General features: G+C 38.2%; 3 protein-coding genes across 4 annotated transcripts; 2 read left to right on the top strand and 1 right to left on the bottom strand.

Annotated features, from left to right (window-relative positions):
* Positions 1 to 3,399: 3,399 nt before the first annotated feature.
* LOC117288622 (sodium/calcium exchanger 1-like) lies at positions 3,400 to 24,821 on the top strand. Its single transcript, XM_033769548.1, has 5 exons — positions 3,400 to 3,480; positions 13,410 to 13,558; positions 16,086 to 16,185; positions 19,005 to 19,274; positions 19,960 to 24,821. The coding sequence occupies exons 2-5, from the start codon at positions 13,460 to 13,462 to the stop codon at positions 20,382 to 20,384; spliced, it is 894 nt and encodes a 297-aa protein (XP_033625439.1). The 5' UTR covers positions 3,400 to 3,480; positions 13,410 to 13,459; the 3' UTR covers positions 20,385 to 24,821.
* Positions 24,822 to 30,034: 5,213 nt separating this feature from the next.
* On the bottom strand, positions 30,035 to 46,264 carry LOC117293086 (diphthine--ammonia ligase-like). 2 transcript variants are annotated; one of them, XM_033775313.1, is made up of 18 exons: positions 46,236 to 46,264; positions 45,662 to 45,819; positions 44,084 to 44,175; positions 43,321 to 43,523; positions 42,621 to 42,694; positions 41,859 to 41,977; positions 41,241 to 41,302; positions 39,921 to 40,012; positions 39,013 to 39,103; positions 38,305 to 38,464; positions 36,899 to 37,027; positions 36,149 to 36,278; positions 35,465 to 35,654; positions 34,289 to 34,525; positions 33,493 to 33,613; positions 33,069 to 33,158; positions 32,137 to 32,298; positions 30,035 to 30,360 (listed from the first exon to the last, which is right to left on the bottom strand). In XM_033775313.1, exons 2-18 carry the CDS (start codon positions 45,682 to 45,684, stop codon positions 30,245 to 30,247), a joined length of 2,091 nt encoding a protein of 696 aa, XP_033631204.1. In that variant the 5' UTR covers positions 45,685 to 45,819; positions 46,236 to 46,264; the 3' UTR covers positions 30,035 to 30,244. The 2 variants fall into 2 exon arrangements, with proteins under 2 accessions (XP_033631204.1, XP_033631196.1); XM_033775305.1 differs by having other exon boundaries at positions 36,899 to 37,030.
* Positions 46,265 to 47,200: 936 nt separating this feature from the next.
* On the top strand, positions 47,201 to 64,759 carry LOC117294361 (golgin subfamily A member 5-like). Its single transcript, XM_033776735.1, has 13 exons — positions 47,201 to 47,285; positions 49,271 to 49,945; positions 50,934 to 51,191; positions 51,816 to 52,035; positions 52,435 to 52,558; positions 54,777 to 54,873; positions 55,361 to 55,467; positions 56,024 to 56,188; positions 56,791 to 57,018; positions 59,347 to 59,496; positions 60,740 to 60,821; positions 62,388 to 62,554; positions 63,531 to 64,759. Exons 2-13 carry the CDS (start codon positions 49,363 to 49,365, stop codon positions 63,618 to 63,620), a joined length of 2,271 nt encoding a protein of 756 aa, XP_033632626.1. The 5' UTR covers positions 47,201 to 47,285; positions 49,271 to 49,362; the 3' UTR covers positions 63,621 to 64,759.
* The last annotated feature ends 7,330 nt before the right edge of the window (positions 64,760 to 72,089 follow it).

Raw genomic sequence — 72,089 nt, forward strand, 5'->3', positions numbered from 1 at the left:
TTTCGGTACAGAAACAAACAAAAAAGTGCACAGATTTACAAATATTTTACAGGGTTTACAGAAGGTAATGGTGAAAGACTTCTCTTCAAATATTGTTCCATGAAATGCTTTACTTTTTGAGAAAACATTAAAACAATATCAATTCTCGATAGTGAGAATTACGGACTTATTATAAACACATGTCATGACACGGCGAAACGCGCGAAAACATGAGTGGGTTTTTCCCGTTATTTTCTCCCGACTCCGATGACCGATTGAGCCTAAATTTTCACAGGTTTGTTATTTTATATATAAGTTGTGATACACGAAGTGTGGGACTTGGACAATACTGTTTATACCGAAAGTGTATAATGGCTTTGACATTTGAACAGTTGGTGAATTAACACAGGCATTGGTCTTCCTTCTTGATGATGCGCACAGTGATCTTCCTTGTAAAGGGCAGTTCTGTAATTAAGAACATTTTAATTTGAGTCTTAACAAATGCCATCACTGGAAAGGAAAGCATTCTTTGAAGTTCTTCAATCTAGCATTTTGAAATGTGCTTAGCTACTTTTTGAGATTTTAAAAGCAGTTTTGAAATTGCGACCAATTCATGGGACAGAAGTACACATTGCCTTCCAGTGTAATTCAATGGTGCTGCTTAAAATGCAGTATGCATACTTTTTTATCTGTAAGTGTGTTTCAAGGGTTATGGATTTTATACTAGTATAGCTTTACATTCCTTAGGATTTTTTTTCAATTAGTGCTACCAAAGCTAAATGGCACTAGGGCAGGCATCAAGCCTCTCAAACAGATAAACCTACCAGTAATAGCAGCATGTCTATACATCAAGCTCTGTGTGCTGATGAATGATCATGGAAGATCCATGATTGATTTTCGATGGGATGTTATTGCGCCAGCTTTAAAAGCGTTTAACCTTTTGCATTATTGAGTGCAATTTAGTTTTTTCTATTTCACATTCAATTAAAAGGTCATTGTGGGGGAGTGCTACACAAATGTTGTTTTTGTATGGTGTTATAAATTCAGACTTTGGAGACAAACTTGTCAAGGTACAATGCAGCTATTGATCAAATGTGACAATGTTTTGTTTCTCCTTTTTTTATTATTATTATTTTTTATTTTTTTATCTATATACATACTATAGAGATGAATATTGTCCATATCTATTTTGTCTTGATGCAGCTGGCTACAACCGCAATGTTTAGCAAACCACTAAAATAATAAGAAATACAAAGATGGATTTTAGGCTAACTGATAATAACCTGAAATGTTCATCTTTATAATGCCAAGCATCCTGATGAATGTTGTTTCATCTAAATTGAGCATGAGACAAAGGACATATATATGCTGCATAATATATCAAGGCATTTCAACAAACCCAGACCTTTTATTCTTACACCACAGGTACACATGCCAAGCCCATTTTCTCCAGAAAAGTGGCATTTCCATTTGAAGATAAGAAAGTCTAGAGGAGTTTTTTAAAACCTCTATAGACCATATTGAAAATGACGTCACCGTTCAATTATCTGTCCTACAACATGACGTCTGCGAGCGTGTGCGGGTGCGTGCTGGTGCCGCAGAAATCAAACCCGGAACGCTGCGTGCTGCGTGTTTCTTTGATGTACGCGTTTAGACGCGCATATGGTTTGCCCTACAAGATGGCGACTTTCATAGCAGCAAAGGGGTTATTCAATATACGGTCTATAAGAGAAACTGGGGCAATGCTCTTCTTTACCCTTTTGAAAATTCCATGCCTGTGTTTAATGATAACCTTCCCTCTGCCTGTGGCACCATAGAGAGAGATAGAGTTCATATTAATGTGATATCTAGTGGATGTGTGATAACTAGGGTGTAACGATGTGGACTGTTCTAATTATTACAGTTAGAGTAGTATCACACTACCCATGATTAAGAAATGATTCAGAGAGAAGTATACATGTTCCAAGCTAGTGGGTCATATCTTTATCTTTATTGAAGTGAAGTCAAGCATTGGATTCAAGTTAGAATGTAGCACAAGTGTAAGTTTTCACAATTCAGATTTCATAGTTTAGCCTAAGAGACCCCTCATCCCATATTGAAGTGAAGTCAAGCATTGGATTCAAGTTAGAATGTAGCACAAGTCTAAGTTTTCACAATTCAGATTTCATAGTTTAGCCTAAGAGACCCCTCATCCCATATTTGCGGCAATCAGTCCGATTCAGAGCATTTGAGTCAAATCTATCATCAAGTTCAGTACTTTGTTTGGCCTCTTTCTTCGCTCCATGCTTTCTGTAAACTAAACTTTTTGCTGTTTTTTTTACATTTCAATATAGCCAGGGTAGACTATTGGTCTAGTTTAATTCAGTTACAGTCCAACGTTGTCCAGTTTAGTCCAAACCAGCCCAGTTGAGTTTAGTCCAGACAAGTCCAGTCTATTACAGCTTACCCCAGTCCAGTCTTCTAATGTGCCCCTTCGTGGCATCACATGACGATCAAGCAAAAGCTGATTCTCCGTCTCATTATGGCAAGTTCCCACAATTCCTTTGACCAAGTAGCGACTTGACCACACACACATGATGCCCGCCAGTCCGCCTGGCAGAATCACAAACTAACCTCACTATAAGGCTAGCCCGTCTGAAGTATTGCAGTGTGGGACTAAACCCAGGTGGCCGAGATATAATAAGTGGGTTTAATGTCAAGGCAGTGTCGTTGGCGCCTGAGCGTGATCTTTCTTATTGATAAAGTATAGGCCTTGCTCTATACAAACACCAGCTCTGATCGCTACGAATGTCCTCCCCGGATACAACATAACTCAATTCGCATCAAGAAAGTGGAACAAGACGGCTGGATAATTTGATGGGGACTGTTTGGATGAAGAGTGGGAACCTAATTCACTTGTTGACCTGGGTGGGATTGAAACCTCACAAGGATACCACTATGCACCAGTGTTTATCACACTCTGTATTTCTTCATTCAATTCCGATATCCCCCCCCAACCGCCAATGAGATTAGCATAGGATTGGAAATTCCAACAGTCATCTTATATATTGAGCTTGTGAAGCAGCGCTTACGGAAGCAGGAAATTCTGTGCTTACGGCAAGCGTATTTCTCGGGTTAGCGGCGAATTTTGGCTTCTGCGCGTGCGTACTCCACGTTACTAGGCATTCTACGCTTACAAGGCTAGCGCAGAAATTCGGCACTTGGCTGTAAGCAGGGAATCGTGATCGTAAGCGCAGAATTCGGCAATAAGCAGAGCCATGAAATTGGGCCGTGGCCATTAACTATGTTTTGCTTTTTAAGCAGTTTTCAACAGCAGATTCTATTATCTTTGTTTTGTTATGTAATTTCTCTGATGAACCTTGTTCATTTATACCTTTTTCCTTTTTTTTTTCTTCTTCAGGAAATTCATTGAGGTTTCCATCATCGATGATGAGGAATACGAGAAGGAAGAAAACTTCTATGTGGAGCTGGGCCAGCCCAAGTTAATCAAGAGAGGAAACGGTAAGAATCCATGCCAAATCAAAAATATATTTAAACATTTTGAAAATAGCTCAACATCAGAACCCAAAGCTCAAACCACATGTAGTTATAGGCCTAATTTACAGATAATAAAGTAAAACAAAAAATAATGTGGAGAAAGGCTGTTTGCATTTTGCAAGTCTTTAGCATCCCCAGAGTTTTCCAAAGTTCTAAATAGTTTTGTAAAAACAGTACAGACAGAAGCATTTTTACCATCATCCTCAGAAAAATAAAGTCTTTTATCAGTTTGACTTTACAGATTGTTCAACCTTTAAAGGCAGTGGACACTATTGGTAATTACTCAAAATAATTATTAGCATAACACCTTACTTGGTGACGAATAATGGAGAGCTGTTGATAGTACATAAACATTGTGAGAAACGGCTCCCTCTGAAGTAACAACATAGTTTTCAAGAACGAAGTAATTTTCCACAAATTTGATTTCGAGACCTCAGATTAAGATTTTGAGGTCTCAAAATCAAGCATCTGAAAGAACACAATTGGTGTGACAAGGGTGTTTTTTCTTTCATTATTATCTGGCAACTTCGACGACCAATTTAGCTCAAATGTTCACAGGTTTGTTATTTTATGCATGTGTTGAGTTACACCAAGTGAAAAGATTGGTCTTTGACAATTACCAATAGTGTCCAGTGTCTATAAATCAATGAGATGAATATTTGATCTAGCTTTTTCTCCCTGGTAGACTCATCAGCAAGGCTAAAGTGCTGAACACATTTGATAACTATTATTACCCTATTCTTAAAAACCCTGCAATTGTTAATCTCTTCTTACAAGAAACACAGTCTCATAAAAGTGTTGGTTGCTTTTAGAGTCGCTGTTTCTTCCAATAAACAAATTATTCTTGTCATAATCTTGTGTAGCTGTAACATTCAATTTGTATCTGCACCCATATCTTTAAGATTATTATGTCTGTCGTTTACAACTATAGTTGCTTGATAAAAAAAACCCACGTTTTTCTGTTTTACCTGTACCCTGGAATACACTTAGAGTCATGCTGGGGTCAATTTTGTAGCCCAAATGGCCTAAGCCTGTGTGTCCCTTTAAGATATTATGGGCGTCAGGATTGCATTATGTGCGTATATCTTTAATAATATATTTTCTCTCTCCAAAATTTAGAGTAGCTAGGCTCAAATATTCAAGTTATTTTCCAGGTTTTATAGCTTAATTGATAATATACATGTATGTTCATTGCAAATGGCAAGGGGTGATTTGGGTAAAACTTTTTAATATTGTGGGTATTTTAAATTAAAGCCTGTATTTTTGAGGGTTTTTGTGTCTTCAGATTCTACCTCAGTGATGGATATGAGGCCGTGTCCGAAATGACGACTTCGGCTAGAGCTACGGCTAGATCGCGCGCGTCTGCTATTCTTCAACACTGGTAGACGCGCTGATCTAGACGTAGCTGTAGCCGAAGTCGTCGTTTCGGACACGGCCTTAAGGTGATGGTACTTGTTTGCATTTTCCTTTTGAATTTCAGTCTGATGCCTTCGTTGACCAACCCCTAAATATATTCCTTTACAGGGACGGTAGTCAGGGAGCACTCCAAAAGGCCATGGAAACCATGGAAGTCGCAGAAAAGTCTGGGTCTGTTTTTGGATCTCAAGTTGTTTATTTATATTTTTATTATTTTGCACTGCTAGCATTTTGCTGCTGGGAACATTTCAATTGTTGTGACCTGCTTTTTAGTTAGAGGAACACATAAATATTCATGGTGAATTTTGGTGTGTTTATTTAACGTTTGAGGGCGTGAATGAATTTACCCTCCTTCCAAAATCATATCTGACCGTAGTCAAATCTTATTTAAAGTGTCAACTTGCATTCCTACAAGGAGTAAGCAGTAAGATGTACCATGGGGAGATTGGGGAGGGGGTTCAGTCCTTGAAGTAGCACACAGAGGCCCTGCTAAGAAATTCACATCTCATATTACACGCTTCTATTGAAGGGACCTTGATTACCGGTGAACCGTGGAAAGGAGAGGGGATGGGGAATGTTCTGGAAGAAACGTAGCACACTGCACAGCCTCATTCGTTGCAACCTCAACTCCTATCGTAGTCCTCATACATTTATTCCACATTTCTAAGATTGGGGGGTTTGAGAGTGAGTTACTCCCTTTAAAATGTTCATGAATCAAGAGCAGCACTTTGAATGTCTAGTGAGACTTGAACTTCACTTCCTCTTTGAGTTGCTTCATAAAATATATACAAATATTGGATGCGTATGAGTGCATTGTCGCAGAATGTAATCACAAGGTGAAATCTGGGCCGTTCCATCATGAGGCGAAGCTAAATGGAAAGGTTAGATTTAACTGAGTCATTATATTCTGCAACAATGCACAAACGAAATGCATTCAAATGTTTGTTTTGTATAACTCACACATCCTCGCCCTTCAAAATTTTTCTCAGGACACGTAAACTTGTCCAGCCCACATTCTAAACAATCCCTTCTAAACCTCTTAAATTTTGGAGTGTTGCAGCAGACACATGGCAAAAAAAAGGAGGAGATATGAAGTGAAATTGGCATTGTCAAAACAGAGTAGATTCATGAAGATATAGGCATTGCCTAAATACACCTGAGCAAATTGCTATACCTTTTGTTGCTCAAATTAAGACAAGGTCTCAATTTTATAGAGATGCAGGATATATTGCTTTTTTAAAGAACAATTCTGCTAAGCAAAAAGGAGAAGGATACCAGTCGCAATTGTTACATGTGATATGGTATTTTGGATGATAACCGCATTTGTGCTTAAAGGAGCTCAATGAAATTGGGCAAAGGTATTCACAAGCTGTGCTTTTGAGACATCCTTTCTTTCTCAGAAAAATACAATAGAAACAATCGTGATACTAATAGCACTCTCAATTCACTATGTGATTCTTGCAATAGCAGACAGTGTCAATAAAGACCCGACAGAACGTAACCCGCAAGTGAACTGCAGAATCTGAAGGCAAAAGTAAAACTTTAAACCAGGAGTCTGTTTCAGTGAATTTAAATACATGACAACCTGAGACAAAGCTGCGGTCAGATATTAGACACCATGCATGTTTAGGGAGTGCGGCTAAAACGCCCCCAGTAATGCCCTTTTGGAAAAAGCAGGTCACAACTCTTTTACTTCATTTATTTTGTTTTTCTCCATCGCTAACAACTTACTACCAAAGCCAGGTTTATGGATACACTACTATAACTCATCATCATCACCATCACCATCATCGGCTTGACTCTTCTTGCCGGGAGTCAAAACAAGAGAGTAATTAATCCGACTGTCCTTGCTATTTTGCCGCTTGTTTTAATCTGCTCTAGCTATGTGGCAATCTCTTGCCACGGTTTCTACTTTAATACCGATGTGCTCGTCACATTTTCTTCACATGGATTCTGCCGGCTCTTTTATAATCACTCTTAACATAATTTAAAGCCTCATGCTTTTCTAAAGCCTTCTCAATAAAGGGGGAACTTAAAACATTGATTTTTTTCCTTTTTGCTTTCCTCCATGATCATCTGCATTTAAAGAAAGTATTGACCCCTTGCAAGTGATGTTATCACCAGCAAACCAGAATATTTTAAGAGTGGGGATGGGGACAATGCAAAAAATTGCTTTGTAAATGTATCATTCGCATGCATTTTTGTGCTTGGGTAAATTGGTAATGTGCACTCCATGCCTTCAAACACCATTTACTCCTAACGGTGCACTGTGTAACTACTGGACACTTCAGCATCCTGCAATATGCTAGCAACGAATATCAATGCAATAATGACATCAGATAAAAGCAATGTTTGATCCCTATTGGTGAGCTCATCTTTGATGATAATACTTAAGATAAGGCTAGAGTTTGTGATGTAATTTTAATCTGAAAGCTGTACAAAGAAAACTTCATTATACACTTCCCCCCCAACGGTTCACAGCTCGCAAAATTGTTATCTTTGACTTGCTAGAGGTGCAAAATGTTCAAGCCAAAGCTGGCGAAAGGCGCGGCACACCTTCAAATCACAGGCCTTCCGGTACTATGTGAATGGAAAAAATGATCTCGGCAAATGATTACCTAGCCTCATATCTCATATTACCATTGGCTTCAATTATGCTAAGCGATATAAGCAGATCAAAGATACGTGTACTTGGATGTATCTGATGCATCTTCAGGGTAAAATAGGACCTTTGACCCTGTACATGTACAAATTATAAATAAGTAATTTAAGAGTGCAATGATTCACATACCCCCCCCCCCCCCCGGCCCATTTCGTTCATAGGCTGCATCCTTTTCGGTGCATATTATACACATGGATTAATAAAAGTTTTAAGCGCAAGCACACAAAAGCAAGTACTTCTGGTGTCATGGTGATTGTAAACTTGTTTTCTACCCTCGTTATGCTTAACTTTTTGACTTACAGTAAAGCAGCTATGAAATTTTACCATTTTGCAAACAAAACTAGCAGCTAATTTCAAACTGGATCGACAGATTACATTTCTCTGTTTTGAAGAACTTGTTCATTTGAACGTGATTATTAGACATTTCTTTTTCTCCTTGTATCTTGAAAGAGGTAAACTAATGGGTTTAGCTTGGAGGGTTTAAGATTGATCTGATTAAAATAGGAAATGCATATAATGTATCTCATATCACCCTTTGGGGTGAAAAACCCCTGGTGTTTTCACAAGTTGACGTCTGCCCCATACGGGATTGCCTGGTGCATGAAGCATTTACTGGCTCTTCTCTTGTGACAAATTAGTTATTAATGTACAAGATGGCCTTGCTCTGTGCATACTTTGACTTCTCTTATTAATTTTTGATCTCATTGTGTACCCTGAACATGTATTTATGACCCTCATGTCGGATCTGTCCTTTTAAAATAATCAAGCATTCAATCAACCAATCAATCAATCAATCAATCAATCAATCAATTAATCAATTTTAACCATGTTGGCAAATAAAAAGTCAATACAAACTGGTAAAAACATAAAGTAAAGCATTTTTTTTTGTATACGACACACATAGATCCTTGTCATTTGATTGGTGGAAAATGTGTCAGGAGTCAACCTTTTTTTGCTGACACAATAATCCTCAACTTTATATTGGAGTCCAATATTGATATTTTTTTTTACACTTCCCAGCATCATTCCCAAAGTAAACGCTTCACCACCCGTTCCTCAAAACAACATAGTGGACACGGTTCGTGTCTGCATGGAGTCACTCATGCTGTAACGAGAATTTTAAGAGATTGGGGTCGGACAAGTGTCTGTGTCTTTTTTTTCTTTTTTCTTTTTGTGTGAACAAATTTCAATTGATAAGGATCTATAGAACACCAATATTAGATGCATTTCATTCATACACGCGCATAATATAATAACTCGGTGAAATCTGCCTTTTCCATATGACTCCGCTTTGCCTCAGGAAATGGAATCTAGTCCAGATATCACCGTGTGATTAGTTTCTGGAACAATTCACTCTTGCATCCAATATTTGTATATTAAACAAGTACAGTCTGGTGTTACATTGTTTAACATTGACCAACCACATCGTGAATTCGCTAAGTTGCTTTAGCAGCCGTTGTTTTTAAGCTGGATTTGTTTTTATGATACACAAGTTTCAAAATCAGTGAAGAATTTTCCGAAAAACTTTCAACTTAAATTAGCTGAGTCAACTTTTGGGGGACCCAAGGTACTTTTAGAAGCAGCTTTTTGGAAACAGGAACCAGTCAGATCAAGTCTAAAATGCCAAATTTTTGTGAAAATCAACAGAATTAGCCTGGTTAATAAACGTCATGCTAAAGTGGTAATATTAAATGCTTAAACCATTTCTACCCTGACGCCAAGAGACATGATCTTTTAAACTGGTCAGTTTGGGGACTCTTTCATTTCATTTGCATATTTGATTAATCACATTTCAGGGCTGGATTAATCCAATTAACTTATAAAAAGATGAAATGGAATATCTTGAAGGGGAAGTTATGCTGCATGGTGGGGTTGCATGCTAACTTTTATTTAAAAGCCTTGTTGCTAGCCTGTCGTCTTATGACCATGTTTCATGACTGATCACGTATGCATCAACACGTTACTTAAAGCCTTTCTTATTTAAGATATGTGAAGTATATATATGTGCTCACCGTGAGCTTGTACGTGGGGAAAAACTGTTTTGAGTTTATACTGTTTGAAATTATGACAAACATGAAGTGGTACTGTATGCAATGGTCGTGTAGTAGTGTTGTAGAGAGACCCTTTTTGGTGATGCAGATTTCTTCGCATATTTTGCTCTCATCGATGTAACCAAACTGACAGGATAAAAAAGTCTGATGGCAGTCATTTTATATCTCGATAATGTCAGCTTGTAGAGAACTGTAAGTGCATAACAACTCTGAGTAAATCATCAGCCGTTTCTCTTCAATATCCATAAAAAAATAATTGGGATGAGCATGTTCTGATGTTTGTCTGCAGTTCAATCTAGTCTCTTTCTCAAGGAGGTGGATCTGTTCATGGGACTCTCATCTCCATTTTGATTCTAAACAAGAAAAATCTTGTGCATCTACTCTTGATTATGACATTTTTTACATCCTGCAAATGAGGCATTTTGTTTTTGTTTTACTTTATTAAACTCTAAAGCCACGTTTGCATTGGACTTTTTGGTCTGGTAACTTACCGGCCCAGTAAGTTAACTTACCGGCCCAGTAAGTTAACTTACCGTACCGGTAAATTAACAGCTGTTGGCACTTGGATTAATTTGTGTCTGGTAATTTACCAGGGGCCTTTCTCAAACCTCGGCTTGGGCTCCGGCTCAGGCTTGGGCTCTGCGCACTGCGTACGCAGTGGAAACGCAGCATATGCTGAATTTTTGGAGCAGCGCATACTGCAGCGCAGTAATAATGCCGTCCTATGATAATTGCCGTGCAATAGCCACCAAGGAAAGTGTTGAGAAGTCTCTTTAAAGTGTCATTGCAAACAACATCTTCACTCAAAGTTCTGATACCCATAATCATGATTTCAGGACACCAGCTCCCCATGATGAAATCTCTGATTGTTTTTGGCTCCTCCTGTCCACACCCCCTCCCTCCGACGCCTCTCCTATAATGCCCCCCTCGCAAATATTCCATCTGCATCGTCCAAGTTCATAGACGCACAACAATCATGTCTCTTCTATCAAAACAGGAATCATCTCTTTCCTGCCATTTTGTATGTACTCGGGCTTTCATAGTCATATTTAACTTTCCTTCATGCGGCACACACAAATCCCAAAGCATGCCCCGAGTGTTTTCACAACCATGGGCTAGGCATTCCCTTACGAGTGTTGATTGCTGTTTCAACCGCCGCGTCCGTCCGTGCCCAGCTATAGTCACTTTCAGATTGAGCTTTTTATTGCGGCTGTTGACTTTTGACATTTCGGGGGGTTGGGGGGGGGGGGGGGGGAGGTGGAAGTTTGGGTTTGGATGGGGGGGGGGGGTAGCTTTTAGATGGCCATTAGTGATGCAATGTTATGTTTGAAATTATCCAAGAAACACTTTTTGGTCTTTCGTCTGAACCCTTATGAAACAGGTCTTTGCGTAAAAAGTGCTTTATAAATAATGTTTTTCTCATTTAGTGCAGGTTAACTGCCTTAATATGTATAAACAGTTCCAGGAACGGTTTGTATTGATTGCACAAACCATAACCAATCTGTATTGCAGGTCCTGTATGATAGCTTAAGCTTGCATAGCAATAGTAGCCAGAATAGATCACTGCGGTTATATTTAAAGGAAGCTTAAACCCGTTCCATGAACTCTTTATAAATGCTCCACTCTATGATGACACATTTATTATTAAATGCTTTGCGAAGTGGCACGTCGTGGCCGAATGGTCAAGCGCACTGGAATTGAGCTCTTTGGTGTCTCTGATCAGCAGAGTGTGGGGTTTGAGTTCATCAGTCGTTCATTTAAAGATAAGCGTTCTGTGTGAATTTCTTTAAATTTTCATGAGTCTATATAGAGCAGCATTTTGACGTGTAGTGATGACTTAAGTTTGCACTTCCTCTGAATTGCTTCATAAAAGATGACCAGTAATAAATGCAGGAAGTAATTGTACAATAGACCCTATTCACCTTGAGCTGTGCGCTCATACAAGCACGAGCTGTGCACTCATACAAGCACGAGCTGTGCGCTCATACAAGCGCGACTCCTAGTCATTTTGTATGTCATTTTGCCATTTTGTTTGTCAAAACATGCACAAAAGAACAGTGCACGTGTTTACGCACCTCCGAACTGTCTGCGGGCTACCATTTCTGCCTTTTAGACACGTTTTGACACACAAAATGGCGGAGAGAAGACGTGTGTGTATATGCGCTGCACATTGTGCATAGGGTCTTTTTGCATTTATTTAAACAAAGGCGATTACCTTTTTAATGCAAAAGGACTAGGTACAGGGGAACCTTTGGTTGTAAATTATGCAAGTGACAGAGTGAGCAGATATACACTTTTATCTTTCAAAGTAAGACCTAGTATTCCTTGTTCATCTTTCACAGACGTTTCCACTTAAAACTATGAATTAATTCCATGGTTACCTTTGTGATTTGTGCAATGTTAAAGAGGAAAGCTTAGCAGTATTCAACAAAGCTGATTAACAAACTAACAAAAGCCACTAATTTTTTCACTGAAATAATTTTACATCTTTGCCACAGAACTCACATGCTTAATACATGGTGGACTGCCATTAAATTTCATTATTAACCACAAATTAAACTAATGTCGCTTAAGAGCATACAGACACAAAGTGCTTTGCAGGCTGTGAAGGTCGTGCAATCAGGGGCAATGGCATTATTGTTTTTTTCTCTGCGAGTTGCTGACGTATTTCGTGAGGTTTTGCAGTCAAGGAATTTACACCAGGTCTGAAATGCTAAAAAGGACAGTAAAGAGTAGAGTTCATGACTGGTCAAATGTTTTGTAATACAGTTATGTCACCCCCCCCCCCCCACCCTCTCTCATAACACTGATGTAGTTAAAAGGTACTGTATAATGTATATCCTGTACTTAGCTACTTCTCAGTGATTTGAAAACCAACATTTGAATTGTAAGATACCATTGGCTAATTCCAAGGTGTGGGCCCAATTTCAGAGACCTGCTTACGCACAAAAAAAGCTCAGCTCAAAACAGTTTTGCTTACCAGAATGGGATGCTAAAGCACCATGTCGAAGAATGGCACTGATCGTTTTTTTGCTCATTTGCCCTGTTAAAAGACATAACATGCTAGACCTGCCCTGCTGCCTGCAGCGGTGTTACCTTAAACTAGCCCGAAAAAGGATCACTGCCAAAGAGCAGACAAGCTCACGTTTTTCGCTAAGCTCAGATTTTTTGCTGCTGTTTGCTCAGCAGAAATGTCTCACCAGCCAAAATATCAAAATGTGCCTGTCAGTAATGTGAAGGGTTCCACTGCTCAAATTTGCTGCAAAAGTAAGCAGTAATTGTTTCATGTACATGAAGAAAACAAAATTCACATTCTAACCGATCCCATTGTTCAAATACACAGAAGATGCATACAATCTGTTAACATCTCTATAAAATTAACTCTAAGAGATGTACTTGTACTGGGAAAAAAAAAATCAGTTATAGATTGCTAAAACGGCATACTAATTAACGACCCACAGTTCTATTAGTTTTAGTTCAATATGGGTGATTTTATGTAAAAATTTGTGAGGAGGTTTTCTTTGTTTGTTGCTGTTTGAATTTTTTCTTGGGGGGTGGTTTTTTTCATATAAAATTTTAAAAATATAGCAAACAAAAAGTAATTGAAAAACAATTTTATTTGCCAATTCTTCCCCATTCCAAGGAAAAAACTATCAGGAGAATATTCATTCAGTTTTTTTTCTTCAAGATATCACAAAACACTCGCGGCATCAAAGAATTTGAACGGTCGATTTACTGGCAATGTCTTCTTTTTTCTTTGGCAGGGAGCGATAATGAGTCTTACACCAGTGAGCATGACGAATCCTACAAGCTCATGTCTGAGGAAGATAGGCGTATCGCTGATCTTGGCAAGCCACAGTTGGGAGAAATGAACCGTCTCGATGTCAAGATCATGGAGAGCACAGAGTTTAAGGTTTGTTCAGGCTCGCTTGAGTCTGTTTTGAGAAACTTATGGATAAGGCGCCCCCATAAGTAGATCAGTGCATTATGTCTGATGGTACTTCAGACTTGGAAATATACAGAGGCCATAGTCTCTTTTGCTCTGGTCTTGCAATGGCATTCCCTTCATGAGTTTAAGATTGTTCGTTGAAAGCGCCCTCTGCAAATTGAAAATAGCCTTTTCTCTCAAAGATGACATTTCCTGACCCGAGTGATACTTTCTTCAATAACTGAATAGCTAATGCAAGTAACTCCAGGTTTACTGTACGTCGTAAGTACGAATTGAAATATTTATTTTTACATGTAATTTGGATACACCAAGTGAGAGTAATGGGCCCAATTTCATGGCTCTGCTTTCCGTAAGCACAGAATCAGCGCTTACGGAAGCAGGGAATTCTGTGCTTAAGGCAAGCGTATTTCATGGGTTAGCGGCGAATTGTGGCTTATGCGCGTGCGTACTCTGCGTTACTAGGCATTCTACGCTTACAAGGCTAGCACAGAAATTTGGCGCTTGCACGTAAGCAGGGAATCGTGATCGTAAGCACAGAATTCGGCAATAAGCAGAGCCATGAAATTGGGCCAAGGTCTTTGACAGTCCAGTGCCTTTAAGGAGCAGAGAACAGCGCCCTTGTGGTGTCGTCACCGCAACATCTGGTAAAGCTATGAGTAGAGTAGAGAGAAAAAAGATGGCAATAAATAGGCATTTGATACAGTGCAGTGATGACTTTGGGTAAAAGTATCTGGCATTTTTTTCGTGTGACCGCATTGATGTCAAGTTGAACAACGGTTTCAAGGAAATTGAGCTGTGGAATTGTGCTCTGATATTTGTTTTTACTTGTTTGTATTGTTCCCGTGCACGCGCGTCACACGTGGCAACTGATGCCACGCTCACCATGTTGGTGGGCAAGTTAGGTTTACGTGTATTAACGCCGCATCGCCTAAAATGTGCACTTCACTGCATAACGCACAGCATAGAGTTATATGTAAAAAATATATATATGAAATTGCCCACCAGTATGGCGCATTCAAGATTTTTCTGATGATGACATTAGGTGAAATGGGTCAATAAATTTGTATGCAAACGCAATACACAAGGCCCGAGGCCACTTCAAGGTGTGGGCTACAATCAACTATTTTTCCAGGGACCGATTGCCACCTACTTCTAGGGCTGAAACATTGTTACCCATTTACAGTCCCTACAGATTTAGGCTTGGGAGCATCATCCATCAGTAGCCTGGCTGGTAGAGCAGAAATCACTACCTCTCCAACTTTTACACAGAAATAATGGTTAAGTGTCTTGCTTAAGGACACAAGTGTCACGACCTGGTGGACATGAACCCACACTCTGCTGATCATACACACAAGCTTGAATCCTGTGCTTTTTAACCCCTAGCTAGGCTATGACACGCCAGAAATATATTATCCTTATAGCATGCAGTGAAGTGATGGATTCGCCCCTCTGTGGCCTGGGAGAGTGAACGTAGACACAAGTGCTCACAGAATGCTGATTCAGGATACAACTGGCGTGGTTGTGGCTAGCACCTAGCTGATGTTTGCCCCGGTCAAGCATGGCTGGTTTATTGTTTTATCATCACATTTCACTACAATGGAAACGTGTGCTTTTGGTACCAGGCTTCAAAATAGGGGACGGAGCCTAAAGGCCCGGTCGCACAGGCCTCGATACGAGAACGATAAAAATGCACGACCATGATTGGTTGAACAAGCGTGGGAGTATTCTGCATGGAGCAATTCAACCAATCGAGGGCGCGCTTTTTTATCGTTCTTGTTTTTGTTCCTTTTATTGGGCTCTGTGTGACTGGGCCTTAAGCCAGAGCTATAAATCCAAAGCCAGCCCAAAACCATTGCTTGTACATGTATGAACTCTTTAAATTAAAGGTGTTTTGTTGTCCTCACTTATCTTGATTTCTTTCTGGTCAGATCGTTTGTCTATCTTTGTCTTGTCTTAATCAAATAATTAACTCTTCATTGATTAACTTATTATTTCTTTATTTGTCTCTTCTTAAGGTACTCTACTACAAGCCTTGACGTATTAGGACCGTGCCTTCACAATAATTATCTTTTGTGTTTATGTTATGTACTGCTCAGTATGGATTCAAATGTCATATTAAATTGAATTGTAGGGTCCTACAGAATGTAACTAAATGGGTTTATATTTCATACATAGTTTTGCATACCTTGTTGAAAAGAAATAATGATGGCATTGAGATTCCCTCAGATGTTATATGGACCATGTTTTAACTGTGTATTTGTTTTAAATTAGTATTGTTATTACATATATTACTATTGTAGGCAGTTTAAATCATTAAGATCTAGTTCATCCCAGAGCTCATAGCTTCCTATATTACATGATTTGTATACATACCCTAAACTATACTACGTCTTTGCATTTTTACACAAAAGTAAAGCTAAAGCTACAACACTCACTATTGTTTTCTGAGCCTTTTCTCTAACGCTTTCTCTCTTTCTTCATTACTCTTCAGAACACTGTTGACAAGTTGATCAAGAAAACCAATGTTTCGTTGGTGGTGGGCACATCATCTTGGAGAGAGCAGTTTATCGAGGCACTTACAGTCAGTGCAGGTTTGTCAACTTTGATATTTCGCTTTAATACAAAGATCATCTTGTGTCTGATGAAGTAGTTGTTGCTACGAAAGCTCACACAGTAGGGTGGCATGTTTGGCTTGTGCGTAAAGCGCTCGCCTCTCACCAAGGTGACCCCGGTTCGATTCCCGGCCAGGGCCATATGTGAGTGGAGTTGTGCGTTGGTTCTCTGCTGTGCCACAAGGGTTTTCCAGACTATCCGGTTTTCCTCCCTCGGGAAAAATCAAACACTTTCGATCTTGGCTGTGCTCTGTGATCATAATGGGTTGGCTGGCAGACAAAGGCACCCTTGCATGCCTGCTTCTCGAACACGTTGTAGCCGCGTCATTCACAATTCAGCTCTTACATGCGAGTAAGGATGATAAAGCCCCCCCAAATCATTATAATTATCATACTGTAGTTTATGGAATCAGTTTAAGCCATAAATATCCATTGAACTTTGTTTATAAGTACCGCGACTTTTCTTTAGAATGACAAAATAGGGATGCATGGTAAACTGACCCCCCTGTCAACTTATCGGGACCATAAAGTAAAACTAACTGGCCGATAGAGGTCATCATGGAAGATTTCTGCGCAGCCATGGTAAATTAACAGGGCTGATAAATAGTCAAACAGGAACGCTTCGTGCTGTAAAGGTACCGCGACCATGCTATAAAACACTATGCAAATGTTCGCGAATAAAAGTCCAGGTTGGATCTTACGGCAATCAGAATGAGCAATGGTGGATTTGCGCGGAGCTTCAAAGACTAGTTCCTTTACTTATACAGGGTTTCAGATGGATATGTGATCAGGAAGATTAGTACTGGTATGAGCCTTGAAAGAAGTGTTTTAGTCCGACTTTTTTTCTCATGGAAGAAAAAAAAATACAAAAATACAACATGACCAAAGGCCCTCCTGTCTGAAAAAAACTAGGACAGTCAACTGGAATATTGTTTTTTTATTTGACCTAATTAGTGAACTTTCAGATTGAGAGGAATCTATATTGTTTTTAGCAATCCAAGTCTTAAACTCACAAAAAAATGGGGGGGGGGGATGCAAGTCCCTATTTTCTCTCAACTGTTGTATTATCTTTATCGCTACTAGGGAGCTATTTGACACAGTGACACACATTTTTCCAAATTCACGTTGGCACCAAGTAAATAAACTCACTTGCATTTACTGGCATGGACAAATCAAGTTTCTGGAATATCATTAATATTAACTCAGTAACGCTATCGTAGTTTGTTTTAAATCAAACTGTGCTAGTGGGGCAAGCTAATGCGGTTTGTTTCTCGTGTAATCTAGGTCATATCGTCACAGATTAGCTTTTTATTTTATTAAATCATATTTACATTGTAAGATTTGGGTCACAATATGTGATTACACATTTTCCCAGCTGCTCTTATTTTTATATCAAATAAGTTATTGCTGGTTTTGGAAGTTTAGAAAGACAGATTTTCCTTGATGCACATGTACATTGTGGTTTTCAAGTTCAGCCAATGAGTAACAGACAAGACTTATGGGCGGGGCATTGAGGTTCTCATTTTATTATCGGAGTTAGACTGTGTTTGTTAGGTCTGCTGACATCAAGGCTATAGCTTGACACACACTCCAGGCCTGGTTGCAATCATCCATTCATTTATTCTCTGTTGGTCTATTCATTAAAAATATCATAGCAGCCAAGGGCTGAATTGCAGACATTTTGTACATCCAGTCAAAAAGATTTAATGATAAGAATAAATTGATATAAATAGTTCAAAAATCTGCCTAAAAAGTAACTCAAGGCTCTTTACAGAATTTAAAATGTCAAATAAGAAGCCATATTAAAAAAGGGAAGGTATACATTTGCTAATTCACTCTTAAAGTTAATGGCAATAAACTTGATTGTATAAAGCATTTAGAGAATCTTTTGACTTTGAAGTGATGTAAAAAGATTGTTATGGCCCAAGATGGTTAAGGCTTCTCAGATTGTTTATTCCTATCAGGGAGTATTCTTCCTGCAGGGATTTTCGACGATATCTCAAAAACGCGTCCTCCTTTTGAAATGAAATGTTCATGTTGTATGTTCGTTTGATTGTATACATCTACATTTATATAGGATTGAAATAATCAAACGGTTCCAAAAACCAAAAGTCTGCCTTTAACCTATCTTTCATAATTGTTGTATATGTCTTTGAAGACCCTGGACACTATTGGTAATTGTCAAAGACCATTCTTCTCACTTGGTGTATCTCAACATATGCATAAAATAACAAACCTGTGAAAATTTGAGCTCAATTGGTCGTTGAAGTTGTGAGTTAATAATGAAAGAAAAAACACCCTTGTCACACGAAGTTGTGTGCATTTAGATGATTGATTTCGAGACCTCAAGTTCTAAACCCGAGGTCTCAAAATCAAATTCGTGGAAAATTACTGTTTTCTCGAAAACTACATTACTTCACAGGGAGCCGTTTCTCACAATGTTTTTTACCATCAACCTCTCCGCATTACTCGTCACCAAGCAAGGTTTTTTGCTAATAATTATTTTGAGTAATTACCAATAGTGTCCACTGCCTTTGCCTTGAAGTCATCAATAAAAGACGAGGAAACAGGTGTAACGTTTGCGTCAATACTTGGGGTCTATTCATCACATGCTAAAAAACAAGCCCAAACCGAGCTCACAGCGAGATCTCTCAAACAACGATATCTATAAAGTAGATCACTAAGGCTGCCTACAGTACTACAATATAAGCTATTGCAATACAATATACATGTAAGCTTTTGTTTTCTATTTATGAATTTGAACCTTTTTTTTTTCCTTTCAAAATGAAACTTTAAAGGTGATGACGGTGAGGAAGGTGGTGAAGAGAAGCTACCGTCTTGTGGTGATTACGTCATGCATTTCCTCACCATCTTCTGGAAGATCCTGTTTGCCATCGTGCCGCCGACTGACCTCCTTGGTGGCTGGGCCTGCTTCGTCTTTTCAATCTTCATCATCGCTGTCTTGACAGCATTCATCAATGATCTGGCCTCGCATTTCGGCTGTACCATCGGCCTGGAAGACAGCGTAACAGCCATCTCATTTGTGGCATTGGGAACGAGCGTACCAGGTCAGCTACATTTTTGTAAATCTAAATTGTTTGATCTGCGTTTAGCTACTGCACTGTTTTATAACTGTATTACATCCTGTCAATGGAAAACTATTGAAAGGGGCAACGGAGGCCATTGTCTTCACCTGGGCCTGCGTGTAATTTCAGGATGTATGACAATGACAAAATTTTAGTGCTAAAGTATGAAATTATAGTCTGAAACCTTTTCTTTGGGAATCAATTTTGGTTATGGCTGCCATTTCGTTATGGTTATTTATCCCAGCTGCAAATTAATTTTACCGGTTTAAGATAAAGGCTTAGTCAGTGCCAAAAATCTATGATCAAAAGGTTCGATGAAATCATCACGGTTGCTCACAGGTTCGCTAAAGTTTGAACGGTGCAAACGTTCTGATTGGATCGCTTAAGTATTCCAGTCGGCATAAATGGACCCTCCTGTTGAGACCACCTGATCTTTCCATTGGAATGCTCAAAATGCTAACGCTAATGCAAATGTTATGAGAGTACTTGGCTTCAAAACCAGAATATATAAAATGAAATTAAATGTTTTCTTCTCTTGTAAGGCGCTTTGAGGAATCTGTGATTGATAGTGATTGACACTTTGTTAAAAATAGCTGAAATTGCTAAACATTCCTTACAGACTTGCATTCACATTGTGATTTTCTTCTTGTTTTCCGTGTGTAAACAGACACCTTTGCAAGTAAAGTAGCGGCGGTAGGGGACAAGTATGCTGATGCATCTATCGGTAATGTGACAGGCAGCAATGCAGTCAACGTGTTCCTCGGCATCGGGGTTGCATGGTCACTCGCTGCCATCTATCACTGTAACGACCCAAACGGGTTCAGGGTTGATCAAGGTGCTCTGGGGTTCTCTGTTATGCTGTACACTATCCTAGCCATCGTCGCTATCACTGTGCTGATGATCCGACGGAAGATACCGAGAATAGGGGGCGAGCTAGGGGGCCCCTTCTCATACCAAGTCGGCACCAGCATATTTTTTGTTTCGCTGTGGCTGATCTATCTCATATTGTGCAGTTTAGTTGCTTATGATATCATACCATGGGGTGCCAAGTCGGGTGCATCAATGGGACAAACCTTAGCTCCTTCAAGTTAGACTGAATTTTCCTGGGTAATTGAGGCTGAAAATGCTCAGATTTCCCCGTCCCCGTCAGTTCAACAGTTGTTGCGCTACAGCCTGCCGTATTATGATTTTTGGTCGAAATGGGCATGGTCATCGATTTTCAAATGACCGTATCTCCCTGACTACTGGTTGGCTAAACTTGTTAGTAGTGGTGTCTCTGGCCAAGTCGGTTAGGAAGATGTGGTCATAAATGATGACCATTCCATTTTTGGGGGGTTGATTTGACCTGGAATGACCCCCCATGGCGGTCGTAGTTGACAGGACGGGCGGTTGAACGATGAAGTCTATCTGGGCAGCCTGATTGAATGTTACCACACGATGGCATTGTCAACATCGTTGGCAATGTAGGTTTGGGCCCAAGGAAGAATTTGGAAAAAAACATAGCTTGTGTAACACTGGGCGATTGTGCAGGTTTTACTGGAGGACAAAGTTTGGTTTTAGTAAAACTCCATGTGTTATGAACCCAAGTCGCTCCGATGTGAGAGGTATTGGGAGGTGAACTTTAATAAAGACATGGCTCTAATGTCTGGTCTTACTTGTGGCTGTTGCAAGCTTACGAAGATCATTAAAGAACCAGTTATTGTATGCCAATAGCTTGTTGAAAGTGTCTCCATAAGGAGTTACAATTAGCCAGACCTCTAGACTCAAACTTGCCTGATGCTGGCCGCAGTCAAAGTGTTCATATAGGCCAGGCTTGTTTGACTATTACTTGGCAACCCAGTGTGAATTCTAGTTCTTTGAAGTTCTAAGTGTTTAAGAGTTTAAGATTCTCTTTCAGTATTTTAAGACCACTGCTGTTTATGGATGGAGTGTTTCAGAAAGTATTCTATATCAGTGTGTATATATATATACCAGTAATGCTTACGTGCGTTATACACAATACTAAACTATCTTGCAAAAAGTTATCCAACAAAATCAGAAATGTAGGAAAATGAATACTAATGTTCACCTTTTAATTCAGATTGTGGATTTGATTTCTGATAACAAAATATATTATCTAAAAAAAAACTTGAAGGGTTTAGAAGACAGTGATAGTCAAGTCTTTTGTATAAAGGGATTTTATGAGCATACATTATAAAGGGAATTATTCAATGGGAATTCAGTCATACGGTTTGTTGGGAAGATTGAGCAAGTAAACAAAACAATGTTCTTTACTTATTGGACTTGTAAGTGCGTTCTTTTATTTATTATTTATTTATTTATTTATTTATTTCAATCAAACACAAACAAATACTTGAGATCCATTAGTGTTCCTACAGAGCTGGGTGCTCTTGAAATGTTCATGGAAATTGTATTTGGCATGACTTCTTGAGGTCAAAGGGCAAAGTGCTCATGAATGAGAATGTTTTTGATTGTTGACACACTCAATGTACATGGATGACTGCCAGGCACAGTGGGCCTACAATGGGCAAGTTGCCTAGAAGTATCACTGGTGTGAATAAAAAGGGCCTAGTGTAATAGGAGGATTTAAAGTTTAAAACCGAGTAAAAGTAACAGTAAGTGGTGTGCAATATTAGTTGTTATCATATTTATTTTCTACAGTTATATTTTACGTTCATAGGTTTATTTCACTGTTTCAGTATTTTTGAATATTGTTAAGGCCTGGGCGCATAAAAACCAGTACTGTTGGTTTGGTTTGTGTTGAACTGATGACGATTTTGTTTGTAAGACATTAATTACTCTACGTACTGATGAGAACTATTACATGGGTTGTATTCAAACTGAGATGCACACACAAAAAGTGTGAAAAAAGGTATGGAGGTTTGTTATCACTGTGGTAAGGATCTGAAAATAGTGTTGCCCAACATTGCTATCCGAGTTTAGACAACGGGGACAAAACACTCCTTTGTAGAAAACTACTCAAGCAACTTTTCATTTTAAGATACTTTAAAACCTAAACACGTTTTTGGACAATGGTACGTGAAATCTATTCAAGTGTTGCTTCGTAACTATTGGGACAAGTTGTAGGGTATGATACTTTTTACCCCAAAACAAACGATTGTACATCTACCCTTCATATTTTAGGGAGAGGCCTTAAGAAGTTTGAAAACACTTAAAACAATTATAATGTGTATGAGTTCACGAGGAGTAATTGAGATTTAACCATCAGTGCTATATACTACCTCGCCAACTTGTGTATGGTGAAACTCAGACAGGTTGTGTCGGTTTCTTTCCAGGTCAATTTTGTTTCTCAAGAAAAATTTACAGGTCTAATTTTTCTGTGTGTAAGGGAATCTGTCGTCGTCGTTTGTCCATGTATGTATCACAGCACTGTACTAATAACCATCAGAGCTAGGTTTGACTTTTACTCTTTTGTTCATCTTAAAATCATCTGCTTGCAAATCTCTCATGGTAGGAATTCTTTACAACTGAACTGAAATATCATGTTTGTGTTTTTTCTATCGATGAACTTGTATGTGATATGTGCAATTCAGGTGCAATTGGTTGCCTTGTTTGTTTGGTGATTTTGTTTTCCTTTTCTGTAGACATGTTTTAGTGTACTGCATGTGAGACTGGTGGCTTGTTCATAGAATAGGTTACACTACGTGCTGCATCGCTGTTGCAATCAGACCTGGAAGATAGATATTTATGCCACAGTTTAGTTGTAATCAAAATGATAAGTTGTTATTTGAATGTATTTATGAAGGATTTCAGTACGGAGTAGGATAGCAGTGATTTTGATGGTCCAGATATGAGCTGTCAACCAACCTGTCATCTATAGTGTGTTTAACCCTATTCCTTGCAAATACATATCCCTTGCGATAATTAAGGATTTGTAAGGATAGAGGGTTATGGTCCCAAAATAGCTATATTAGTTATCACACAAGGGTGAGTGGTGGAATATAGAAAAATATTGCACTTTTGCGTCACAAGGAGGCGGACCCCTGAGTTGGATATGGGCGAACGTGGCAGCTTATGACTGCAAGATGTGTAACCTGTGATGACCTTGCATGGCTTGTTCTGCGCACAAACTAATGTGTATGCGCACATTACCCGCGTGTAATATTAGCATGATCGCTCTGGGATTTATGGTTTCTTGCATTTATAGTAATGTCTATCCATTGAAATCATTGGGCCTCTAAGCTCAATGCCTGTCTTTATCATTGCAGATAAAGAGGGTACCAGTTTAAGCGTTTTGTTGTATTTTGTTGTTTTGTTCTGTTTGTAAGGCGGTGAGCAACGGTCCTTGCGCTAATGGTCATATCATGGAGCATTGGTCCTTGCGCTATGGCCACATCATGGAGCTCCATGGTCATATGTTCCTCTTGTCTGCTGCTTATTTGTGGTATACTTGCCAAACACTCCAATGCAAGTGATTTACAATGGAATTATGTCACACTTAAAAACAGCATATAGCCAACCCACCATGTGTAACAAAGTATTAAACTCATAATCATCCGGTGTGGTTGTTCAGTAAAGCTGTGTGAGTTCCATGGCTGATGAGGGGCTGGCAGAGCTCCGCTGGTTTTTAAGTCGAGCTACTGTCGTTAAAAGATTTTGATAAAAGGACTGATAGTTATCAAGGGTACACGTTATTTAAAGTATTTTTTGCAATTCTACTTTAATACGTTACTAACATTACTTTTTTCTGTGTTCTTTATCTATAGATGATCCTTTAAATGAATTTTGCCCGTAATGGTTATGTAAATAAAAGTGGCTGGCCGGTTCGATGTTACTTTGTTCATAAAGTATCCCAGACTGGTATTCAGTGTTAATAATCGGCCTATGCAGCCATGTTTTTTTGGTACACCTAGAAAGATTGGAGGGGAAATACCTCTCCCTGTACAGTTGATTTAGAATTTCTCTTTAATTCCATTATTTAATTCATAATGTACATGGAAAAAAAAAATGAAAAGAAAAAAAAACAAAACAAAAAAAAGTGTGTTGCAAAATATTTATTGGCCACTTTTTGACATATACTGAGTGTTGTAAATTGTATATTAACTAAGGAACTTAGCACATTTTTTCAAAGCAAATAGACCTGTAACCATGGTAACGGTCATGAAGTATGTGATAATTGGTGGTGGGTATTTTGAAGTTGTTTATCTCCATATTTGAAGTGTAACCGTGGCTTGGTTAATTCAGTGCGGATTGCTATAACGATAACAAAAACTTTAAAAAATGAATGTGTATATCATGGACTAGTTCAACCTTTTTTTAAATGCCTCATAAAGAATTAGGTAATTGCTCTTACATCAATGATGCAAAACGTTTGTTGTCCTATCTGCCCTCCTCTAAACTTAAACATTATTTTCCCTGTTTAATTTGTTTGTTTGTTATATTTTTTCACTAAGTAATAAGTTATCTCCATTTAAACAACATCTAAACGGTAAGAAACTAAAATGAACTCCGAAAAATAGAATTAAACTGTTCAGGCTCAAAAGTTTAGATAATCCTTGATGTCCCCACGAAAAAGGTGATTTTTAACTCAATTTTTTAACATGCCAAGATTATTTTCAAAAGAAACATTTTGTGTATTTACTCCTAACTTTTTGGAGTAGTTTGCACAAGTTGACTTTGGAGATAAATTAAAAAGTATTATTCTTTTCTCAGGACTAATTAATTGCCAATAATATATTTTGTGGATTCACCCCTAACCTAGGCAACATCGTGGTAATGATTCATGTGACGCCCTCGCAGTTTGTGATGTGAATAACTGTCTACTATTTATGTCCAAATATTGAAGAAAAAAAAACAGAAAAAAAAACCATAACTGCACTTTTTATAGACAATATTTGCATACTCGTGAAAGCCAACCATGTGAAATATTTTTGAGTTCTCAAAAAAAAATTCAAGATATTTGTTTGCATTTTCTGTTTCATAGACCATTCTTTCAGCATCTTTTGTCTAGCTCCCCGTATGTAACAGCAATACTGAATACTAATTCCATTATTACTGTAAGGAGGGTATCAGACTATTTAGCCGAACCAGGATCACTTTCATAACTTCGTATTCAGCAGCTGCAACATTAAGGTCTGTAAGAAACAAACAGAAACTTTTTTTGCCCCGGTAAATAACAACAACAAAGCAAACATGTTTCTATTTGTGTATTTATTACTTGCCATGTATTCCATGTGTTAGCAGTTTTAAAACTGCAGCATGTATTATTCATTCCACGTGTTGCAATTTTTTGTATTCAGATTCAAAAATTAAACACACCCAAACTTTTGTAATGTCCCAGTAGGAAAACAGTCCACACATTTAATGGCATGCAAACAAGTGTAGAATACTAACAGATGGTACAGCATTGTTAGCTTTAAAAAAACAAAATTCCTTTCAACCTGTCTATTTTAAGGTAATATTTACATTCATGTGTGTTGAAAGGTTTGTTCCCAACGAAAAAAAAAAAAAAAAACTTTTATTTGTACTTTCACAGCTCAGGGTCTTTTGGACGGACAAATTGAAATGAACAGCCTCATTTCTTGACATGTTGTTTTGAAGCACCTGCTGGAGTCTGAAATTAACATAATAATTTATCATGCACAAATTATCAAAATACCTTCTTGTCTGTTTATGGTTTGAAGTTCCCCTTAAAACACGATCCTATTTATTCCAGACAGAGATACACCAACAGTGGATTCCACAAAGAGTTAAGACTAGTCTTATCTCGAGTTAGGAGGAGTTAACTTGTCCTAACTTAGGACTAGCCTTAAGTTTTTTTTATATCTGCTAGGACTAGTCCTAAGTTGTGGCTTGTCCCAACTCTTTGTGAAATCAGCCCCAGGGGCCAATTCTGTTGAGCTGTTTGATGCACAGTTGCACTGAGCACAGTCAAAGATTTGCTCACTAGACAACATTTACCAGCCAAATTGAGAGATGATGAGATGGGACAAAAGAGAAATTCCTGAAAAATGTCTTGTGGGTCTCAGATGTTACGATTCAGGAGGTTTGCAGACTCTTTACGTCTCCAGAAATAGAAAAACTGCAGGCTTGGACAAAATGTAGGCTAATCTTTTCTCCCTAGGGTGATGATTTAATACACCTTTCAAGAAAATGTAAAAGCTCAAGGTGATAATAAGAAAATCAGGAAATCAGGAAGAAAAACCTGAGAAACAACACACCTGATGGCATGGTTCCCAGTTCTAATTTTTTTAAGCAAGATGTTTAAAAAGCAGAACAATGAAAATGACCCTGGGTGACTTTGACACATTGAGTTAAACTTTGATGTTATTTTTGTTTGGTATTGGTGGATGACAAGACTTGCCCTCAATGATGTACCTATATTAGATAACGATAAACAATAGAATTACTTCAATCATTAGCATACAGCAAGCTAAAAACAGCTTAGAAATTAACCCTTTCTATCCACCCGTTTACTTGTGATTATTGTAAGAATGTTAAATTTAAAGATGTTTGGAATATATATATTTTTTTCTTGTATGACTAATTTTAACAAAGACCGCGCCCAGGAGTTTTATTTCTGGCAATACATTTTTCATGTTCAATGGCTGATTTATTTAGCTAGTGAATAATAGAAGCACTGCAGAAACACTTAATTACAGCAGCATGCTTTTCACAACAGAGAGCATTTCAGATATTGGGAAGGTGTAATTATTTTGCAATGTTAAAGGAACAGGTTGCCTTGGATCGGTCAAGTTGGTTTTGAAAAGCGTTTGTAACCATTTGTTATAAAATGCATATGGTTAGAAAGATGTTTTAAAAGTAGAGTACAATGATCCACACAAATTTGCCTCAAAATTGCGTGGTTTTACCTTTTCCTTTGCGAACTAACACGGTCGGCCATTATAAATGGTTGACCGTGTTAGTCGACGAGGTAAAAGGAAAACCACGAAATTCTAAGTGATACTTGTGTTGATCATTATATTCTACTTTTAAAATATCTTTCTAATCATATGCATTTTATAACAAACGGTAACAAACGCTTTTCAGACCAACTCGTCTGATCCAAGGCAACGTGTTCCTTTAATTCAATCTGCAGAAAGAAGCAGCAAGTTTATAGTATAGGTCTGGTTGCTGTGTAGAAAACTAAAACTTTTGCGGTTGCTTTGGTAGCCGACTATTACTTTTAGTAGACATATACATTTGACATTGTACACATTTTATAACAAATACTTCCTTGGACAGTTGACTTGAATGTGTGCATCTTAAAAAGACATGCTCACTTTGTTTTTTTTTAAGTCTTTTTAATGAATCTCCACCACAGGGATGGACTGTAGTTAACCTCTACTTCACAACTGGTTGACATATAACATGTCCCTAAATCATGTCCCTATCAAAAATGTGCATAAGCCATGAGAAAACATTTCAGAGTTATGTGAGGATTGTGTTACATGCTGTTTTATAATTGGTACCAGTAGTCTGATCTCTCCTCCTAGCGGGTGACCCTGTTCATCCAAGGCCCAATCGCATAGAACCAATCGCATAGAGCTGCTTATTAACAAAAACTAGGTTAGCACAAGACAGTTATATGTATGCTTACCAGAATAATGGGTACCAGCTGAAACACCATGTCACATGTGACATCTGTGACTGGATCCTGCTTTTTTTTTTTTTTTTTTTAGCAGCAAACTGCTAAGGAATATAAATGCCAAATATTCATAATCATTGATTCTGTGCCTTGTGACTAAAACGGAGATACACACAAAACACCAACTCACAGCATGGAATGGTTTAGAGATTATATCAATCACATTCATGTAGGGTCAACATTTTCAGTTTGGGTAAATGCAAGTCGAGGTTTTGATACAGTTTATCCATCTTTAGGTCGGAGATTCAAAAAAAGAAAAAAGAAACATGAGCTAGTCTTTTTAATAGTTATACCTCAATTTATTAATGATATTCTATTTAAACGTGACGGCAGCTTGGTCTGCCAACTAATTGTTTATCAATTAAGCCATAAATGGCGGTACTTTTGTGTAAATGCAATAAGGGTTCTAAAGTGACAATGGTATGTATAGTGTGATAATGTAGTGTTGTCTTTTACAATATCATTTTGCTTTCCTGTTAGATGTCGACTTTGAAACTTTGGCATCAAACATCTAGACCTCGCTCAATTGATCTAGCTAGTCAGAGAGTCTCAATTCCATATTGAAATGTAATTACAACAAAATTTAACCTCTGATTAACACCTTATTAGATAGCAGTGTAATCATAATATGCACAGTGTATATGGTTCTGTGGGATTCGTTGGCTGTTTCTAAATCTCAATATCTGTTATATTTACAGCCAAAAGCTTACTACAATCTAACTCACTCTCTGGTATATTCAGCCTCATCAAGATGTATTTGTGGCTTGTTATGAGCATATGGCTTTGATTGAGACCTGTGGCTTGTTAAGGGTCTGTGGTCTTGTAACTGGCCAGTGGCTTCGTTACTGGCCTGGGATTTTTTTTAACGCTATGGTTGTATTACTATTCTGTTGCTTTATTGAGGCCTGTGATTTTGTTACTTGCCAGTGGCTTTGTTACTGGCCTGTGATTTTGTAACTAGCCAGTGGCTTTGTTACTGGCCTGTGATTTTGTTACTGGCCTGTTGCTTTGTTACTGCCCTTTGATTTTGTTACTGGCCTGTGACTTATTACTGTCGCAGACTCTTTCTAAACATTATCACTTGAAATCAGAATAACTGCATGTGACGCTACCCCAGTTTGGACTCTAAAGCAACACAAGTCTTCACTCTGCCCATTTATATTGATTGTAATATTCAGGCAAACTTGATCTCAGTCTTTGCAATATACAAATTAATTGCTTGTGGGTTTCCAGAAAGAACAAAAATAGTATTAGTAGTATTACAAAGAACACTGAATATACAGCAAATATTTGAACAGAAAAGTATGACATGAGTTAGTTTGAAATCGGACTGAATTTTATTTGCAGTATTTTCTTTAACATCTTAACACAAGAGTTCTACAGTATATTATTCAGATGCTTAGTCGTGCAATGTTATATTTACTTAATATTATTTGTTTGCAATTATTTTAAGTATCCCTAACTTATTTTAGAGTTGAATCTTAGCTTTATTCACAGGATTTTGTTGCTAATTGTAACCTGTTTTCAAAAAGTGAAGTAGTAATGTTCAATTTTTGCTGCTATTTATGGCTTTTTCACTAATAGTCAAATAAAGTATTTGGGACAGTTAAATTGTGTTATTGTTGTTTTTGTTCCTTTACTTTGGAATAAATCCAAGCTTGAAGAGAATAAGTGTATACTAGGACAAATCAGCTGCTGAAGAGACAAATAGTTGCTCAACAGTATGTTGCTCAACAATATGTACCTAAGACTTGGTCCTTTGTGGGTAACCTTATTCTTGAAAGCAAAACTGTTTTGAGCTCAGTTACCTCTTTTTGTGCTTAAAGACACTGGACACTATTGGTAATTGTCAAAGACCAGTCTTCTCACTTGGTGTATCTCAACATATGCATAAAATAACAATCCTGTGAGAATTTGAGCTCAATTGGTCGTCGAAGTTGCGAGAAAAAAAAGAAAGAAAAAACACCTTTGTCACGTGAAGTTTTGTGTGTTTAGATGGTTGATTTCAAGACCTCAAACTCTAAATCTGAGGTCTCGAAATCAAATTCGCAGAAAATTACTTCTTTCTCAAAAACTATGTTACTTCAGAGGGAGCTGTTTCTCACAATGTTTTATACCATCAACCCCTCCACATTACTCGTCACCAAGTAAGGTTTTATGCTAATAATTATTTTGAGGAATTACCAATAGTGTCCACTGCCTTTAAGGCTCTATGAATTAAAGCCCTGGGATTTCACTTTCCCACAAGTTTGACCAGAGCCATGAAGACTGAGTGATGGTGTAGTTGAGCGATGGCACTGTTAAACTTCATATTCCATGGTTAAGCATAATCCAGTCAGATGCATCACTGCTGAAGGAATATTAAGGCTGTGAGAGCATATGATCCTGGCAAACTAAGAACAGGTACTAGACATACCGCTGGGCAGACCGGCGATGACTTACCCAGTCCAGTAACAAGCACTGTTGGCAGAAAACAGACAAATCAAGATAACATTAACAGAATAGCGCTTATTTGGTTAGAGACAGTTGGCTTAAATTTCAAAGCTGAAGATCTCCGTTTTCATCATCACTCTAAAAAAGGTTATTGACTTTATGTTTTTGTATTTTGACCCCCTACTCAACCAACTTCAATCCCAGTGGTGTACAATACAGCAGCCCCATTTTTTTCTTTCCTAGAATGCTTTGCTTGATCATGACCCCTTGTGAGTTTGAAAGTGCAAGTTTAAAACATCCAAAAACATTTGATATTAGTCCTGTTGTTGATCCATTCTAAACTGCTCACAAAAAGTAAGGAACTTTTTTAAATCCAGTATATTTGTTATCATTTATCTTTGTATGTGGTATATATCATTACAAAGCTGAACTGTTCCTCTTCAAAATGATACCACAATTGCAATGATTACATGTTGCTGGACTTGACCATGTTAATGAGAATGAGACAAAGTCACAAACCAAATGTGCCAAAATTAGCAATTTTGTGTTACTGTCTGAACAATCAAATTGACACTGTAATTCAAACAAGCAAGACAACTTACTGATCTTAATCCACTTTATTGAGACAAGAAGTTTGGTATAGAGCAAGCAACTTTACTGATCTTAATACACTTTATTGGTACAAGAAGTTCAGTAACGAGTGGATGATCCGAAGGCGCTGATGACAGCCTGGCACCTTCTTCTCATGCTGCACAAAAGTCTTGTAATGCACTGATGATGAGGGATGGCATTCCATTCTTCATTCTAGGGAACCTGGTTAGGTCAGCCACAGTTGATGTGTTGGTGGTTCTGGGGCGGACAGCGAGGCCAAGCTGGTCCCACAGATGTTCCATGGGATTCAGGTCTGGACTGTTAGCGGGCCAATCCATCCGGTGCACCCCAACATTGTTCAGGTATTCAGTCACCAGTCGGGCTCGATGGGGGCGAGCGTTGTCATCTTGAAAGATGGCATTTTGGTCCAAGAGTATGCAAGTATGGGACTGCGATCGGCTGTAGAATATCGTCTTGCAAATACCCATCAAACAAGGTGTTTTTCAAGAGATGAGGATTAATTGTGTCTGATGAGCTCACTGGTGCAAATCTTTGTGTAAACCATTAATGGTTCTGAAAAGCTTGATCGGTTTGATTATTGAGCATTACCTATTGACCATTCACAGACAACGGTAATTTTGGCACATTTGATTTGTGACTTTGCCTCATTGTTATTCATGTAGCCAAGTTCAGCAACATGTAATCATTACAAATGTGGTATCATTTTAAAGAGGAACAGTTCAGCTTTGCATTATATACAAAGAGAGTAATAAATAATAACAAATATACTGGATTGAAAAAAGTTTCCTTACTTTTTGTGAGCAGTTTATGTTGGAGACTACGCAGAGGGGGCTGACAAAAAGACACATCAGGTTATTGAGCAACTGGTCCCCTCTCTTTGTTGATCTTGTGATACACCTAAACAGTATGCAGTTTAGGGTAATCATGTAACAACATGATTCATTTAAAGTGTATTGCGTCCAAAAACATTTTTTCACGCACATACTATTCCCGAAAAGCACCTATATACCAAGCACCCTGCAAGTACTGAAAAGAGTTGCTAAGCCAATCAGCGCTGGTTTCAGTGCTTCCTTTCCAGGGGTTAGTGACGAGAGGTATCGATACAGCGTACTGCCCATGATAGTGACTGCTCACTACCCAAACAGCAATTTAATGTTTGACAACAGAATGAAAGTCTGGTTTGTTTCTCACCACTTAGAAGCTGTTCATGCTGCAACAATTCTTGTCGGTAGAACAGTCTAACACTGAGGGCGCTGTTCCAAGAATAAGTCCATTCTGTAAGAAAAACTTCCACTGCACAAAGAAAATCATCAACTAAGACGTTGCAATCTGTGTCGGTGCGTAGGGTAGTTTCTGTGGAGAGAAATAATATGACGTTACATGTAATAGAAAAGCCACACTTTGTAACACGTCATGGTTCAGCAGTCTGGTGCATCAGAATCGACTTCTGGTGGTAGAGTTATCAGAGTTGTGGATTGGAATCCCAGTTGTGACATTCGGGGTGTCTAGGAGCAAGACAGTAACATGATAATTACTTTTCTTCACCCAGGAATAATTGAGTGCCTTTAAGAGACGATAAAGTTCTCGTGATTAATTTAACTTGACTCCCTCCATGCCTGCAGCAGAGTCTGCATACTCCCCAGGGAGCCGACACGGGTTTACGGAATGAAATAACTGGGCCAATTGACAGCGGTATTGATGCTCATGCACCATGAGTGTCATAAGTGACAGGTATGTCCATTACATCGATGTTGTGTGCTCAGAAAACTAAGACATCTGCTCAAGAAGCTGTCTTTTACAAATTGAATGCAATTATATTGTTCTCCCGCTAAATAATGTTTTAATTCTCTCTTGAAGAAAAGAGTGATTGTGTTTTACGCGTTACAAACCTCTGGACCTGAGAGCAAAAGACGTCCACAAACACTATGTGGACTTATCCACATCCACACAGTTGAAGAATATGTTTTTTCTTAAGTGCACAGAGCAAGGAATGTCCACAGAGAGGTGCATGTGTTGAGAGTGTTTATAAGGCTCTTGTTGGCATGGTTGGGGCAGTTTTCTGTGTTATTGCATCTTAATCCGTGTGTGATTTATAAACTTGTCCTTGAAACTTGGAAACTCACTGCAAGTGATGAGTCCTGATGAGTTTTGAGTGTTGAGCATCATCTGCAGTTCACTTGACGATGCTTTGCCGTTCACTGTCATCGTAGTATCTGATAAAACAAAGACCAAGCCATTATATTACAGTCTGTGTTAAGTTTGTCTCAGCCAACTGAGTTACCAGTAACAATCTGAAATACTGTCAAAGAAAGTGTGTCCATAGCATGTCTATCTCAATTTAAGTTTGTTACAACTCCGTCTAATTGCAGAAAGGCATGGTCACTCAGAAATTAGACCATAAAAAGTCATCTCCGTTTACATACAGTGTAAGCCTGTTTTTTTCTTCAGAAAGTAGTGAGAACGAGTTCGGTGTGATGGGGCTTTTTGTAATAGCATTTCAGTTACATTAATGAATAACAACAAACTTATCATACAGTGAATCCTTACAATGCCATGGTTCGGAGCTGATACTAGCAACTACATGCCACTCCACTAGGACTTCCTTTGGCAGGCGAGGTACTACAACATAACAAATCATGCTGGGTGGGGAGTCTGTACACAATTCCTCCTGAGAATATAAAATGTGAAAATAAATAGAATCTTTGGTAACAATGAAACAAATAACATTAGTTAAAGGCAGTGGACACTGTTGGTAATTGTCAAAAACTAGCCTTCACAGTTGGTGTATCTCAACATTTGCATAAAATAACAATTATGTGAAAATTTGAGCTCAATCGGTCATCGAACTTGCGAGATAATAATAAAAGGAAAAAACACCCTTGTCACACGAAGTTGTGTGCGTTTATGGTTGATTTCAAGACCTCAAGTTCTAAATCTGAGGTCTTGAAATCAAATTCATGGACAATTGCTTCTTTCTCGAAAACTCCATCACTTCAGAGGGAGCCGTGTCTCACAATGTTTTATACTATCAATCTCTCCCCATTACTCGTTATCAAGTGAGGTTTTGTGCTAATAATTATTTTGAGTAATTACCAATAGTGTCCACTGCCTTTAACATAACACAGCTGAAGTACTTACAGTGCTTGAATCCATCTTCAAACTAGTCAAAATTTTCTTCTTAATAATCTGTTTATCTTAAATTGTTTGGTATTTTTCTTAACTTGCTTAAATTGTTAACCTCTGTATAGGCGCCTCGGGACCCTTGTGGGTTTAAGGGTGCTATATAAGAGCCATTTTATTATTATTGTTGTTTGACCCCAGTTTGACATTTATTTCCACAAACCTCACAATTGGCGAGTCGCTCCCAGTGTTGCCTTGCAACAGTCAAGTGGTGTGCATCCGTTACAAAACACACACCTCCAACAACGTTTCTTGTTGTCACTTTGGGATCCATAGCTGCAAGGACCCTCTTTAAGCTGCGTAAAGAGAGTGCGCACTGTGGTGTGATACCGCCCTCTATTGGTTGCATGGTGCTTGGACACAGGCCTATTGTTCCTGCTGAGAATATGAGGTCACCAATCTGTTTGGAAAAATGGATCGTAAAATTGTGTCAGTTCACATCTCAGCCCAATTTTATACAGCTGCTTAGGCAAAACACGTAGCTAAGCAACAGAAAACATTTAGCTTTAATACCAAAATATGGTTAGTGGTTACCAGCCAAAAGCCAGTAGCAGTTCTGAAAGTACCAGTAGCAGTTGAAAAATCCCATTCATAAATACCCCAGACAGTTACTCTACTCCTATCGGTGGAGAGCGTGTCACGTGGGGCTGTTTAAACGGTTGATAATGACCAGCTGGAGCTGTTTATAACCGGCTGGCTCCCGCGTGTCGGCGGCAAGACTATCACGCGGAACCCACGCGCATCAAACAGATTCTTCACCAAGTTTTTGAAAAAAAATATTTCAAACCTCGAATTTTCAAGTGTCAAAGTGTCTATAATTGTATTTTTTTTAATGATTTTTACCAAAAGGGCATTTATGAATGGGATTAAAGAGTAGTAACTCTTCTTAAACGTCCATTTAAAACCTTGCAGGGTCGTTCCCGTGCGATAAAGGCCCTCGCCTTTGGCTTGGGCCTTCGGCGCGGGCCTTTATCACATGGCAACGACCCTGCTGGTTTTAAACGGCCGTTTAAGAACTCGCCGCTTCCCTTTTATTCCCTTATTTACAGTTCTGATAAGAATCAACAGCAGTTCTGATAAGAACCAGTAACAACAAGAAGTTCTTATAAGACCCAGTAAGTTCTGATAAGAATAAATAGCAATTCTAACAAGAACCAGGCAGTTCTTATAAGAACCAGTAGCAGTTCTCAAGAACCAGCATCATTTCTGATAAGAATCATTTTAATTCTTATCAGACATGATGCTGATCGTATACACCCAAGAACCACCTAATAAAAAAAATTCAATTCTGCCCCATAGTGCCACATCAGTAATGAGGCTGGTGCATTTTCAAACCTACCTGAACAGCCTGGCTGTAAGGCCCGAGGTTAGCTGGTGCCCAGTGGGATATACTCTGTACATACATTGTGTTGCGGACTGGTGGGGTTACCATCATGTCACCATCATCATGAGGTGTAGCAGTGTTTTTATGAGCTAAGCAATCAATTTGTAACGCAGTGTGAGGTGGTAAACTGACTTGAACACAGACCCTGGATTTGAATACGAAAACAAAATAAGCTGACAGTTTTAACAAGTTCAGACCTAATTTAAAAGATCTACTCCTGATTTCCTTGCCATTCACCAATGGAACCATTGCTCAAATCACATATCTGACTGCAGTTGGATTGTATTTGAAGTCTATCTAGAAACTTGGGTCTGCCTTTCTGGGGTTTCCGTCCAACTTTTTTTGCAACATTACCTTATCCCTTCATGAGCTTTAGTCACTTTTCAGAACTCCCCAGTTTCATCACCACAAACCATTATTTGTGAAAGTATTCATCCACCTGAAAAATCACTACAAAATGGTTAATGGCCTCATGTTTCAACTCTAGCAGGTTCTTTCTCAAAGGCTTTTAAAAAGGTCTGCTCAAGTCAAAACGTGAGAGCTTTAAAATATTCAGGCATTTCTTATATCGTATGTCATTTTGGTTGGTAAGCAATAAGACATTTCCTATTTTATTTTATATTGTTATGTTATTATTACCTCGCCGGTGGGTTATTCTTGAAGTGTTTACACCAGACAGAGTTGATCTTAGAGAAATTGGACATATCTTGAACATAAAGGTGAACTATTACTGCATCTGACAGACTGTATCCATGGTTAGCAAGAACATCTGAAAGTGAGCGGGAAAAACTTGTGATCACTTGGAGTTGTGATTTCTGTGATTTTGTTAATTTGAGTTATTTTGTTGTTGTTGCTTACATCTGCTCTATAATGCAGGGGTCATGAGTAAGAAGCACTTGGTGCTTTTGTTTCCTGCCGGACTTTGAAAGCACGATGTATATACAGTTTGTCATAAATTATCAAACAACAGTGTACACATCGTGTAAGACATGGGTCCTACAGGTACTTCACATGAATTGTAAAAGTAAAGTGAACTTCCCTGTGGCACAACTGGAAAACTGCATTCACTTTGGACTTTCCTACATGAAAAAACTACAGGCTCCCCAATATGGTAATCAAACCTAAAATCGTCCACATTTGAGGAAAAACACATTTTAACAGCTCAATCATCCAGCAAGCCCCGTGATGGTAATTTGTGTGTGTCTTGTTTAGAAGTTTTGCTAAAAGTTTTTTATTGAGGTTTTGCTTGCTATTTGGTGGTTTTTCCTCCAATCAAATCACTTTGGGTAATGATTTTAATACGCAACTAACAGTACCTTTAAGGTCTGCCATTGCATGCTCTTTTATGGGGGGATTGAGTAAATGATAATAATGTGCAACTAATAATACCTTTAAGGTCTGCCATTGCTTGCTCTGTACTCTCAGCTATTGTCCTGTCATCATGATGTGTTGCTGCTATACCAGATATCCACATGTAACCATTATGGCACGTTTTACAAATAGGTGGTGATCTTTCTCCTGCTGAAAGACAAAACAAAAAATTTACAAACTAAACCATAAATAATGTGATGTTAACAATCCTAATTTCTGTAACATTTTGCCAGTATTAAATCAACCATTCTGAGCATTCTACTGCTAAGGTTTTTTTTTTTACTTAGAAGCAAATGTGAACAGATCTATCTCATCTGTGTTCCATGTAGATGCATCTGCCAAATGGTGTCAAACTGCACATAGCACACCCTATCTATCAATCAAAAACCACCCGCACGATCAGAAAGTAGGAGGGTTGACCGTGTATTGTGTAGATGCATCTACCACCATGACCACATGGTGTCATACTGCATACCGACATATTGCATCTATCAATCAAAAACCACTGTGGACGGTATTAAATGATCAGACAGTAGGAGGGTTGACAATGTTATGTGTAGCTGATTTCACCACATGGTGTCATACTGCATACCAACATATTGCATCTATCAATCAAAAACCACTGTGGACGGTATTAAATGATCAGACAGTAGGAGGGTTGACATTGTTATGTGTAGCTGATTTCACCACATGGTGTCATACTGCATACCGACATATTGCATCTATCAATCAAAAACCACTGTGGACGGTATTAAATGATCAGACAGTAGGAGGGTTGACAATGTTATGTGTAGCTGATTTCACCACATGGTGTCATACTGCATACCGACATATTGCATCTATCAATCAAAAACCACCGTAGATGATATGTAAGCAGTCTTTGCCAAGCCAAGTACATGATGAAAATTCTTTTAAGAATATTCTAAACAAACAATTAATACAATTGACTGTTGCATGTACATACATCTTTCATATCTACCAATATCAGAAAAGAACAAAACTGTTGTGGATACAAACGTTTTGGCCACAAATAATATTTAAAACAAACATGTTTGACTTTTGTGTTCATACAATGTAAATCATCAACTCTATCGATATAAGAAAAATGCAAAACTGTTGCAGATACAACAAATTTCACAACAAAAATATGAGAACAGAGTTGTTGCTACCACTTCCCAATGCATCGTAAACCTAAGTGTGGTACCTGGCTTCTGATTCTGGAACCCCAAACAATCACATTAAAAGAATAGGGAGCCCGACAATATAGGGCTTAGATAGCTCAGTTGGCAGTTGGTAGAGCGCCGGCACATTAATCCAGGGGCCGTTGGTTTAAATCTCGCTCTTGTCAAATTGTTTTTGTTCAACCCCAAATCATGTTGAATTTTAACACCATTTTAGCATTGACATCAAAAGGTCTCCCTTACCAACAGTGTCCAAACCCTCCACTTGGTATTTATGTTTGTCGATGTCTCCAGGATTGTCTACAGGTTCCTTAACCATTAAATGTGTCATTTCTTGATGTAGATCCGTTCCTCGTTTCATTGGAACTTGCCTCAATCTGTCAGAGAAGCTTTCACCTTCAATCTGCAAGACAAGCACACATTACGGAATCTGTTTCCCTCATTGCTTTTTCGCAATTTTGTTGACATTTACTTGCACTTGATTAGAGCAGGGTTCTCTCCATGCACAATCTAGCCTATCGGGCCGCTATGCGAAATCTGCATATCCATGTGTGTAAATTTTGAAACCAAATATTTTAGATTGAATTTTATATAATTTCACAAAAACATCAAGCAAAGACCATATAGAATGCTCAAGATTTCTCAGCGAGGCCATACAAAAAACCAAGTTGAAAACACTATGACCTTGTTTCCACTAAAGTGCTTTGGCCAAACTCCAAGTTTGGAAGAGCCCTGTAGAATATCTTTGAATTGTAGTAAATAACAGTCCCCTAACTGAGGTCCTTGAGTAGTTATCATTGGCTGAAAGAACCGCGCAGCGCATAAACGCATGCACATTTCCAATAGTTGATATGAAAGAAGGCAAACTAATGCAAGGGGCCTATGATACGCCTGTTTGAATTAGCAACATCTCCTGTCTTTTATTTTATGGAGTATATTTTTGTTACTCACTTGTTTGTCTTCTAGGTCCATGCTTAGAAGGTTAAGATAGTGAACTGATGCGAATGCATCGTCACTGTGATTAACAGCCTCTTGATGTTTGCTAAAATACAAGAGACAAGGGAAAATGGTTATTCTTTAAGTTTGGTTCTTCTTAAAACCAGGTAGAAAGAAAATTTGTTTCTTATAGGTGATCCGTTGGGCTCCAGCTGGTACTTCCCTCTTCCTCTTTTTTTTGTTTTGTTTTTGAAGTTTTCTTTCGATGTTTTTGCTAATCTTTTTTTTTAATTTTTTTTATGTACTTTTTTTTATGACTGCCCGAGAAATAAAAATATATATAATATAACCAACCTGTACAGTATTTTAAAGAGAAGAATCTGTTGCATCTGCCTCACCATTTGCAGACCAATCATTTCTGTATAACTTTACACCATGCCATATGCCCGGACATGGCTAATAATGTTTTAATTTGTTTTGTTGCCAGGTTTCTCTGCTAAATTTTTGTTGTACCAATTTTAAATGTTTTTGGAAAAAAGGAAAACAGAAACTTAGTTTTGTTTTAGAAATGTATAAACTATGTTAACATTGGCAACATTGGAAAATGTAAATTCACTGCAGCACAGGACCTTAAGTTTGAACTTTTTGGTTGCCAACTTTTGTGGCTGTTGTAGAAGCCTCTTACTCACAATGGCCTCTAAATGGTTTATCTAGACAACAACAAGCACATATCAAAGTTTCAAATGTACAACGCTGGTATGGGAAAGTTCCTCTCTCATTCTTTTTGTACACAATGTGAAAATTTATTTGAAAAGGTTAAGTCAGTTTTCTGATCAATTCAAGACTCCTTATTCATAATTAATTTCATGATTTAATTTGTAGAGTTAATTAACATCAAACTCGTTTCTAGAATAGTAACTCACATTTTCATCTTCTTTGAAAATAGCGGACAGTCAAGCGTGAAGGTTTCAAACTCTCCTCCCTCACCACAAACATTCAACTGGTATTTATCTTTCTGTAAAAGAGAAAAGCATAAACAAAAATATGCAATAGAACAGATGCCTCGATCGGGAATCGAACCAAGGACATTCCACATTATACAACAGCTGTCATTGAACATCAAGACAATATCCATAAAGGTACCACCGAGTGTGGAACTACTGTTCTGTAAATAACTTGTTTAGTAAACATGGGTAATCAGGGCACAGAATATTGAAAATAAACTTGTTTAATTTTGGGTTGAAGAAAACTTGACTAGACCAGGACTTGCGTGACCTCCGGATTAACATGTTTGCACTCTACAGGCTCTTGTGTTAAAGGGAAGGTACACGTTTGGTAGTTACTCAAAAAAAATATTAACTTAAACCGACTTGGTAACAAGCATTGGAGAGCTGTTGATAGTATAAAACATTGTGGGAAACAACTCCCTCTGAAGTAATGTAGTTTTTGAGAAAGAGGTAATTTCTCACTAAAATAATAAAAGACTTCTAGCCAGAAGTCTTTTATTCCTACCTGAAAGCACACAGATTCGTCCAACAAGGGTGTTTTTTCTTTCATCATTTTCTCGCAACTTTGATGACCGATCGAGCCCAAATTTTCACAAGATTATTATTTTATGCTTATGATGGGACACACCAAGTGAGAAGACTGGACTTTGACAATTCCCAAAAGTGTACCTTCCCTTTAATACCAGCTGATAAGGGAGGAGGGAATACAACGAATGTTCAACAACAAATGTACTTTTTGTTTTCTCTTGATGTGGAGTTATATTACTCCGTTTATTCAACATTCATCAGCAAAGGCATACATCAAATAAACACACTATCAAAATGTACTTTTATCTGAAATAATATATGTATATTACTGCTTTTTCTTGTGGTAAGAACATGGATCCTTATCATAGCCCTGTAATCAATTTTACAACATTCTAAAAGAAACACTTTCACATTCATAACACTGTTTTTATCGTCTGTCATCCGGAAAATTGGGAGTGCCAACAATTGGGGTTGATAACTCAGTTGGTAGAGTGCTCTCAAAACTACTTTGAAATATTTGCACCAATTCAATTTCTATCCTGGGGGTGGATTCCACAAAGAGTTAGGACTAGTCTTATCTCGAGTTAGGATCAGTTACTCGTCCTAACCTAACTTAGCCATACATTTTTTATATCTCCTAGGACTAGTCCTAACTCTTTGTGAAATCGACCCCAGAACTTGACAACACCTCTGGACCTCCATACTTACCATACGCATCATATGGGGCTGGATCTCTTGCAAAGTCTTCCCAAGATGACTTGCCTCTAAACCTGTTGAAGAAAAAACACAACAAGTTCTGTCTCGGGACACAATATGACATTGAACAGTCGCCTTGGTAGGGAATTGAGCCAATGTCATTCCTCAGTCTACAGTAGATGTATTACGTGGCAACACGGACGTCTCTATTTTTTTTTACATAATACTAATATTGGGTGGAATGCCATATGATTTCACTGTAGTATTCGCTTAGAATAAAACATGTTTAGCAGTCTATTTCTTTGTAATATTCTCTCCTCGTACCAATTTAAAAGAAGTTTGCCTGTCTCCTAAAACAAAAATTCATTTGGGTCGACCTGGAGTCTTGTCTGCAGTTGCTCCGAATCCATTTGGTTTGGTGCAACTCTGGAGTGCTTGTCTGAACCTGGGGCCGATTTCACAAAGGTCTAAGATTGATCGTAACTGTAAATCAATCGTAGTTGCTAAGTAAAGTGTGATGTCACAATGCAAATCGCTATGGAAATACTGACATTTTTTCTTGTGATGAACTTTATTGCTTTGTGAAATCGGCCATGGTGTTTTAAATCATCTTAAGTATTAATGTATCACCTAAAGCTGCAACTTTGATGATGATAGCCTCCACTCCAGCCGTTATCATCTCCTTCAGTAGCTCTTCTTGGTTTCGTCTCCATAGGAAGGCCAATGGTGTAAGTCCAAGTCTGGTACATCTTTAAGTGATTCATTGGGATACACAAAGATAATCTGCTAACATTATTGGTTTATTTATTTATTTATTTATTTATTTATTTATTTATTTATTTATTTATTTATTTATTTATTTCGGTGGCCCATTCAGTGGCAACCATTGGTCTCCCATGGGTACCAGCATGTTCAAAGACAGTAAAAAAAGAAAGGTGTACAATGTTATCAAACAAATGCTACGTACAAAATAAAGCCACCAAATCTAGGAAAGAATAATCTGGTTATTTATAAGTTTAAAACAGGCAGATTCTTCAGAATTAAAAGAAGGGCATTTCATCCTGACTCCTTCAATTCAAAAGTTTTTCCCTGCCTCTGCCCTGGATAATGGAAGTACAACGTTTTAGCATCCAACTGTTCTCTCCTCCTCCAACAAGTAATTTGTCCTCCAACATCTACTCCCCTATGTACATTTTATGGTGAGCAGGACTGTATGCTTTGTTTTTGAAATGGCAAGGGCACCACAGCATTTTCTCTTTGGAAAAGGGCACCCTATCAGGACATTTTAAATTTCTACTAGAGCATTTCAAGGGCACCATTTCAATGACCTGGGGGCATGGAGGCAATCGCCTTTGTTGCCTCAGGCCTGGACTAGTTACACACTGTACTCACACATTTTCCACTCGAACTCTTTGATAGTTTGACAGAATTGCCCCAACAGAAACGCCATCAACTCCCAAGTCATTCTGTCAAGCAAGATAGAAAAACAAAATAAAAAGTTGTGAGAATAACTTACTTTTGAAGCAGTCAATTTACAGGCATTAAATTTATCACAATGTGAGTGCAGTATACTTTCAATGCATAGATCAACCTATCAGAAAAAAACTCACCAAAATAGGGAAAATTCAAGCTGTTTGTTTGAATGATCTTCCCGCCAATATTATTATAAGTTTTATTGTGACTTAAAGGCACTGGACACATTTGGTAATTACTCAAAATAATTATTAGCATAAAACCTTACTTGGTAACAAGTAATAGGGAGAGGTTGGTAGTATAAAACATTGTGAGCAACAGTGCCCTCTGAAGTAACACAGTTTTTGAGAAAGAAGTAATTTCTCACTAAAACGTTTAAATTTGATTTTTAGACGTCAGAATTGGATTTTGAGGTCTAGAAATCAAGAATCTGAAAGCACACAACTTGTGCAGCAAGAGCGTTTTTTCTTACATTATTCTCTTGCAACTTCAACGACCAATTGCGCTCAAATTTTCACAGGTTTGTTATTTTATGCAATACACCAAGTGAGAAGACTCGTCTTTGACAATTACCAATAGTGTCCAGTGCCATTAACAAATGGCAATCAGTGGGTTTTACCTTAATTTTCTGTAACAGTGTGTACAAATCTTCCACTTCATCTCCCTCAGTGGGTTCATAATCTCGACCCTGCTCCATGGACGTTCCTTCAATGCAGCCTCTATACAGAGGTAAACCCATAGCTTCAGCATACAGGTCAATAGCGTGATGGCCAACCGTTTGATACATGTAGCTATCCAGTTCATCAGGGGTAGATTTTCCACCTGTTTGTTGAAGGAAGGCACAATATCAAACCTGTCAATTTAAGCGCAAACTTTCCTTGTGGAAACGTTATTACAAAAGTATGTACTTTTGATCACCAGGATATTATATCAAGATCTATATTTTATTATAAATAAAATAAAATTAGGTTTATAGCAAAGAGTTTGTATTTGGGAACTTTCTGATCATTCTTTACCCTTAAAAATATAAATTCACTGATGAATAACAAATATTTGTTTATAATTAATTAATAGCAAAATTGTACACGCATCTTTCACTGATAATTAATCCATTTATTACACCTTCACTTCAGGTTTGATGGGATTTTTACTATTGTAGACTTGAAATGCTTTTCAACACCCCATATCCATTTTCACACAGGTATCTGTCAAACTATTTTTGAACTGATTGGAATTGTCCTAGCATTTACCACTTTGGTTAGCCCCTGGGAGGCTATTCCAGTTATCAACTTCTCGCTGTGTGAAGAAGTACTTTCTGAGATTGAGACCTTTATTTAGCCTTTTTTTGAAGAGCTTCAAGAAAACTTTAATCTATATCTTACCGGTTTGTTTTGGTCTCAAGTTTGCCAGGGCCACAAGTTGATGTCCCTCAGCGACACACTGCATCATGTTATAGCAACTGTCCTTACCACCACTGGGGGGAAAAATAGAGATAAAATGTATGTCCGTGTACAGTTTAGGCTACTTCTAGAAACTATAAGGCTCCCCTGGCTGGGAGCCTTATAGTTTCTAGAAGTACGTTTAGGCTTCTTTGAAGATTTTTTTTTTTAAATATAGACATGCTAGATGGATAAAAAAAGTTAATGGTCTGATGTTTTGACCCTAGCACAGTCTTGTTTTAGCCATTGAGAAAGACTCTGCTACTAACTAAGGTTGAAACTTCGGGCCATTAACAATTTTTTGCATTTATACCATCGGTCCTTTTGGTTGGTAAGTTTTTTGCAACAGCTTATTTTTATTTTCTCATCACTACTAGATAATAGATTATGGTCCAGCTGTTGAGAAATCTGCTCCAAACAAACTACTGTCGAGGGTCATCGCAATTGCTGCCTTATATTAATACCATTGGCAGAGTTTTAAATATCTTAAATAATGGATGGAGGTAGAAATTAAAGCTTACTTTCTTCAATGTATAACAAACAAAACAACTAATTAAAATATACATCTCAATATTTTTGTCAAATTGGCAAAAAAAAACAGACATTTTTAGTAGAATCAATAGTTAAGGATTCCAGTTTCTTTATTTCCTGATAAAAATGCTGTCATTATTTATGACCATCAGATCTTCATAGTTGAAATAATCGAAAACCCAACAGTGGGGAGGTGTTAAAATTATCGTAACAAGGGTCATCGAAGATTTTTTCACCAGGAAAAATAACATTATTTTTTAATCATCATGCATCAAAATGGTCAACGCTAAAACGGATATAATGTCAATAATTATTGATTGATTTTGAATGATATTACTAATTACTGAGTGTATGATTATTTTTCATGGTAGTAATAGTATGGAAAAATGGAAATAACTTGTATTTGAATTTTAAATGAAAAAAAATGTGATAATAAATAATCTTTGGCGTTGAACAAAGAATTGACTAGAGTGGGATTCGAACCAACGACCTCCGGATTAACGTGCCGGCGCGCTACCAACTGAGCTATCTAGCCCTATATTGGCGGCGTCCCTGTTTTGTCAATATCTTTGTTCGGGGGTGCCAGTCAGAAGCCATACAACCGTTAACTGCCGTGTAGCCAGGGATCACACCCAAATTACGATACAACCTGGGAAGCGGCAGCTAGGGGATCACCTTAAGGGGATGCGACTTTTAATCGATAAATCATAAATCTTCATTCTTCATCAGATTCTGAATGAACTATATTATATGCATAGCCATAATATACACTCACTATATCTAATTTAAAATAGAGTTTGTTTTTTTATCTTTATCTACAGCAGAATACAAAATTTCTATCAGTAATCACATTTACAGAATCACTTAGTTGCGATAACCATGCGATAACTAACCCTCCTGCCGACGGCATAACTACATGAACTAAGATTAGAATCACTAAGAAGTCAGAGGCTCAGTGAGTGCTATTTTATTTATTTTATAAATCATCACCTGATCAGGGCTACCACCTTCATGTTCTATTCTGCATTAACCTTCCGGTGAAACTCAAACAAATTACGATAAAACACAAAGCACAGACGATCTTGGTGTGATGAGTTTCCTTTGAGATGACTTGTGTTGTTTACTTGCTCATCCACGCACATGTCATCCTAAAGGTCGAATGTCAACATAAACAGTTTGCGCTTATACTATTACTGGACATAATGTATTTATATTTTCTTACAATTTGCCGCTTTAATATAATGTATTTACTATAAAATACTAAATTATGAAATTACCATGAAGTTTTTCTTAATAACAAATAAATAATTTTGGTTTATTATTATCATTAATTTCATAAGTATTGAAAGAGGTCAGGCTCCACGTACAGCTGAAAGCTGGCTGCGTAAAAATATAGTCAACAGTGAATGTTTACACGACGACATAGAACTGTTTCTTTCTGTGGATTTGTTAACTGCAAGGTATTTATCTAAGATTATTAGTAAATATTCATTGCAACAAAGAAGTGATGTTTTCATCTAAATATCATATGTGAACACAACGTGGAATACATGAATATTTTCACTTTAGTTTGTCGGTAGTTGGCTTATTATTTGTTTAGTAGAGTCACTCGGTCAGAAATAAATAGCGCCCCCATCGGATAGCAATGGAAAACTTCCGTAGAGTTTTTTCTTCAAAATAATTTCATTCAAAATTTAATGGATGAGCAAACAGAATTGGGATCCCAGACTTGTTTTGAACGTTACATAGATACAGTGTAACTGGGGTCGGTCTGTACCCATTGCATTATTAAAGGTTGACATTGCCTTTTTTTTCGTAGACTAGAGTCAGAGAGCCCCCATCCATCATGTCCAGGTTAATTTTCCACACGTCGCCACCAATTTATCCGCCCTTATTTTATTTTTAATCCAAAACCACTGAATTTTGTTCTTACCTGAGTAGAAGGGTTACCGCATATATTGTAGCGTCATACGTTATAAACCCTTATAATGTTTTCAAACCCAAACTTTGATTCCTGTTTACCGCGAGACTGTGCAAGCTCCACCAGTGACAGAAGCTCTGCTGTTTACTCATGGTCTGTATTTCGGTCCTACTACTTGCCGTCAACTCGCCGACTTGCCGTCAACTCGCCGTCAACTCATTTTCGTGTCGTCAACTCATTAAATTTACATGAAAAATTTATAAATGGGACACGGAAGTGTTAAGTCTGGGCTAAACTACATATTTCTCATGGTTTTCGGTAAAAATTCATTCACAAAAACGACTTTGTGTTGATAAAAAAAAAGTACCAATCATTGACATCTTGGGCCAAGACTAATCAATGTGAAAAAGCAAGATGGCGGCCGACGGTTTTGCTGTTTCGAGATAATTTTTTCACGAGAAAAAAACTCAATTTTTGTATTTACTATAAAATACTAAATTATGAAATTACCATGAAGTTTTTTTTAATAACAAATAAATAATTTTGGTTTATTATTATCATTAATTTCATAAGTATTGAAAGAAGTCAGGCTCCACGTACAGCTGAAAGCTGGCTGCGTAAAAATATAGTCAACAGTGAATGTTTACACGACGACATAGAACTGTTTCTTTCTGTGGATTTGTTAACTGCAAGGTATTTATCTAAGATTATTAGTAAATATTCATTGCAACAAAGAAGTGATGTTTTCATCTAAATATCATATGTGAACACAACAGGGAATACATGAATATTTTCACTTTAGTTTGTCGGTAGTTGGCTTATTATTTGTTTAGTAGAGTCACTCGGTCAGAAATAAATAGCGCCCCCATCGGATAGCAATGGAAAACTTCCGTAGAGTTTTTCTTCAAAATAATTTCATTCAAAATTTAATGGATGAGCAAACAGAATTGGGATCCCAGACTTGTTTTGAACGTTACATAGATACAGTGTAACTGGGGTCGGTCTGTACCCATTGCATTATTAAAGGTTGACATTGCCTTTTTTTTCGTAGACTAGAGTCAGAGAGCCCCCATCCATCATGTCCAGGTTAATTTTCCACACGTCGCCACCAATTTATCCGCCCTTATTTTATTTTTAATCCAAAACCACTGAATTTTGTTCTTACCTGAGTAGAAGGGTTACCGCATATATTGTAGCGTCATACGTTATAAACCCTTATAATGTTTTCAAACCCAAACTTTGATTCCTGTTTACCGCGAGACTGTGCAAGCTCCACCAGTGACAGAAGCTCTGCTGTTTACTCATGGTCTGTATTTCGGTCCTACTACTTGCCGTCAACTCGCCGCCTTGCCGTCAACTCGCCGTCAACTCATTTTCGTGCCGTCAACTCATTAAATTTACATGAAAAATTTATAAATGGGACACGGAAGTGTTAAGTCTGGGCTAAACTACATATTTCTCATGGTTTTCGGTAAAAATTCATTCACAAAAACGACTTTGTGTTGATAAAAAAAAAGTACCAATCATTGACATCTTGGGCCAAGACTAATCAATGTGAAAAAGCAAGATGGCGGCCGACGGTTTTGCTGTTTCGAGATAATTTTTTCACGAGAAAAAAACTCAATTTTTATTCCGAAATATGACCTAAAACTTTCGCGAATTCTCTTTGAGCTGATACTTTACAGTTTTATGTTTCTTTTGTGGATTTTAAATGTATATTGGAGGAGTTGACGGCGAGTTGACGGCGCAAGTGAGTTGACGGCGAGTTGACGGCAAGTAGTAGGACCCCTGTATTTTCGTCAGGCTTAATCATGCTGAGAATAAAGTTTCCTGTCGTAGGTTATGCTAAAAGCTTCAAACATTACTAATGCATTATTATGCTAACAATTAAGTGAGTCTAAGAAACATCATCCAACCTCTTAATTTCAAAACAAAATTATCGTCTGCTAGATTGAGTTTCATTCTCCTTTAGTCACTAGATAGATCACGTGGGGTGGTTGCTATTTGGGATTCTATGGTGTGCCAATAATAGGGGGAAAAAATTAAAACATTTGGATAATCTTCCGGACGTCGCCACCAATTTATCCGCCGTTAATTAACTGCAGACAGTAATAAATTCTGATAAACGTAATAAATAATATGTCTACATTAGAGAGAATTACATTACAGATTGGTTTCTTACTCTTGAAACAAAACATTGCTGGTCTGAAATGGAAAACAGATTGTTTTGAAGTGTTTGTGCTTCAAGGGGGTTGGGGTGTTTTACTGTCATGCCGTGTGATATCATCCGGATTCTAACCCAAGTAGCCATATATGTCTTGGGACAAAAATAAATTTGTTTAATAGTAATTGAAACAAGATTGAGCAAGATTGTGCGCACATGGAAATTAGATCTACCTTCAACTTTCAAGCAATATAATATGAGTCCCTGCTAATTCTTTTGGCTCATTTTTATACCTAGTTGTGATTAACTGCCAACTTGATCCTCCTGATGGTCAAAGACTGGAGGCATGACCAAGAGCTTGCTACGATTATTACAGCTGGTTCAGACTTCAAGGTCACATCAAGGTCTTTTATTTGTGTGCCTTTTTACTCAAACTGACTGATGGTACAATATTAGCTAATATATTAATTAAAACTTCAAAATAAATTTATTTCTTTATCTTTATTTCACACAGGAGAGCTATCCACAACATGGATATTGAGTATTGACTTTACTTTTGAGATAATCCCAAAAACATCCTGGCTGTAAATAAAACATCAGTAAACCATGTCGTGGGTTTTCAGCAAGGCAGAGAATCTTCTCAACACGTTGGATCAATCCGCAAGTAATGTCCTAACCACCACACCCACCCAGGAGAAGAACTCCAGTCATTCCAACGGAGGAGCCGGTCATTTCACTCCAAATGACTCCTCCACCAGAAGCAGTGGCTTCGGTGATGGCTTCACACCGTCGACCCACTTCCCTCAGATGTCCACTTCATCTAGTTCCCACAACCTCACGGCCACTGACTTGGCAAACACCGCCAACATCCGAAGGACTCCTAGTGACAGCTCTCTAAACTCAGGCTCACCTGTAGCGCAGAAGAGCCGAAGCTCCAAGCTCCGCACAGACCAAGATGATGAGAAACTATTTGAATTTTTGAATAAACCATCAACAACGGGAAGATCGTCACCGCAAGTTGGGGACAAACGGAAAGATAGAAAAAGTATTGTGAACAGTGGGAGTGGAGTGGCAATAAATGGCCGACACTCGAGACAGTCGAGTACATCATCGACAATGTCCTCTAAAAGTGCTAGGGTGGAAGGAAGTACCCAAGATCTGTCTTCATCACCAACTATCGACCAACAAGGTAAACAATGATTCTAACCCTTCACTGACTGGCATGTTATAGTTTGAGTGAATTGTTGTAACTACTTACCATATTTCGCACGAACAGATCCCTACAGTTATTTCACATACCACATCCTGATGTGGGGCGATGTATGTGTCGACTTTTACTAAAGTTTCATTGCATTGAGTGTATGTGAACCTAGTATTCCACAGATTGTACCCATCGCCCTTTATTTTTTGTCCTGACTTATTTTTTCCATGAATGGTTGTTTTGCACTACTCAATCTTTTTACCCTGCAAGAAATAGCTAATGGCCTGACGTTTTGACCCTAGCAGAGTCTTTCTCGTTGACAGAGACTTTCCCTTTAGCCTTTGAGAAGGACTGCTAAATGTAGGTTAAAAATGTCAGGCCATAAACTGTTTTGCAGTTGGTAAGCAGTTTGCAACAGCTAATTATTTTCCCCCTTTGTATCAGGCCTATTTTATAGTTATAACAATGGGCCAATGTCAGATTTGGAATGTAGAGACTACAATGAAAAAAAATACAAACTTCTTATAATGTAAACTACGCAGAATAATTTGAGATCCTCTGGCAGTATGTATCAGGCCACTCAAAATTATGAGGTTTAAAGCCATTGGACATTTTCGGTAAACAGTATTGTCCAAAGCCCACATTTCGTGTACCACAACTTATATATAAAATAACAAACCTGTAAAAAATTAAGGCTCAATCGGTCATCGGAGTCTGGAGAAAATAACGGGAAAACCCACCCTTGTTTCCCCCTGTTTCGCCGTTTCATGACATGTGTTTAAAATAAATCCGTAATTCTCGAGAATTGATGTTGATGTTTTCTCAAAAAGTAAAATATTTCATGGAATAATATTTCAAGATAAGTCTTTCACCATTGCCTTCTGTAAACTCTGTAAATTATTTGTAAATCTGTTAACTTTTATTTTTTTTTCTGTACCGAAAGTGTGTAATGGCTTTAAACTATTTACTTCAACAGGCCTTACCCAAGCTGGTGTCGACCAAGCAGACAGCAGTGAACCCCCGACAGCCAACAACATCTCAGATAGTGATCGCTCAGAGAGCCTTGAGGAGTCTTACCCGTCTGCCGCCCCCATCCAGGAGCAAGGCATCCAAGATGACCACTCCCACCAGCTGTCATCCCTAGCGTTGGAGAACAAACTATTGAAGAATGAGGTTGCATCCCTCAACCAGGAAATGATGGCAGCCCACAGCAGGGCTCGTAGTGCACAAGAAGGTAAGACTAGAGTCCCTTATATTATCAAGCTGTTTAGCAGAAAACAATGTGTGGGGCACCAGTCATAACAATGTAAACTGGAATGATAGCTGGTATTATGCAACCTGTTTCTGCTAAGCAAGATATATAAATAATCATTCTTATTTTAATATGTATTACATGTAGTGTAGGTAAGCAGTGATATGTGACTGCATTGAAGGGCTCCAAACTTAGTTTTTGGATTGGTCTAGGGATCCCCCAGAAGCCCATTGTTGTTGGACACCCTAGGTCAAATGTCAAGGTCATTATGACTAAAACAAAAGAAATATTTTCCAAGCGATAACTCAAGAAGGCTTGGCACATCAACTCCAAACTTGGTTACTGGTTCGTGGATTGGTCTTTGTATCCCCTTAAGCCTATTGTTGTTGACCCACCTACATGTAGGTCAAATGTAAAGGTCAGAGTGGCTTAAACGAGAGAAAATTTTTCCGAGCAATGATAACTCAATAATTAGATTGATCTCAGCAGGGTGTTTGAGTTTCTTGTTTATTTATTTGGTGTTTGTCAACACACCATTCTTGTTTATTTATTTGTTATATATAATCTTAAAACGGTACACTTCTTTCTCACCTTATCTCCATTCAGAGCTCTACAGAGTCAAAGAGGAGATGCAACGACGCCAGCAGCAGATGTCCAGCAGTGACAGCATCATCAGACAGCTGCAGGCAAGAGAGGAAGATCTGACTGAGGAACTTGGTGCTAAGAACTCACAGCTTGCCGTCCTCAGGGTTCGCCTCCAAGAAGCAGACGGAGAACTCAAGGCAAAGAGCAAGCTATTCGAGGAGGTTCAGTCGGAACGGAATAGGTATGGTACCTGCTTATCTTCGTTTGAGAAATAAAAAAAAGCTTTTTTTTTTAAAGCCTCAGTGTAAAAATATGTGATACTCCATGCCTAACCAGGGCCCAATTTTATAAAGCCTGTAAGCACCAAATGTTGCTAAGCATTGAAAATTCTTGCTCAGCAGAAGCAAGTTACCAGCCAATGCTCGATTAAGGTTGCATTAAATGTGACTGGTGATTTTTTGCTTAGCAAATAGCAAAGAAATTTGCTCAGCATTATTTTCTGTTAAGCTGCTTGATGAATTTGGCTCGGTTGCTTTCTGGCCTTGATGGAACATGTCATTTTTCAACTCATGAAAAACTTGTTTTTATAAATATTTTTCTATTCCAAAATCAAACTTTTGATAAATGTTTGTCATTGTAGGATTTTACGTGATCATAGTGATGCTAGCGGAGTTCATAGTAACGCCTTGGACTCTGTCAAAGAGAAGCTTCAAGAAACTGAAGGAACCTTGAAGAGGGAGCAGGATGCTTATAAATCAGCCCAGGTACATGTATATCACGTTTGATTCTCCCTAATCCTTGACCGATCCTCCCTGAACCTCATTTGATTCTCCCTAATCCATGTTTGATCCTCCATGAACCTCATTGGATTCTCCCTAATCCTTGTTTGATCCTCCGTGAACCTCATTTGATTATCCCTAATCCTTGTTTGATCCTCCATGAACCTCATTTGATTCTCCCTAATCCTTGTTTGATCCTCCATGAACCTCATTTGATTCTCCCTAATCCTTGTTTGATCCTCCATGAACCTCATTGGATTCTCCCTAATCCTTGTTTGATCCTCCATGAACCTCATTTGATTATCCCTAATCCATGTTTGATCCTCCATGAACCTCATTTGATTCTCCCTAATCCTTGTTTGATCCTCCATGAACCTCATTTGATTCTCCCTAATCCTTGTTTGATCCTCCATGAACCTCATTTGATTCTCCCTAATCCTTGTTTGATCCTCCCTGAACCTCATTTGATTCTCCCTAATCCTTGTTTGATCCTCCATGAACCTCATTTGATTCTCCCTAATCCTTGTTTGATCCTCCATGAACCTCTTTTGATTCTCCCTAATCCTTGTTTGATCCTCCCTGAACCTCATTTGATTCTCCCTAATCCTTGTTTGATCCTCTGTGAACCTCATTTGATTCTCCCTAATCCTTGTTTGATCCTCCCTGAACCTCATTTGATTATCCCTAATCCTTGTTTGATCCTCCATGAACCTCATTTGATTCTCCCTAATCCTTGTTTGATCCTCCATGAACCTCATTGGATTCTCCCTAATCCTTGTTTGATCCTCCATGAACCTCATTTGATTCTCCCTAATCCTTGTTTGATCCTCCATGAACCTCATTTGATTCTCCCTAATCCTTGTTTGATCCTCCATGAACCTCATTGGATTCTCCCTAATCCTTGTTTGATCCTCCATGAACCTCATTGGATTATCCCTAATCCATGTTTGATCCTCCATGAACCTCATTTGATTCTCCCTAATCCTTGTTTGATCCTCCATGAACCTCATTTGATTCTCCCTAATCCTTGTTTGATCCTCCATGAACCTCATTTGATTCTCCCTAATCCTTGTTTGATCCTCCCTGAACCTCATTTGATTCTCCCTAATCCTTGTTTGATCCTCCATGAACCTCATTTGATTCTCCCTAATCCTTGTTTGATCCTCCATGAACCTCTTTTGATTCTCCCTAATCCTTGTTTGATCCTCCCTGAACCTCATTTGATTCTCCCTAATCCTTGTTTGATCCTCCATGAACCTCATTTGATTCTCCCTAATCCTTGTTTGATCCTCCATGAACCTCATCTGATTCTCCCTAATCCATGTTTGATCCTCCATGAACCTCATTTGATTCTCCCTAATCCTTGTTTGATCCTCCATGAACCTCATCTGATTCTCCCTAATCCTTGTTTGATGCTCCATGAACCTCATTTGATTCTCCCTAATCCTTGTTTGATCCTCACTGAACCTCATCTGATTCTCCCTAATCCTTGTTTGATCCTCCATGAACCTCATTTTATTTCCCCTAATCCATGTCTGATGTTTAGGAAAGGCAAAATAGGCAGATGGTTCTTAAAAGAACTATGTTCATTGCATTTAGATCTTGACACAAGTGATTCATGAAGGAAACAAACATGTGCACTTTAATGGATCCCGATCCCAATGTTCAAACACACAGGAGACTAACACAGTAATACCTGAACCTTGTTTGATACTTACTAATCTGCATTTGATCCTTCCTGATCTGCATGAACCTCCCTAATCCCCGTTTGATCCTCCACGATCCCCATTTGATCCTCCCTAATCCTTGTTCCTTATGGACATTGTGATCTGGACTCGTTAGAGTGCGCAAGTTGGTTTCCTTCACACATTAGAGTGATTTTTTATGGGACCAAAGTGGTCAAAAAAATGTTTGAATACGTTTGAGACTTGTATGGTCTATACTGTTTTTTGAATCCCTACTTGGCTGCTTGAATTACTTGTGTCAAGAACAAAATGGTTTGCGGTAAACAAAACCATGTGATAGAATCTATATTGCTGTGTTGAATTTTCTTGTAACCATCTGGCTTATTTGTCTACTGCCTTACCTCAACATTGTGTGTCTTTCCTAAACAATATAAAGCATCTATTTAATCATCTTTAGTTATCTCATCGTTTTTATTTACTCATCAAAAATTTGACCCATTTTTGTGTTTGAGTCACAGGTTGAGTTTATGGAGAGACAGGGAAGATTGGAATCGGAGCAGCAGAACCTAGCTGAGTCATTGACAACCACCCAGAAGAGATATCATGAAGAAAAAAGTATCCTTAAATGCATCGACAGTTTGTTTTTATATTAGACATACAAGGAAATAGAGTGATTTTTGGCAGTGTCTTAGGAAGTAGGTTTAAAGGGAAGGAATAGGTTTGGTAATCACTCAAGACTGATTTTGGTTAGAAGCCTACAGCAACTTTAAAGAGTATAAAGCATTTTGAGAAACAAATCACTTCAAAGTAATGGTAGTTATGTATAAAAGATATGAGTTTTTATGCCAAAAACACGACCACCTTTGAAATCCAATTTGCTATTATATCGGATGAACACATCAAATGGTTCCAAAAACATAGTTATACTTTGGCTTTAAGGCTTTGTCATATTTAGTCAACATTTTTTAACATTGTTGTAACATCTTGGGAGGTTCTGGGTGTAGAATTAGGGGGAACTCAGGCCAGTAAGCAATTTTCAGGAAATTTCACATTAAAATCTTACCCCTGATCAAAATTAAGAATCTTAACCTACACCTATCAGATAACACACACCGTCTTGCCCAGCAGCTCAAGACAGCTAAGAGTCAGTTGGACAGTGTCAAAGAAGAGCTTGTCGATTACAAGCAAAAAGCAACCAGAATACTGCAGGTAAGATATGACCTCAAGCTGGAACTATTAAGTAAACATCTAGCGCATGGCCAAACTGGTACTCATTTGTACTCCATTTGGAACATACTGTTGATAATAGCAGCAAAAATGTTAGCTTCTTATATGGTGCTCAATGTGCTTCAACATTAAATATTTTCCTGCAAGGTATTTTTGAGCTACGTTTTAGAAGTATGAGACAAGGTGCTGTGGCAAATATGCAGGCAATCAAACCAGGAACACCAGAGTAAACCTTTGATAAGTGCTCTGGCTTTTTTGCATGCGTTACACAACACATGGGACCAACAGCTTCACGTCTCATACGGAGAAAGCAATAATGTCTTGCTTAAGCACACAAGTGTCACTACCGAAACTCGAACCCACACTCTGCTGAACAGAAACACCAGAGCTTGATTCCTGTGTTCTTATCCACTCGGCCACCACATGCCAGCGACGCTAAGTAACTACACCAATGGCTCTACCTTCACAACTCTCACTACTATCGAATAGTACTTCTGGGACATCTGTAACTCACCTTTGAATTTGTTTTCTCCCTCAGTCGAAAGACAAACTAATAGCCAGTCTTAAAGAAGGTTCAGGGTCAAGCGAGGGCAGTATTGCATCAAGTGTTGAGCTAGAAGAGCTAAGGAATGAGAGGGATGGCATGAGGGAGGAGCTTCAGGTTGCTGGTGGGCGGATACAACAACTACGGACTGAGTTACAGGTTGGTTGGTGAATGCTAAGTGTCACATTGATATACCTTGGTGTAGCTACATCTTCATTTTAAATGTAATACAGTGCTCTTACATGAAAACTAAACTAAATAATGCGATTAAACTTGAAGTCATTGTTCAAAAACATGAGTTTTCAGAGCCCTCTTAAAAGTACACTGCTGTTTCAATCATCATGCTGTAAACAACCTGACTCCACATTCCTAAGTCCAGCTGAATAAAAGGACTGCTTTCTACCGACTGTACATTGTTTGTTTTGTTTCAAACAAAATGCCGACTGCAAAAACAAGCCGACTGCAAATTACTGTTTGAAGTTACATCCCCTATATTTTCTTATATTTTGACATTTGATTCCACGTCCAACAGCACAATTAACACTAGTAACATAAAGAATAGAAAGAGAATAAATGTTCAGTTTTAAATGTGGGAGAAAAATCCCCATGGGGGAAAACCTGCTGAATCTGGTAGGCAGGGACTAAAAACCCAAATCCATTTGCAAAGGCATCAGTCTGAGGTGGGATTTGAACTGGGTCCACAGAGATGAAAGGCAGGGAAAGAAACACTGATTCAACTGTTGCTAATTCTTTTTCTTCAGGAGCTTGAAGTCCTACAGCAGAATGAATCCGATACGGCGCAGGATCAGATCCGAGATCTGGAAGACCAGCTGTCCACCACAGAGCAACAACTACGAGAGGTAGAGACGGACTTGAGACAGAAAACGGAAGAGTTGAGGTACGCCGAGGATGAAGGATACAAGTCGAAGATGAGTTTGCAGACGAGGCTACAGGATAGAGAGGACGACATTCAGAAACTGAGAAATCAGGTAAAAAATGACTGGCTAGCTTCAAATTCAATCCAATCTTGACACAGTACACAAATCTTGACCTGCCTCTTAGACCATGGGATGGGTATTGAAAAGGGGCCTATTTTTGGGGTTCTGTGGTCCCCATCTCCGGACCGCATGAAATTTGACGCACAAGGGTTTTCAATGGTACTGATTCCGAATTTGGTTGTTGCTAAGCTCTAAAACTGCACAGATCGTGAACAGACCAATTTTTGGGTCATTTTAGGTCAAAAACAGTATTTTTGTATAACATCTGTATACACTAGGACTATTTACCAATTGTTCACGGCAGTGCAAGAACCTTTTCCAAGTGTTTAATGCGAACGATGTCAATTTTCCCCTTTTCTGTCCGATTAGCATGCAAAGGCCTACAACAAAACCCATGATTTGTATTGATTGAACATCAAGTACAATGCCATTTGTTTTTCGTTGGGTTACGACGTGCGTGTGTTAAATTTTTATTATCACACGCGCGGCCGAGTTAGATGGGGACGCAGACGCACTATTTTGTTCGTATTCCACTCGCGCTTGTGTTACAACTTATAGTTTTGTTGAACAAGCCTGTAAATCGGCATCCTTTTGTTCAGGGGTTTGAAGAAGTACGATAATGCTTCGAATGACGTTACCCACATCGCAGGCTTCCGAGGATTTTTAGATCACTATTTGTCGCCGTAATTGTTTCTTTTTCGGGATTCGGTGCAGGATTTTCGACAAGCAACAGCAAGGAATGGATTTTCTGTATTTTATTTCATACCTTCATTCAAAAAGTGCGTGGTCCAAAAGTGGGGGCTCCTGTTTTGAACAATTCTAGCGATCATCCCATGGTCTATCTAGCTAGCGGGCAATCTCGCTGGTCTAGTTGGTAAGACACTGCTCTAGAATTGCAAGGGTAGTGGATTTGAATCCCACCTGAATAATATGCCTGTGAGAACTCATGTCACATAACTCTGGCAAGTACTGAGTATACAGTGATAACACACATCGGTGTCTATGGGTAAAACCAAAATTAATAAATCTAAACCTACTAAAATATTTGTGCACAATTTCTCCATTTACACACACTCGTAAGAGTTTCTGAGAAATGGACAATCAAGTTGTGTTGTTTCCCCCGACATTGCCTGAACAAAAAGTACCTTTTGTTTTGCACTTTATTGAACCTTTTGTTATTAAGACAACAGTGAGTATTAATTGTTGCCAAACAATTAAATTTTTAATTTGTAAATAATTTGTTTTATATTTCTTTCAACTTCTTGAACTCAGGCTTCCTAAAGAATGTTTGTTTATTTTATTTTATTTGTTTTCTGTCATCATTCTTATTAAAGCCATTGGACCCTTTCGGCTCAGAAAAAAAAAAAAAGTTCACAGATTTACAAATAACTTACAGGGTTTACAGAAGGCAATGGTGAAAGACTTCTCTTGAAATACTATTCCATGAAATGCTTTACTTTTTGAGAAAACAGCAAAACAATATAAATTCTCGTTAACGAGAATTACAGATTTATTTTAAACACATGTCATGACACGGCGAAACGCGCGGAAACAAGGGTGGGTTTTTCCGTTGTTTTCTCCCGACTCTGATGACCGATTGAGCCTAAATTTTCACAGGTTTGTTATTTGATATAGAAGTTGTGGTACACAAAGTGTGGGCCTTGGACAACACTGTTTACCGAAAGGGTCCAATGGCTTTAAATTGGACCTTTTGACAGCTTCTCCCCTCCCCCATCCTCTGTCAATTCTTAACACTGAACGTAATTTTCAACAATGCTTTAATACAAATTTATGTAACCTCCTTTTTTTTTTGACACGACATTGCAGACAAATGCTGTAATTGCTGCAGACGATTGTATTAGAATGCTGTTGAAACCCTGGCTTGATATTGTGTATTGTGTGTAACCCAATTACTGAATCACAGTGTAATAATAGAATGCTCTGAGTGTGATGTAAAGGCCAGCATGCACTCGGGCAGTAACTGGGTTACAATTTATAATTCCATGTACAGCCACAGGCCTGCTATGTTTATGACGACAGTCCTTCCTTTAACATCCTTTTTCTTTGGTAATTGCTTTTTCTCTGCTCTCTTTTTTCCTCCTTCATCATTTTCAATGATTGTATAGATGCAAATTTGCATCGGGGACAAAGAATGTGAATTTTGCTTGTACCCATAAACCCCGAGTGGTGTTAGCACTGTATACTCAGTACTTTCCCGAGCTCTGTAAAATATGGGTAAAACACAAATTGATATTTACAATGATGTTGTGATATAACAATAAACAAAACTATAAGTAATGTTTTATTTGTATTCTGCAGATGATGGCAAAAAGTGCAAGTAGTACATCGCAGATAGAGCTTGAGTCCAGGCTTCGTGCCCTCACTGAGAGTCTAATACAGAAACAAACAATGTTAGAAGCTCTAAGCACTGAGAAGAATTCACTAGTCATGCAGCTTGAAAGAATGGAGGTTAGTACTAAAGGCCAGTTCAATTTCATCTGTGAGCCTTTTCACCAAACCTCGGCTTGCGCTCCAACTTGGGCAGTAACTTGGGCAACAGCTCCGACTTGGGCTCCATTATCAATTTTGCCCGGAGACGGAGCCTGAAGACTAGTTCATACTTTCTGTGAGTGCGAATACTTCCTCACAAATTCCCAACAAATAATTACGTCGCATTCACGGGAAGTATGAATCAGGCTAAAGCCGAGGTTCAGAAAAACACCTGGTTCTCTGTTATAGTGCTGGAGGGCTCAGTGTGTTTTTTTTCCAAATCTCTGGTTTTTTTTTTTTTTATTCCAAAGCCTAAATGCAGTTTTTGTTAATTGGTACATGTACTTCTATTTTTGAATAACATTCCTTTATTCTATTCATTTGTGGTATTATTCTTCATTCTGGCATTGGCTGAATGAAAATTCATTTTCCTGATTGACTGTATGGTTGGTGGTTGGAAAGATTTTTTGAAAGGATGAGGGGCACTCAAGTGATGTTCGGGTTGATGGCGTTGCTTTATTTGCTTAATGTATTTTTTCTGTCTATTTGTGTCAAATGATTGTTCTAATTTCCTTTTTTTGTTCCATTTTTTCCTGTCATACTATTGTGTATTTTTAAATTCATAGTACCGTCGTTTCTTGTACTTGTGCTTTACTGTGTTTTCAGGTTTTGATGGGCTGTTTAACTTTGTAAACTTACTGTCACAGTGTCATCACTTTTAGCTCTTTTCATCATTGTACCATTTAAAAATGACGTCCAAGATGTGTTCAAGTTTGTACATATTATAATGTCTCTTCTCATGTGTTCTTTATTTTGTATTGATGTATTTTCTTATTAGAAAGTTTATGATTGATTTAATCAAATCATTTAATTGAAAATAAACAAAGGGAGACTAAATGCAGCTGTTTCTTTAAAATTTTGGTTTTATAGTAAACGTATTTAGTGAGATACGAATAGATTAAAAACATTCTAAATGTAGTTAGCTGTTGGTGGGATATCAAGTTGTAGCTATAATCTTATGTAACTAGGGGAACAGTAAGATCATGCCAATTTGTGCACCCAAATATTTGGGGTTATTTTCCAAGAGTGTAGGCCTAATTGTATTACATTTGATCCTTTCCTAAACCCAACATATACGTTTTGCAACTGTCAATTGACAGTTGCAAAACGTATAGATGCAAAAATGGTTATTTTAAAATCTTTGAATGTTCTCCTTCAACAGAGACAGCATAAAGAGATTGAGCTAAATGCAGTCAGAAATAAAAGTCACGTCATTAACGTGGGGAACGCAGAGGAAGATGATGGTAACTTATGAGTGCAATATTGTTATTGTTACTACTAACACAGTTTAAGATGCTGGATGTTATTTTTACTTTATGTATTCAGACTGTAACAGGCTGAGTGAGGATGTGGGCATGGCAGAGCAGCGACCAGATGGACAAAGCCCTCAGCAAGCAGGAAATAAACATTGCAACATGTGCTAGGGGGGATTTACAAAAACAAACAAAGGTCACTAAAATCGACAAAAAGACAAAATAGTGAAGCTTTGATAGGGCTCCTTTCATTATAAATTTTTAATAACAAGAATAAAAGGCTGTGAATACTATTGGTAATTACTCAAAATAATTATTGGCATAAAACCTTACTTTGTAACGAGTAATGGGGAGAGGTCGATGGTATAAAACATTGTGAGAAACAGCTCCCACTGAAGTGACCTAGTTTTGGAGAAGGGAGTAATTTTCCACGAATTTGATTTTGAGACCTTAATTTTAGAACTCGAGGTCTCGAAATCAACCATCTACACGCACACAACTTCGTGTGACAAGGGTATTTTTTTCTTTCATAGTTATCTTGCAACTCCGACGACCGATCGAGCTCAAATTTTCACAGGTTTGTTATTTTATGCATATGTTGAGATACACCAAGAGAGAAGACTGGTTTTTGACAAATACCAATAGTGTACATTGTCTTTAAAGACATTGGACACTGTTGGTAACTGTTAAAGACCTGTCTTCTCACTTGGTGTATCTCAACATATATGCATAAAATTACAAACCTATGACAATTTGAGCTCAATTGGTCGTCGAAGTTGCGAGATAATAATGACAGAAAATACACCCTTGTAACACGAAGTCGTGTGCTTTCAGATGCTTGATTTCGAGAACTCAAAATCTAATTCTGAGGTCTCGAAATCAAATTTTGTGGAAAATTACTTCTTTCCCGAAAACTATGTTTTCATAGGTAGCCGCTTCTCATAGTGTTTTATACTATCAACAGCTCCCCATTACTCATTACCAAGTAAGGTTTTATGCTTGTAATTTTGAGTAATTATCAATAGTGTCCACTGCCTTTACCATGAGAACTTCAGTTGTTAGTACATGTACATCAAATAAATGAGTGTGTACATGAGAGATGGCAAATGGTGCCAATGGTTAAAGACGAACAAAAAATAAACCTAGGGAAATGCAAAGGGTTTAGACTTGAATGAAACACCCCTCACAATCTGCAACAAGATGTAACTAGATTGTAAAAATGGGATCTTTGCAATGACTCTCGTTCTGGCACTGTGAACTTGATGTTTTTTTGTTTACGATAACACTTCATGTGTTTATCTACATACTGGATAGATTATGCTCTTTTGAGAACTTGTCAACAAATCCTTAGAAGAAAAAAAAGTAGATATACACATAGTGTTATCGATAACCAAATATACTTTTTAGATATTTAACTGTTCAAGTGATTCTGCCGGTGGCAGCAACTTGAATAGATTTTTAATAAACCATTGAATAATACATTGATACCTCACTATGCAATGCCTCAAATCATCACAACTGTGACCTAATCGTGCAACTTTTTTGTTTGACCCTTAGGAACCAGACAGCGTGGGTTACCTGCCTTCCTAAGAGAGACGCCTTTAGATGCTGTGGTCACAAAGAACGTCAAACGTGCAGCAAATACACTTGACCGTTTCAGCATTAGACTGGGGTTGTTTCTCAGGCGCTACCCCATAGCCAGACTGTTTGTCATTGCGTACATGGTATGTACAGTAATATCAGGACTGGTCAAAATCCAGTCTTAAATATATGGCCCCTAGAAAGTACTTATAACAAGAGTGAAACCTTTTAGATTTTTGGTTTTCAGCCATACGTCGATAATGTGTAAAGCAATGACTACTCGTTATTTTCCCAAGCCCTGAGGCATATTACTCAGGTAAGATTTGGACCAATGTTCTTTGCCGTTCCAGAGCAGATAGCTTACCACGAGACCACTGAGAAAGCCCAATAGGTAGAGGCAGTTTGAATCCAAAAGAACAAAACTGTCGCAAAACATATAATAATAGTAAAAATAGTAATACCAAAACTTAGTATAGCGCCCTAATCATGTAGACATGCGCTAGGGCGCTGAACATGGCAATATGGACAAATTAAAAAATAAGAAACATATGGTCATACTCGTTGTTCGCAACAAAAAACTGTAAATGGCATAACATTTACAGTTAACTATAACATAATTTTTGTATTGATTTGCAAAATAATGTTCTTGGAAATAGCAATACCGACAAAGTTTTCCTGAAATGTTGCTCTTTGCATACAATGCAGCTGGCTGCCTATAAGTTGGCTGCAAACATTGCCTCTAGTCGCAAGGAAGGGAGGCCCTTTCTACTGTGCTGAAAAAGCTTATTTAAAGCTTAGTGCCATTTTGCCTTTGTTTGAAACTAGAAAAGTATGTGAAGTTTCATCGAACACAGTGCTGTGAACAATACTCAACACCTATATGAATGCATATCATCAAGAATTTAAATGTATTACGTGTGTTCAGCACTTTATACAGTCCTGTGAAACAAATCCACTGGTGTATCACTTGTATGGGATTCAAACCCTTGACCTTTGACATTCTAGAGCAGGTGTCTTGCCACTATTTTTGGTGTGGTTATCTTCATTCTAAGAAAACTTCTTTTAATGAGTAAACACTATCCAGGCACTGAAGTATTATTTTTCTTTTCTACCGTGTAGATCCTGCTTCATCTGTGGGTGATGATCGTACTGCTAACCTACACCCCTGAAATACATGGATCCAACTTCCATCCGCAAGGCCCAAAATAATAAATAATAGTGCTCCACTGGTCTGCTGGAGAAGGGTTGGTAATGTACCTCATGCATATGATGTCTTATCAGTAGGGCGCCCTCACCTAGAGGTAAAAAAGCGGCAGTTCATAGGCCAAACCTGTGTGCCGCGCATAGAAATCTGTGTGTTTTGACAGTTTCGTCATCAATTTACCTCTAAGATGGGGGCTGGATGACGACAATGCATCAGGTCTATAGTTCAAATTTATATTACATTCTTTAATGAAGGATTTATTGTCGCCTCCCGTAAGCATGCACAAGTTTTTAAAACTTATCAAACCCCCCCCCCATCCCAACAAACAATCTCAAGTAACTAAGGAGTGTAAACGGGTATTACCAAACCACAATACCATTCCTGTTTTCACTGGTCCCTATTCGTAAGCCTTGATTAAGGAGAGTGAAGTCAAGTGTCTTTATCTCGCAAAACCAAAAATAAAAAATCAATTGTCCCTAAGATGGGTGTTTATCTGACACAAGTTGGATGAAACCAGCTGCCATTTGCTTTGGCCAGTTTCTTCTGTACATACATCTTATATTTTGTCAGTTGTAAATTAGTGGACAGACATTTTATCCTAAATTCCTCTCTGCTGTTAGTCCAGGCAGTCATTGGTGACTTTGGATTTGTCAAATTGACTACTTAAATAATATTAATTTTAAAAAGGTGCAATTACATTTTATAGGTACTACATTGCAAAACGTTGCTCTATTCATAAATTAGGTTTTTTTGCGGTGAATTGTTTGGAAACTACATCCAATGTAACAGTTTTTATTTGTGGGGCGTTTGTTGGTCAGAGATATATTTATTACAGATTATGAGGGTTCTATGCCATGATCAAGATTGTATGTAAGCCCAAATAATATGTGGTTAATGTTTGTAAATAAAATAAAACATAAATTATATGAGGAAAAAGTACCTACATACACTATTCACCCCAATGCACCAACGTCACATGCATCAACTGTCTGTCACCCTCGCCATTTTCTTAGTCAAATTGCTCATAAAAATTAAGGCGCACTACACTGTATATCACTCAAAGACTTTTATTGGTTTGCGGTAACACCATGTGTGTATCTACTTGCCAGGTAGAGTTTGTTCTTAGAGAACTGTCTTGCTTTAATTCTACTACCGCGGACTAGATTGTTCGGGTGTTCGGAAGACTTCTCAGTTCTGAAAAGAACTGTCCTGGGCGGATGGTGTAGAAATAGACTGGGACTACTACTTTAGCTTATAGGATCGTAATTAACTGTACTACCGCGGAGTCAGTTCTTGGGTTGGTCTCAACATTTTGACTAGTTTGCTTTAGTCATCGTCAGGAGACTTGAAGACTTTAACATCAAAATAAGGCAATCAAGGTTATTGTGATGATGACATCGGGTGAATTGGTTCAATGGTTAAATCATTGCCAGCAATACTTAGAGCAGTGTGATTTTTTACAACACTGACCTGCACATTATAGTAAAGCATAATTCCATGGAATATTTGTAAAATGTTATTTTGTAAGATATTTCCGGAGATTAGGATTAAGGGCAGATTAAAGAGCTATGAGAATCGAGGTAATCCAAATACATGAACGTTCTCTGAAAGATGTTTCCTGTGACAGAGAAAAAAATGTGGAGTGTGGAGCACCGAAGACTGCCGTCAAGACTGCTGTCAAATTACAAATAAGTAGATAATAGCAGTTAAAGGCAGTGGACACTATAGGTAAACTCAAAATAATTATCAGCATAAAACCTCACTCGGTAACGAGTAATAGGGGGAGGTTGATAGCATTGAAAATGAAAGCTCTACATTTTTAGAACTATTTATGTATATTCTTGTACATTAAAGAAAGATTAATAAAAGCATGAATAGTAAGATACATTTGGTATGTGTGTGTTGGGTCTGCTTCAGTCACGTAAACAAGATCAACTATGTGACTGATTTAAGTCTTCAGTTATTATGTCAGCCCCTGGAGAAATAGATCGTAGGAAAAATGAAATGGTAAAATATCAAACTATTGCACTAATGTTTCCAGACGATGTTCATAATTATCCTTGGAAGTCTGGTGAGGCAGAACTGACATAATATGCATAGACACGCATAGACATAAACATCATGAATTGAAACGGCTTGTTCCATAATTTGAACAAAAGACACTGTCCACATCAGATTTACATTAAACTTATACCGTTTGAAAATAATGGTAGTAGAAAGCTTCCCTGAAAATATTATTAGCTGATGTGTTGTAGTTTTGGAGAAATGAGTAAAACAATGTCAAGAAAATACGTTTTACTTGCTTAAATATTTTTCGTCTTTTGAGGAGAAAATTATACCCTTTTTTTTTACTAATTTCTCTCTAAAACTACAGCACCTCGTCAGCAAGTAGTATTTTAAGGGAAGCTTTCTACCATCTTTATTTTCAAACTGTGAGATTAATGCAAATCTGTGGACATTGTGTTTTTTGTCCTACAAAAAAGCTCGAAATAGCTCACACCCATTCCTTGTTTGTCATCCATGTGGAGACATGTTTTGTTCTTTCCATTCCCCCTTAACTTTTACACAAACCTTGTTGGAGCACCACGGTCTTTAGAATTGTCATAAGGAGCCCTTTTATTTTCCCTTCATGATGATTGTCCTTGGTCTCCAAAAGGTACTAAATATGAGCGCAACGTTGTTTGTTGTCTTCACCCGAAATTCATATGATCCTCTTCTGATGGTGAATTATGTCACTGGTCTCATGCAAAGCCTTTTCAAATTGAAAACCTTTTAAATTGTCACGACGCGTCATAGCCTGGCTAAAAAAGTAAGAATGGATTTTGAAAATTGCGTACGATACAATTGTGTTATTTTTAATATGATAATACGTAAACATCTATTCATAAATACCTAAGACAGTTTCGCCATCCCTATTGGTGGAGAGCGCGTCACGTGGGGTGTTTAAACCTTTGATAATGACCAGTAAAAAGTGTTGAAACATGGGCGTGACCCGCGAGCTTGCACCTGTGCTTATAGATATAGAATTCTATATCTATGGTGCCCATAAGACAGTTTCTTCATTCCTATTGGTCGAGAGCAACGGCCGGGACAGTTGTGCCACATCACGCGATACGCGCGACGCGCACAGCAATGAGTTGTTTCAACTTGGTTTCAGGGGGTTCCTCTGATGTTTAACCCGGGGAGGGGAGGTGTCTGCCGGGCCCAATGCAGCAAAACTTTCGTCTGATGATTGATACTGGTCAAAGAATAGTGTTATTGGTCATTTCAACATCCTTTCAGGTGGTTCCTTTGATGTTTATTGATGTTTAACCCGGGGAGGGTAAGTGTCTGTTGGGCCGCGCCCAATGCAACACAAAATTTGTCTGAAGGCTGGTATTGTCTTGCGTTAAGAATAGTGCATTAGGCATATTGGTAATTTCAACTTGGTTTTAGGTCGTTCCTCCGATGTTTAACCCCGGGGGTGGGGGTGTCTGGCAGCCCCAGTGCAGCCAAATTATGAATCAAGGGCCACAACTTAAAAGCATACACCTTTCAGCCACACAGCTGGTGTCGTTATTAAATTACGGGCTCTTAACGTTTGAAAAGAATACCACCATGACGCGCGGTGTCGGCCGGGGGCGGAGCGCCAAAAGGTGGAGATTTTAGCATATTTTAAGAGGCTGTATCTCGGAAACGATATGGAGTATGACTTTAATTTTTGGTTTGTGTTCATTTTAGCCAGAGTGGAACAGTTAGACAAAGTTTCATGTAAATCTGAGCTAATTTGACAACAGGTTAATTTCAACCCATAGGTTTGTACACTAAATATTTGGGGGAGGGGGTGTCTGGCAGGCCTAATGCAGCAGAAAATTTGTCTGGCGGTTGATATTTTTTACTTAGTATCATGGTAATGACCATTTCCACTTGGTTTCATGTGGTACCTACAATGTTTGATTCAGCCCATTATTTTGCCTCTTTGTTGGGGGTCCATGTGGTACACGCAGCGGGGGGTCCTCGGCAGACATCCATATCTGACTATGTCAAGTTATCCACTAAATGTTCCTGTACTCAAATATTGGTACCTCGTTCCTTTAACCAAAGTGCTCTGGGCTGCCGCTCTATGTAGGCCCACTCCGGACTATTGGCTTTTTAAAAATCATGTCACGTGGATGGAAATAGACTCGTGGACAAGTCGTTAAATCGGCCCACGCGCTGAGATAGTGCTCTCGCGAGATCACTGCTCTCGCGCGAACTGATGGCTCCCCGATATGAGGAGTCGAAATCGGGGAGCCATCAGTTCGCGCGAGAGCAGTGATCTCGCGAGAGCACTATCTCAGCGCGTGGGCCGATTTAACGACTTGTCCACAAGTCTAGGATGGAAAGCGTATCTTACCATAGAGGTAGCTACCTCCTTAGCATTTTCGAGGTATGGTGGACGGAGTATAGGGAGTGTCCTGTTTGCTTTGGGTGTGCGACAAAAACGTTACCCAAACCTACATGTAATATTGTGTTGTATTTTGGTCGGTCAAGTTGGTGTATCTCGCCTTGCCTTAAAGGGACCCCTGTTCAAATCCCACCGGGGGCACTAAGTGGATTTGGTTTTCAGTCCCTACACCTGGTTGCGTCGGTTTTCCAGCCTATGATGTAATATAACTCTCTTGGGTTTTCCTCCCAGTTTAAAAACTGAAACTCGTGTTCGTGGGAGTCCTTGGCTTCACAACCAGAGTTAATAAAGGAAAATAAAATGAAATGAACAGTAATTTCCCGAAATTACAAAACGTCCAGTCTCCCGTGTGCGTGGATTTGAAGGGAATCTCTCGAGTTTAAACATATCGATGTAAAAGTTTTTGTGAATTTTCGAGTTGAGTTTGTCAGTTTATTTCAATGCAATTAGAGTTCAATTCAATTCAATTCAACTCTTCAAAGATAAAGGAATTCAAATAACTTGAACAAAGATGTATAAAGAATAACTAAAAGGAAGAATTATATCGCCCCCACAAAAAAGTTAATTGCCGGACGTTTAGACTCTAGCAGAGTCAATCTGGAAGGAAACGTCAGGCCATTAACTATTGTTTGCATTTATACCAAGGACCGTGCTTTATTGGTAAAGACAGTTTGAAACAGCTTATTCCATTTTCCCAGGAAGAATTATATGTGGACACAATGAAGCAGCGGCAAAAATAGAGGCTTAATACACCACATCTTGTCCAGGGAATGGAACAGACAGGACAAACACACAAGAGACAAATAAAAACCTTGTACCGAATAAGAAGGTCAACTTAAAACTAGAAACTCAAAGAGAGATGGGGGATGAAAAGAGTAGAAGTTGTTCTAGATAACTTTAGACAATGTAGTTTTTGTAAGAGTTCTCATAGAGTTTTGTAGGGTTTTTTCAGAGTGGAGGAACGGTGACTGGCAAGTGGTGCATGCCTGTCAGATTAATTATTGATTTCGACAGGTGAAAAAATACTGAAAAAATACTGATCTAGCCTTCACAGTTGGTGTATCTCAACATATGCATAAAATAACAAACCTGTGAAAGTTTGAGCTCAATCGGTCATCGAAGTTGCGAGATAATAATGAAAGAAAAAACACCCTTGTCACACGAAGTTGTGTGCGTTTTAGATGGTTGATTTCGAGACCTCAAATTCTAAACTTGAGGTCTCGAAATCAAATTCGTGGAAAAATTACTTCTTTCTGAAAAACTATGGCGCTTCGGAGGGAACCGTTTCTCACAATGTTTAATACCATCAACCTCTCACCATTACTCGTCACCAAGAAAGGTTTTATGCTAATAATTATTTTGAGTAATTACCAATAGTGTCCACTGCCTTTAAGTCCACTGGGAACAATGAATGCATCTTATGGCGAATCTTCCTTTCGTATGGTTAAAATGAACGCAGATTGTTAAGGATCTTACCTTGATTAATGCTCACTCTGATTTGCTAAGGCTTTAGTTTTCGACATTATCATCATTATGAAAGGCAATTTCATTTTTCTTTACAAACGAGCGTTTTGTTGTGCAAGTGCTAAAATTATTTATCGACATTTTACAAAACAACAGTTCTACTGAAGACGGGATTAATAATCTATAACCAACAAGATGGATTGACCAGTGCGACCTAATGACTAGTAAGTTTTTTTATGATGTTACTTTTTTTTTATACAAACTCAAGTTATGGCGTGGTTTGATCCAACCGCATGTTTCGCTTTAGGCACCCGGGCTGTCCAGTGGCATTATGGGTTTAAAGGCAGTGGAGAATGGAATGGTGATTTAAACCTAAAACGCACGGCCCATATCACTACAAGCGTCTTGTCAAACCACACTTCGACATTTTGTAATAATTATAAATAGATATGTTTCAAATATATTTGCCTATCATTAGTTATCATAACTAGCAAGTTGAACATGTATCAGTCTAAGAGATTCCTTATAAGAAATAGAACGTCTTTAGATTTACCATATATGGGGACATACATTAATAATAAAATAGTAATAATAAACCGTATTTATATAGCGCATATCACTAAAACAAAGTCCCTATGCGCTTTAAGGAAAACAAAATAAAGGAAGAATGGACCATCAACGAAAGTTACTGAAAAGCGTTGAAAAGATGAGTTTTAAGGCGTTTTTTGAATGTGTCAACTGTGGAAGCATCCTTGACAGACTCGGGTAAGCCATTCCACAGTTCAGCTGCAGCTACTTGGAAAGAGCGAGCACCATAAGATTTTGTAACAGGGGTGGAAATGACAAGAAGAGACTTTGACTTAGAGCTAAATTTCTCGAAGGAATGTATTTGTGAACTAGGTCCTGGAGATAAATCGGGGCTATGCCTTGCAAACATTGAAAAGTTAAAAGGAGAATTTTGAATTTAATTCTAGCTTGAACAGGTAGCCAATGAAGATTTTGTAGGATGGGAGTTATGTGATCACGTGGACGAGTGCATGTGACTAATCTAGCAGCTGAATTTTGAACTCGTTGCAGTTTTTTAATAAGAGAATCCGGTAAACCAAAGAGAAGACTGTTGCAGGTGTCAATTCTGGACATGACGAGGGAATGAACAAGTGTTTCAGTAGTTTTGGTGTCGAGATATTTTCTTATGGAGCCGATTTTGTGAAGTGCGAAGGAAGCAGTCTTACAGATAAGGTTAACATGATTGCACATTGTGAGGTTTTTGTCAAAGATGACACAAAGATTCCTAGCAAATGAAACAGGATTGATGTTATCGTCGTCAAGCTGGAGTGACACAAGAGGAGTACAGGCACGGTAACGGCTAGTGAAATGGAGAATTTCTGTTTTATCCTCGTTTAAAATCAAGTCGTACGCAAGTATACTGCACGGCTTGGACTTTGCATATAGAGCGTTTCTTCAAACTTTGACGCCGAAACCAGAAGACACCTGTGTCTTAGCCATTTATAATTGGTGAGCACAGTATTTCATTTTTCTCTAGGTAAGGATGTTTCAAACACGCATTATTATACTAATAATCATTATCATTTTAAGCTCTTGGTACTTGCTAGCTTCAGCAACCAATCCATTGAATAAGTATAATCAACATCTCAATGATCATTAAAGACAGTGGACACTATTGGTAATTGTCAAAGACCAGTCCTCTCACTTGGTGTGTCTCAACATATGCATAAAGTAAAAAAACCTGTGAAAATTTGAGCTCGATTGGTCGTCGGAGTTGCGAGATAACTATAAAAGAAGAAAAAAACACCTTTGTCACACGAAGTTGTGTGCTTTTAGATGCTTGATTTCTACCTCAAATTCTAAACCTGAGGTCTCGAAATCAAATTCGTGGAAAATTTCTTCTTACTCGAAAACTATGTCACTTCAGAGGGAGTCGTTTACTCGTCACCAAGTAAGGTTTTATGCTAATAATTATTTTGAGTAATTACCCATAGTGTCCACTGCCTTTAATACTGCACCCAATTATAAAGGCACAAGCAAGACTCAGTGTTTGCACCGGATTACGGCTTAATTGCACATAATGACAGTTAGGATCAAAGTCCAATTATACAGGCCTGACTTCATGAAGCTACTTCGGCACAAACAGTAACAATATTATACTCCCCGGAATAAGGTTATCTGTCAAATTACAATGTCACTTACACGACTGGTATTGTGCTTATTTTTAAAGGCACCGAACACGATTGGTAATTATACTCAAAACAATTGTCAAGAGACTTACTTGATAACAAGCAATGGGGAGCTGTAGATAATATAAAACATTGTGAGAAACGGCTCTCTCTGAGGTAACATTGTTTTTGAGAAGGAGGTAATTGTCACTTAAATAATTAAAAGGCTTCAGGCCTGAAGCCTCATTTGTAAGGCATCTAAAGCACACAAATATATGCAGAAAGGGTGTTTTTGTATTATTCTCTTGCAACTTCAAAAGACCAATTGAGTCAAAGTTTTCACGGATTTATTTTTTGTGCATAAACGTTGGGCTACAGCAAGTGAGAATACTGGTATTTCACCTTTAACA

Source organism: Asterias rubens, chromosome 1 (assembly GCF_902459465.1).
Source record: "Asterias rubens chromosome 1, eAstRub1.3, whole genome shotgun sequence".
Taxonomy (NCBI): domain Eukaryota; kingdom Metazoa; phylum Echinodermata; class Asteroidea; order Forcipulatida; family Asteriidae; genus Asterias; species Asterias rubens.

What these genes read in the sequence shown, in the direction of transcription:
- LOC117288622 (XM_033769548.1), top strand. Translation starts at nt 13,460, where the DNA reads ATGTCTGAGGAAGATAGGCGTATCGCTGATCTTGGCAAGCCACAGTTG. An exon ending in GGCACTTACAGTCAGTGCAG is followed by an intron (nt 16,186 to 19,004) that starts GTTTGTCAACTT and finishes GAAACTTTAAAG; the next exon opens with GTGATGACGGTGAGGAAGGT. An exon ending in ATTGGGAACGAGCGTACCAG is followed by an intron (nt 19,275 to 19,959) that starts GTCAGCTACATT and finishes GTGTGTAAACAG; the next exon opens with ACACCTTTGCAAGTAAAGTA.
- LOC117293086 (XM_033775305.1), bottom strand. Translation starts at nt 45,684, where the DNA reads ATGAAGGTGGTAGCCCTGATCAG. An exon ending in TGGACCTAGAAGACAAACAA is followed by an intron (nt 38,465 to 39,012) that starts GTGAGTAACAAA and finishes CTTGTCTTGCAG; the next exon opens with ATTGAAGGTGAAAGCTTCTC. An exon ending in ATCAGGACTCATCACTTGCA is followed by an intron (nt 32,299 to 33,068) that starts GTGAGTTTCCAA and finishes TTCTCTCCACAG; the next exon opens with AAACTACCCTACGCACCGAC.
- LOC117294361 (XM_033776735.1), top strand. Translation starts at nt 49,363, where the DNA reads ATGTCGTGGGTTTTCAGCAAGGCAGAGAATCTTCTCAACACGTTGGAT. An exon ending in AAGCAACCAGAATACTGCAG is followed by an intron (nt 55,468 to 56,023) that starts GTAAGATATGAC and finishes TTTCTCCCTCAG; the next exon opens with TCGAAAGACAAACTAATAGC. An exon ending in AACTACGGACTGAGTTACAG is followed by an intron (nt 56,189 to 56,790) that starts GTTGGTTGGTGA and finishes CTTTTTCTTCAG; the next exon opens with GAGCTTGAAGTCCTACAGCA.